Consider the following 72089-nt stretch of genomic DNA (forward strand, 5'->3'; position numbering starts at 1 on the left):
AAAAATTCTTTAGAAAACTTGCAATTATAAATTCTTCTTTGCCTTTTTGAGATATAAAGCTTTTTAAAGACCTCTTGCCAGTTTTACAACAGAGAAGACAGTTTTATGTCTTTCTCAAGGATCTGGGAGCCATCTCTTGAAATGTAAGCATCAGGAAGATGAATCCTCTCTCCCTCCATCTCTTTGGGAAAGTAGGAGCCTAACTCCCATGTGCACCTTCCTCCAAGTTGCAAAACTGCTTCCTGTCAAAAGTTATGGGAAGATTATTTATTTTTTAGGATAAAGATAATTAGAAAACACAGATGTTTCTATGAATCCCCCCCTAACATCCTTCAGTACATTTCCTCTAGCTCACCCCAGGGTTAAAAACTCTCCTGTTCTCTGTTTTAGCAAAGTTAAGTTTAGACTGATTTCTGTCTTCTCTCTTCTATTGCAATAGCCTTGAATAAATTCTTTCTTGTGTGTTGGACTTTGTCTAGTGAAGTTTTTGCTTTAACATCCCCCAAATGACATACTCATTGACTACAGACCACAGATAAGTAAGTCCCAATGAGATCAATTGAGCCTGGCCCAGATCAGCAAAACTGACCAGCCAACCTGTAGATTCATAAGCAAGGATGAGTAGTAATAATAAGCCACTATATTTTTAGGTTGTTTGTTATGTAGCCATTGACAGCTAGATGTGAGGTGTTGTCATGAGAAAAAATTAAAATACGTAGCAATGAGTGCCATTGAGAGCAAATAGTACACATGGGCTGGAAATACGATGAAGAAATTGTTATACATGGCTACAGAAATGTCAACTTACATTATATAAGAGTAAAAGTATTGGTAAATCAATAATCTGTGGTACCTTGGAAGAAAATTTATCTAACAATATTCTAGATATGAGTAATGAGACTTTCAAGGGGAAAAACACCCTTACTATGTGAATATGATAAGAAACTAGAAGTATAAGAAGGAAGGAAGGGAGAGATGGAAGATAGAATGGTGGCATAATACCTTTCATAGAGCCATTTAATGAAGATCTGAAATTGAGCTAGAGAGGACAAACTTTTTTAAGACTTTCAGAAATACATCTTTTTCTGTAGCTATTAAAAGGGAGGGAGGCCTGGCCTATGTGGCTCAGTGGTTGAGCATCAACCCATGAATCAGGAGGTCATGGTTCAATTCCCTGTCAGGGCACATGCCCCTGGGTTTTGGGCTCCATTCCCAGTGTGGGCATGCAGGAGGCAGCAGATCAATGATTCTCTCTCATCATTGATGTTCTTATCTCTCTCTCCCTCTCCCTTACTTCCTCTGAAATCAATAAAAACCTACATTTTTAATGAAAAAGTTGAAAAAAAGGGGATGGAGTTTCTGGCAAGTCCACTAGAATACCTGTCCACCTGACTACTCATGAATCATGCTGTAATTACTAGGCATTTTTTACACTGAAAATAACATTCCTGAACTTATCATGAATAAATCATACACATTGATTCCCCTTTTTAGGAGTGTGTGTGTGTGTGTGTGTGTGTGTGTGTGTGTGTGAATAAGTCCTTATGCACTGACCTAAATATGCTCTCTCCCTATTCATCTTGTGACAAAATGATGCTGCTTTATGAAATGACAGTAAGAATTTTGCCATAACACAAGGACAGATAGTAAAGTTAACTAGGACACCCAGGAATGGAAGGAATCCTCCACTGTAGTCTCTGCATTGGGCACCAACCATGGGTGACAACCTGATAGTATTGCAATATTTTTTAATTTTTTTCAGTCTCTTTGATATGAATAGTTGAACTATCTGAACCCATCAGGGACAGTTGAGTTCCCCCCACTGCACAGCTGACAAGCATCAGAGAACAGAGACTGTGCCTTTCCTTGAGATTTAAGATAGAATTATTGCAGGAGCTCTTGAAAAACTGATCCATTTTTAAGTCCTACTCTTGTGCAGTAAACACAAAAAATAAGAGGCTCTTGCTAGACCTTTTTAGCAATGCGTCTCTTCCTTATCCCCTCAGTATTCCCTCCACCACCCCACCTCTATGTCCTCTCAGTTCCGTGATGAATTGAGCAGTCAGATGCCTCAGCCTGCTTCTGTGTTTATTATGGAGATTCCCTGGCACTTGACAAAATGCCTCCGTGAAGTTCTGATGACCTTGGTGGTCCTCCCCTGTTGCTTGGATGCTCTCACACACACATAAGCCAACGGTGTTAAAGGATATAGATGGAAGTGAGTGACTTCCCCTGAATGATGGTCCAGGAAAGAAAGGGAGAATCTCACAGAGAGCATTGGAGACGTTTCAGCAGATGTTAGAGAAGATGCTCAGCACATCTGAGCACAGACACAAATATCAAAAGGAATGGAGGGTTTGTAAAGGGGCCTGCATTTCCCAGGAAGAAAAGTGGGGTCCCAGCAGGAGGGCTGTGTGTTTTCCCAGGGGTAGAGGTCAGGACAGGGAAGGACACCAGCTCCTGAGTTTTACATATAAAAAGGGGTTTGGGAGTAAGATTGAGATGTTTCAAGCTTATAGTGGACCCTTGTGGTTTTTGCTAGCCCAACACCCATCTCCCCTTTGAAAGCTATTGCCTCCTTATTTTCCTAATGAAGCACCCCTTCCCTGCTCTCAAACAATGTCGTTAAGTCGGGACATGGTGTCCCTTCCCCTGCCCTCAGTTCTGGGGACTGCAGTGTAATGCAGGAGCCATCCATCAGAGCATAATATCATCCCAGGCTATGATTTCTTTCTGAAGTAGATACAACCCAGGGATATCTAAGACAATGGAATGAGACCCAGTCTCAAGCCTTTTGTTGGAATTTCTGCGAGAGAAACTATCTCTTTGTGCTGAACTGGAAACTCTGAGCTCGATGTCTGTAGCTGTCAGGGGCCACTGTGCATAGGGACCTGCTTCAAACAAAGCTACCACAGAAAACAAGCAGAGCAGAAAGATGTGGCAGGACCAATTACTAATAAAATCTTCAGAGCCCCTGGCTCCAGACGTACCTAGATTTAACAGCTAATTTGGCTGATGAGTTTCATTGTATATTTAAACCAGTTTGGGTTCAACTTCTTTCACATGCAAGCAAGAGTTCTGATTTTCACAAAGCATCAAGGCATTGCTTTTAGGCTAGATGCTCCCCTAACTTTACCCCTACACCCCACAAATTTATAGCTGGGAACAAGGGTTGTGTGCAGGTAGTTTATTCTGGTAATTGATCCCAAGGACACAGGAGAGAAACAGAGAAGGAGGGGAGGCAAATCCAACAGTGTGTTACCAAGCTTCTCACCACTAGGGGCAAGTGGGGTCTGGATCCCATATCAGATTTTGTGAAAATCCATGTAGAATAAGCCTCAGTACTTTATGTGCAAGAAATGGGAAAGGTGAATTGGCTCCTGTCCCCATGGATCACAGACAGACCCTTGGGGATTTACCCTCTTCCCACTTCCAGATTTGCACAGGTTTAGAAATGGCTAAATAGGGCCCTGCAGGTGTTCTATTAAACAGGGCATGGGAAGTATGGCATAGTCCTAATGTAGGCTGCTCAAACTCACCAGTGTTTACATTACGACCAATCCATAAAAAGGCTCTTAAACTATGACAAACCATTCATCTCTTCAAGACCGAATATACCAGGGTTAGTGTAACCAGCTACAGCAAGAGTTGCTTTTGGAAGGCACAGTTGAGGCACCAGATTGAGTTGACATTCTGTGAGTATTCGAAACTAACAGTCATTTATATGGTGTTGTGGTTCCAGTAGGTAGCATATATGGGTCTGGGATTTAAGGGGTAGAGATAAGGATGGGCCTCTTCCCAACCCTCCTAACGAACTACTTGGGGGCATTTGTGTATCATTTCCCCATGGATATAGAGGTCCTACTTCCTAATCAGGGAACACCTTGACTAAGAGTAGGGTGACCAGCTTGTCCTGCTTTGCTTAGGACTATCTAGGTTTTAAAACTGAAAGTTCTGCCTTCCAGCATGCTCCTCAATCCCAGACAAACTGAGATGTTGATCACACTAACCAGGCAACATAATATGAGTGCCATTAACCTTAAAGCTGCAGCTTCCCTTGGTCACCTTCACCTTCTCATCAGGCAAAGAAATACATATAGGCATTGGTAATTGATCCTGGTACTCAAACGTAGGGTGCTGTTTCATCATGGAGACGTGGAAGACTGTTGTTTTGGTATGGGTTTCTCTTAAAGCTAAGCATGACAAAGGCTTCTGAGAAGGTCATTTATTTTTTAATTAATTTTATACAGAAGATATGAGATACAGGGTAAATAAAGTAAAGCCAAAATAAAGACAAGGTGCTTAGGGTGGAGCAGGGATTGGGGAAAGGGGGGGCAAAAAGGAGAAAATGGGAGACATACGTATATAATACTGTCAACAATAAAAAATAAAGCCACCCCCATCCTCAAATAAAGATTTGGCCACTGTTAAGGGTGACCAATCACAAGACACATTCTGAAGAGCTTTTGAAATGGCTCTTTATATCTCTTGCCCAGGAAATGAAGTATGAAAGAATGTATTTCTAAGCCCATGGCTCATTGGTCCAGGGTAGCTCCTTGGTCATGAATTGACTGAACTTCCACACTGTGCTTGCAAAAATGCCCAAGAAGTTCCTATCAGTTTCCCAGGCCATGACTTCATTTAGCAAGGAATAAGCTGCCCAGGGCCTGAGGTTGAATATGAACAAAGCTGGTCAAAGTCTGTGTTGAACATTCTTACATTTCTATTACATGTGCAAGGCTATTCTGTCTCTATAAATAAAACTCGACCAAATCTCACCCATGGGCGGTATGCACACAAGCTGTGGCCTTCCCAGCAGTGATACTTCTGGATTTTGTCCAAGTCCAGATTTAATCTTTGAGTGGTAAATTATGCCATTCAAATCATGCCACAAAGGCAGTAGTGTCCATGAAATAAAATTAACAGTGCGGCCTCTAATAAAATGGGGAAATCCCAGTATTTCCCATTTAAAATGGCATTAGCCTGGCCCATATTTATTATCCTTTTATGCAAAAATTAGTTTTCCCAGAGCCCTTTGGGAAGCACACCAACAGTAATGAAGCAGAAAAATGATGGATGTTAAGAAATTAAGGTGCTCCAGAATGGGTTATAAACTTGTACCTCTTTGTTGCCCACGCACATTTGATGAGCTTGCAAAGTTTTAGACCTTTTTAATTTAAGATGGAGCAGTTTTATTTCTTTCAGCTACAGTGAAAATAATTTCCTTCTTTATCATTAGAATGGTTTAATACTTTCATTAATCCACACATCATAAAGCAGGCAGTGATTTTTATACTACTCCAATCCGTCATTGTGCCTGCTTCAGAATGGAAAATGGTTGTTTTCTGCTGATTCCAAAGATAAACCAAAGGCCAGTGTCTTCATGAGCCATCACAATTATAGGGGTGAGATGGAGACACAGAAATGCTGTTGTCACCACCTCTCCCTTAGCATAATTTGGGTTATTGCTATGGGCAGCAGAATGTTTGCGAATATATCAGAGACCCTTGACTTTATGGTTGTACATAGAGTTGGGACATCAGGAGACGCCAGGGCTGCCTCTGTGGTGCAGGGAATTTGTTTCCTCCTCACGTCTGTAGGAAGCCAGTGAGGTTGTATATTTCTCTCTTCCTCCTGCTCCATCTCTCAATGGCCAAGAGGTGGGTCAGCTTTAATGAACACATTATAGCATAGGAAGTTACAGCCACTCTTCCCACCTAGGATCTTATTTCACTGGCCTACTGACATATTTAGGAAATGCTCCCTCTCTTTACATAGATCACTTGGTTTTCTATTCAACATAGGCTAGATAGAGGGAAGAGGCAATTAAATTTCATACTAGTCAATTTGTCAGCCCCCGGTGATATGGATCCTGAGGGAATTTGATCCCTTTAGGTGATGATTTAGTCTGGTGTACTTTTAAGAGAGTGTGCCATGGAGAAAGGACACTGAAGAGCCGCCAGACTGGTCAGGAGTCTCAACAGCAAGGCTCTGACTCTGAGACACAGGTTCTACTAATGAGTGTGTGACTCCCAGCCTCATCCAACAACCGTGAACAATGTGCCCTACACCAAGATGGTCCTACACCAAGGGACAAAAATGAAGAACTTGGAAAAGAGGAGAGGGGAGCAAAAAGAGAATCCAGGATGGGTGGCAAACACACAGCACTCCCCTCTCCTACTCAAGGGCAAGAGTGAGCATTCTTATCCCCAGACTTTGGGAAAGAAAGAATGGCTCCCAGAAAGGGACATGCCAAGAATATTTTACTCTCTCTAATTTTGAATATTCCTGGTTTCTAACACCACGTTTACTTAAAAAAAACACATGTTCTAACCTGTGCGCTTTTATTTTCATGCTCTAATAAAAACTTAGATACATACATAGTTTAAGGTATTTTCACATAAATTACCTGTTTGATTCTTCTACTCACTTTCTGAAGTAAGGCAGGTATTGTTGTTTCTATTCAAAGATTAACAAGAAGGGAGGCAGAGAGGAGTGAAGTGACTTCAGCTTCACATTCCAGGAGCTGGGGGAGCTGAGGATAACGCTGAGATTTCTAATTAGAGCACTCAGCTTCTGTGTGTTATTTGTGTAGAATTAACTGTTCAGGATTAATTTAGAAAGAAAAAAATTGTCAGCGGGTAAAAGACGATTAGAAATCATGAAAATAAATAATTCTGAAGTTCCTTCCCAGAGAGAGACTACATATGGAGGTATTCCCCAGGTTTCTGAAGTCTTAGATGTAACCTATCTGGATTTGAATGCAGCCAGTATAATGTCACAGTCTTGGCCCCCAGAATGAAAAATATCTCAGAAAACAATATGATAATGTGCCGTGGGAGAAGAGAATACTTCCTGAGGGTCCAAGGCAATTGTTTCTTTTTTACTTTTACTTTTTAATTTACCTCTATTCTTGAAAGTATTACAGATGTCCCCCTTTTCTCCCATTGACCTCCCTCCACCCCACTCCTGTCCCCTCCCCAGGCCTTCACCACACTATTGCCTGTGCCCATGGGTTGTGCATATATGCATATAAGTCCTTTGGTTAGCAATTTTATTCACTGAAACTTGATTATTCTTTTAGGTGACTTAAATGGAGTAGCTACAAATGATATCAGGTACCAGGATAATATCAGACCTTGTTAAAATTATGGAAAAATTCCATATAACCATGGCCTACAAGTGTACATTTTGTATAACTCAAATGCACCATGCCATTTGTAGACTCACTGTTGAGTTCTACTCTCAGAAAGTAAATGAGGTCAACATTCATGAGTTACTTTGTCTTCAGATTCACATTTGCCTCCTGAAATCGAGTGCTCAACTTTTTTGGTAGAATAAAATGGCACTACATATATTCCTTAAAGAAGGGAAAAAAATTAGAAGAAAACAAATCATTCAATGTAATGGGGATGCATTATTCAATGAAATCTTCCTCTGATGAAGAACTTAAATCCCCTTAGCTTGTCAGAATGAGAAGAGTTATACTGAGACACACCTTTATCTTGTCTAGTCTTCTGAGTTAGTCATTTGCATCTATTTATGGAGTATCTGTTGAGCGTGCAACCCACACTATGTTCTCTGTGTACCTTATCTCCTGAGATTGTCAACTAATTGTGGTACAATGACTTTAGATCGCTCATGTGATTCCTTCCACAAGACAAGTGTTTTGAGACATTACAATATTTTGGCTTGTTTATTGCCTTAATCTTTGTCTCCATATTACAAAATAAAGATGGGATCTATAGTATTATGAAAAGTCTTGGCCTTAGACTAAGAAGACTAGGGTGATGAGGAATTAGGGAGAAAGAAGTACACGTACCTAAAATTAAGAATGAGCCCTAGCCCATTTGGCTCAGTGGATAGAGCTTTGGTTTGCAGACTGAAAGGTTCTGGGTTCCATTCTGGTCAAGGGCACATGCCTGGGTTGTCAGCTTGATCCCCAGTAGGAGGTATGTAGGACTTAGGCGATCAATGATTCTTTCTCATCATTGATGTTTCTCTCTCTCTCTCTCTCCCTCCCTCTCTGAAATAAATAAAAAAATATATATTTTTTAAAAAATGAAGCTGAAAGAAAGTGAAAACCAATAAATTTATGGCATTAAGGTTTAAAATAGGTTGTTAGGGCATTTTCTGGTTATATCAATCTCTAAAGTTCTAGACTAACTAAAATCAGCCAGATGGTTCACCAGGCATTCAGGAATTCAAGAACTAATGTCAGATTGAGGGGAGATGGACCTCTGTGTGCTTTCTTTCCTCTCCCACTCTCTCGATAGGCTTCAGAATGTAGTTCAAATGTTGTAATGACACTTTGCAAGGCCTCTCACCATCAGCCTCATCCTCTACCATTTCTTCCATTTCTCTTTCTTTGTTTTAGCCAGAATGGAAACTAGTTGTCCAGGACACTAATCCATAAAAAGCACTAAAATAGTTCTCACTTGTTACAATAAGAAAAATATTTCACTGACCACATCTTATTTGGGGCTAGTTTTATAACGGTTATTAGTAATATTCTATTGGGCTGCTTTGGGTTTACAGTGAGACTTCCAAAATACAAGTATGAATTTCACCACCTGGTCACTAGAATTCCATCTAAGACAAGTGTAATTATGAACATAAGTTTATCTAGAGGTGAAGTTAGGGTAGAGGTGAACTTCCCACTATATTAGAAATCAGTTTTTCCTGGCCTTTATCATAATTAATAAACCACACCTTTTCAAATAAATCAATGTTTTTGTATGCATGTGTGTGTGTGTGTTTGGGTGTGTGTGTATTTATATTGATATCTATCCTATATAATAAGAGCCTAATATGCAAATTGTCCCCTCGACCGGGAGTTTGACCTGGAGTTTGACCAGGGGGCGGGGCCAGCTGGCCAACCGAGGGAAGGGAGGCCCCAGCCAGTGGCAGGCAGCTGGGGTAAGGAAGGCCATGGCTGATGGCAGCAGGCAGCCAGGGGAAGGGAGGTCCCAGCAGGCTGCCGGCAGCCACTAGGTACCCTACCCATGCACGAATTTTGTGCACTGGGCCTCTAGTTTATTTATAATGGTCCAAAGGCACATCTAGATATTAGCCTGCTCACCTCCCTACCTGTATTTTCTGGCCCTAATCCAGTTACACTGAATGCCCTCCTGTTCTCTAAACATGCGGGATGCTTAATGCCCTTGCCTGTTTTCTTCTCTGAGCCTGGAGCACATTTAAATGCCCCTCTGCTTCTCCCTAACTCATCATTTCTATCCTCAATGACTCAGCTTAAAACACCAGCTTCTCCTTTTGTCTCTGAGTTACTTGCTTCTTCCTCTGTAATAATCCCATTGTATTTGGTTCCGACTCCAGCTGTATCACCAATCTGATTGCAAACTCTCTTTTGTGTAGCAGCTGTCAGTCCTGGGGAACAAGGAGAATGTCTCTTTAGTCCTTGTAACCCCAGTGCCTAACCCAGAACCCCGCTTTGGAGAAAGGCTCAATAAATGTTTGTTAAATCACCTCTTATTCCATAGTGTGGGTTCTAGTCCCGAATGAGTTACCAACCAGCTATTTAATCTTGAAAAAGCAGCTCTATTTCTGAGGCTTGGTGCTTCAGAAAAATAAAAAGAATGCCTCTGTAACAGTTCCCTTGAGAACTTTATTGCGAATACAAAGAAAATATGCTCTACAAAAAAAAAAAAAAAAAGTATAAAACACCCTGCCACCAGTACACAGACGTGGAGTGAAATGGGATACTATGGATCCGTGGCTGCTCAAGGTCCAGGCTGGTACAGAAAACATCACTGTAAAAGTCCAAGGTTTAATTACAGGCCCTGTCTTAGAACTAAAAAAAAAATATGAAATACACAAACATCACAATTTGGTATCTTAAGCCTTTCAGGGACAGCTCCATAGGGTGGCATTCATTGTCAGCGGGTGTGAAATGCTTGAAGAACCTAGCAATAGTTCTTTGCCTGAGCATTCTTTGGAACACTCTGGAAAGTCAGACAAAATCTTGGGTACTGGATTTTAAAATCAAGGCTAAATATAGAAAAATCTGGTAAAAGATATATAAAGATAAATGGTATCAAGAAGGTCTTTGCATGTGCAAAGTATATAAATAGTACATAAAGTAAAATTCTATTGGAAATAGAATAGAATGTAAAATTCTATTCAAAGAACAAATTGTTTTAAGCCAACATTTCTGAGTGTATTATTCTCTATCTACCTCCAACCCCTTCCCCAAAATGTTAGAAAAAAAATCACCCGTTTCACTCAAATTATTTGTATTCCTTGTCTACTAATGGTGGATATGACTTGTCTTATTTGTCCCAAATTACAAATCAAAATTTTCTTTGCTAGTTCAAATTGTTGTGTAACAAATCACCTCCAAACTCTTTTGCTAAAAATTGTCATTTCATAAATTTTATGGATTCTGTAATTTGGAATTTGGTTATTGTTCTGTGGGATACCATATCTCTTTTTCATGGTTTCTGGGGCTGCAGGTAGGTAGTCTCAGAGACTGGAGGGTTCTGGCTGGAGGTTAGAATCATCAAAGGGATAATTCATGTGTATTCACATGGCTGAAATGACTCCAAGACTAATACTGCCCACCTTAATGTTTACATCTGCTGATGCTACTTGGCTTGGCTTCTTTAAAGCATGAATGCCTCAGGGTAGTTAAACTTCTTACATGGCAGCCCGAGGCTCCAAAGAGAGGTGTTTCAGAAAATCAGATGGAGGCTGCAGTTGGCCTAAAAGTCATGCAGTGTTCCTTCTGCTGCACGTTATGCATCACACACAGTTATCTGCCCACCTGGATTCAAAGGTGACTGGGCATCTCAACAGAAACTGTACTCATACACTTTCTTGTGGAAATCCATCAGTTTGCCCTAAGAGGACATATGCCCAGAAATCTAAAACAACCCTTTTATTACTCAGATACCCAAACCAACCTCTTCCCTCAACTCAGGCAGACTCCTTTGAAAGGAAGGCATTGAAAGTGAGAATTTGCCATGAATATGAAAATTAGGAAGTTGGCATTTTACCTCAGTGGATCATATATCCTCTGATGTACTGTGTGCAAATGATAATTTATTTTATTTCCCATCTCACAACCCCATTTTCTTGTCTTTGATTAAATTTGCCTTCACCTCAGAAGTTTGCATCTCCCAGCTGTTCATTAGGTGGCTTCCTGAAAGTCTCTGTTTTGGATAAACTGTTATTTCATGGATTCTTCTGAGAATGTGTCTGGAGATGGGAGCTGGAAAGTTTGCATCAGATCATATATTCCATTACTATAAAAGCTCTATATAATCACAATGCAACTGACTACATTTAAAAAATAATGCAAGTAGAGTAATTAAAGACCTTGTCTGGGCATATTTCTAATGAATTTTTAAATATGCCATTACTTTAGAAATTAATGCGCTTAGGTTAGTCTGCTAGAAGATGAGTTGTCTTAAGCTATGATTAAGAATGCATTTAAATTAAAATACACTTATATGGTAGAACAGAGAGACCTAAAGAATCTTATACAACTGAAAGCATATAATGGAAGTAATTTTTTTCTGCCTACTTACATGTGGTTTATGGCACCTATATTGTGCTAGCGGGACGATAACCAAGTTTGAAGTTCAATGAGACATTAAAATTGATTTATGTCCCTTTCCATTGGTGTATGTATTTCAGTCACTATCAAAAAGAGCTTAAATTTTCTAAATTAAAAAAAGTTAAAGCAGTCAAACACTTTGTCTTCTTCTTCAAGAAAAATTCCTAGTAATTTGCAATAGTGTAACATTTTTTTTTTTTGTGGGAAAGTTGACAGCAACTTGTATAGTTTATTTAAGAAATAAGATAGTGGGTGAAGATTTCAAGTGGAAGTTATTTTAAAAAATAATAAATTATCAAACTAAAGTTGTAATCTATTATAAAGATTGGCAACTTTCTCATCAGTAGTTATTATGCTATTTAAATCACCTAAAGACTTTTTAAAACAATTTTTATTGTTTAAAGTATTTCAAATAGTAGTACATATGTCTCCTTTTTTCCCCCATTGACCTCCTCCTGGCCTCCCCTACCCCTGGCACATGCCCTCACCGTCCCCCACCCAGTGTCTTGCGTCCATTGGTTATACTTACACGCATGCGTACAAATCCTTCGTTTGGTCTCTTACTACCCCCAACCCTCTCCTGCCTTCCTGCTGTAGTTTGACAGTCTGTTTGATGCTTTTTTGCCTCTGTATCTGTTTTTGTTTATCAGTTTATAATGTTATTTATATTCCACAAATGAGTGAGATAATGGAATACTATGCTGCTGTAAAAAAAGAAGGAATTCTTACCATTTGCAACAGCATGGATGGAACTGGAGAGCATTATGCTAAGTGAAATAAGCCAGTCAGAGAAAGATAAACACCTGAAGTCTTTTGACAACAAAGGAGAGAGACAACCAAAGATACTCACGTAGAAGAGTGTCAGATTGGGTATCCGCACCTGCTGGAAATGAGTTTGGTTTTTGTGCTCAAGAGTGTTTGGGACAGAGAGTTACCTCTAGATCAGAGATGGAGAATACATGCCACTTCTCCTTCCTTCCACCCATTGTTAAATACCCACTGAACACTCTTCTATTGCCTTGGTGCAACCTCAGAATCTTTTCAAAACAATATTTGGCTAATATAAATTCAAGTTGGCATGCCAGATGGAACCTAATATCACCGCTCCAGGACAATTTTGGCCTCCTACCATTTCTCCCACTTGTGCAGCAATGTTATCCATCTGCCTGAAATTACACTCTTCTATACTCCTTTCTTCACAGGGATGCCTATCTTGTTCCTAAGAATTCCTGCCTAAAGATTAACTGATATATAGTGTTTCTTTCTTTTTACCTTTAATGGGACCATTGCATACAATTGTTTAGATTGTGTATCAGACAATTCTAGGGGAGTCTTATTTCCATTAAAATTAACATATATGTTAATTTCAAGAAAACAATAAAAGAAATGACTTTTTTAACGACATAAAAGCTAGTCAGAGAGCTCTTTCAGCTTACAAGCAATTAGAATAGAATTGTACTTAAATTTAATAAAATGTAATAAAAATTTAGCTATAATGAATTTTTGCTCCTGTTTTTACAACTTTTACATTTTATGGAGGAGTAAACTAAGGTCCAACATGATGAGGTGACTTACTGAGAACCTCACATATAGACTGAGTGGGCCGAAACTGGTTTGGCTCAGTGGATAGAGCGTCGGCCTTCGGACTGAAGGGTCCCAGGTTCGATTCCGGTCAAGGGCATGTACCTTGGTTGTGGGCACATCCCCAGTAGGGGGTGTGCAAGAGGCGGCTGATCGATGTTTCTCTTTCATCGATGTTTCTCTCTATCCCTCTCTCTTCCTCTCTGTAAAAAAATCAATAAAATATATTGGAAAAAAAAAGACTGAGTGGAAATAAAGTCGAAATACTGAAAAGAGTCCTATTCGCCTCCGTTTTTTAAATTAACATAGTGCTCCTCTAACGCAACCAGGACTCAGAATACGCAGAGACATCTGGGCTCCGTAAAGTCTTAATAGTGGAATGATAGCATGGGTTTGACATTCGGTTGTAAGAGGGCAGTCCTGAGGGAGGTCACACACACACAAAAAGACCTATGCTTCTAAAACTGTCACTCCTTTTTTGTATTATTCGACTGAAAAGAAAATTAATGAGTTTAACCTGGTAGAAGGAGAAAGGAGCACTGTAATTGTCTGTGAAGGGAAACAAATCTGTGTTTGAGAAGGAAGGCTCCATAAGAAGTTTGTGGATTACTAACAGGGTCTGATTTCAGACCATCTGTAGATCCAAAAGTAAAACAGCCTAAGAAGAGAGATTGGCCGCTATAGGGATGCGACAGATTCTCACGGAGACTTAATGAGTTTTATATGAACTGATATTGTTAATGGCTTGATGTGACATCAATTAATGCTTTAATACAGTACTTAAAAAATGACAACTGGATATAATTTTCAGAAGATCTGGGTTTCGTAATAAAAAAAATCTCTCCCACTTGGTTGGAAGGTAAAACATTAAATATTAAAGGGCAGAAAATCCTCAAGTTGTAATTAACTTCCCACAGCTCTTAGTGATAGCTCATTAACATTCCTATAAAACGTGGGAGTACTTAGATATTCTCACCCCTACTCAATGGGTGACACTATTTTCATTTTTCACCCAATCTTCCCCAAATCTCTCCCTATTGTAGAGTCTCTAAAAGGTATAACCTCACATTTCTAGTCTTCGTTGTAGTTAGAGATTGATCCTGTCTGAACTGGATTTCTTTGGTTAGTTTTGTGAGCACTGAGCACTAAGGGCTCCTGGTGGCTGAGTTAAAAAAAAAAAAAAAAAAAAAAAAGTCTAGCAATCGTTTCTGCTCATGTGCCTCTCACACTAACTGCACTTCCCAGACACGCCTCTGCAGTAACCTACCTGCCTCTGAGCTAACCTAACCTGCCTGCACTGTTTCTGGCAGCTGAGCCAGCCCATAGGAAAGAGTTTCTGGAGTCCTATTCAACCAGGTGAGACTTTCCCCATCCAATCAGAGCTGAACAGATCAGACCAATCAGAGTGACTCTATTCTAACCAATCAGGAGAGTGCCTTTGGCCCAATCAAACTGTGAGGATGTAGTGTTCTCATTTACATGAGGATGGACCAATCAGGGACCAGGAGCGGGAACTTCTGTCTATATAGGCCAGCTCCCCTAGGACTCGGGGAGCACACTTTCCAGGGAAGACTGTCTTTCTCCCGTGGACTCAGCCAAGGACTCCTGACCAGTAAGAGGCAACAAGGGGTGAGTAGACGATTTTGGAGTGGAGCTGCCAGGCTGAAGAGGGGCCTGCCTCCAGGGCAGCCTCACAGCCATACTGTTTGGCCCTGCTGTCTTCAGGGCTGTGCTGTTAGCATCACTGAGCAGTTCCGCAGCAGTGCTGTTTCCACAGCCAGGCTGTATTACCATTAAGCTCTTTTCACTAAATAAACTTCCCTTCTTCACTGCACCCCAAATTGGGGATTCCTGTTGGCGTTGAATTATCCCCAACAACCATGACCAGTTTCTAGTGCACCTCTCTCTGGACACATGGAATAGAGCGTAATCTTGCTTTCATACTTTCAATTTGGAGCCTAAAGTCTTCTTCAAAACTTTTTAGTGTGACAGTTACCAAAATCCTATAGAATTGGGTGGGAGAAAGTTATTGCACCTTCATTAACTTGTCCTATTAGAATCCACTTCTTTCTCTGTTCCTTCACCCCAATTAGCATCACTACTACAGCAACCTTCCTTGCTCTGCATGTGTGCGTGAATGTGCGTGCGTGCGTGTGTGTGTGTGTGTGTGTGTGTGTGTGTGTGTGTATTCACACAGGCACATATTGAGTTGCGTGGAGCTCAGTTAAGGGGTAACAAACCTCTGTCTGAATCCTGGTTCAATAGGTCCCAGAGCATGATTTGTAAACGTTTGTTCACTTTTCGTTTTCCACCGCTCTAAAATGGGGATCGTTATAACTGCTTATGGGATTGAGTATTACAGATTGTATGCATTGAATTTAGAGGCCTCAGTAAATGGCAGGTGATTTTATGTGTGTGTAGGAAACTATCTGTAATCTCAGTTTTGCAACTGATTGGCTGCATATGAATGGGGACAGGAGGGATGGTTCCCATAAACACAGTAAAGGCCTCATAAATATTTGTTGAATTGAATGTCTGAACTCAATATTCTATGTAAAGAATTATCAGCACTCCCAATATCAGAAATAACTCTGCTGATTATCCCATTACTGATGAATGTGTAAAATATGTTCCTATCTAAGATTGACATCTCACCTTTCATAGTTCTTCCTGGGAAAAGACACTGCAACTACTTGAATAATTGCCAAATGATTTTCAGCATCTGGACCTCATTTTCCATAGTTCATTAATGATCATAAATGGATTATGTCAGTTTAAAAAGTTAATATTTATAACAGCTAGTTCAGCAAAATTGTAAAAAAGCATTTAAACATCACATGTTTAAAAGTGTGCAAGGACATATACTTTTATTCCATGCTTAACACTTTAAGAAAAATATTGTCAGAGTGTCACTAGTGTTACTTGGCTTAAGATTGAAGCAAATTACTCTGTCACACTTAATTAAAAGGGAAGACATTCTGAAACACAGTGTTTGTTTTTCAACCTCAGTCTGACATGCTGATGAAAGCAATTAAGCAATGAAGCCTGCCATCAGGAACAGCAGCCCAGCCCAGGGGACACAGTGCATTTGTGGAGAACAATTCATTCACTATATCCCACTCATTTCCATTGAACCCAGCTATGTTCTCAGAAACAAATCGCACTCTTTAATTTTATTTCAATAATAAAAGTGTCTTCTTTATTTTAAGTATCAAACTTATAATCAATAGCAAGATATTCAACATGGTCAGTCACAGCTGCTGGATACATTACAGCATGATTCCCAGAGACCTGTGAGTGTGAGACAAAAGCCAACTGCAAAAATAAGTGAATAAATGAAAAAAGGTTCTCAAGGGAACAAAAAATTAATAAGTGATAACAAATATGCCACTATGTTAATTCCCCCAATTCTCAAATAGAGAATTTGAGCTGGAGCTATGTATGAAGTTGTTCTGAAGACGGTACCTGTTTATTACAGATTCTGGGGAAAGTAACTACTGCCTTCCAGTGAATTTCAATACTATTTGCAAAGGAATAATTTGATAACTAAACATGTAACTAAACCAAGACAGAGGCCATAGTTTAGATATGTAGTTATTATTGCTCTAATGAATTTCCCCAGAGTGCTGCTGAGAAGAGCCAGGAGACATTGGGTAGAGCCACCTGATTTAGCCATATTTGCATTACCCTCTGCCCACCCAGAACACCAACTACAGTTGTCATAATTAACCGGACTCAAATGTCAGAGTTGAATGAGCCTTGAGTGTCACTAGCATTGGTTCTAAACTATTATTTTATTTTATTTTATTTTATTTTTTTTTTTATATATTTTATTGATTTTTTACAGAGAGAAAGGGAGAGGGATAGAGAGTTAGAAACATCGATGAGAGAGATACATCGACCAGCTGCCTCCTGCACATCCCCCACTGGGGACGTGCCCGCAACCAATGTACATGCCCTTGACCGGAATCGAACCTGGGACCTTTCAGTCCGCAGACTGACGCTCTATCCACTGAGCCAAACCGGTTTCGGCTAAACTATTATTTTGTAATAAAGTATGTTTACATCCTTTAGCCACGAGGCATAGAGTTTCTGTCCAACCTCTCCTAGTGCTCAAATTTTCATTGCTAATATATCCACCTTAATCAAAATTACAATTTGGGGGTACAATTGCAGAATTACTAATTCTAACTTATTTTTTCAAAATGTAGCCATTTGTACACTTTTCATAGTTAATTTCATTTATTACATCTAAAATTTTCTCCACCTGTTAGAAATTAAGGAGAAAGTATTATCTCCCTTCTAGCTATGAAATAAAACATGGTGCAAAAGGTAGTGGGGTGAAAGAACCCGAAGAGTATATATTGAACTTGAGTCAGAAAAATGTCATTTGTAATGAATGGAATACACCAGTAACTACTCAATAAGATAGCTATCATTGCCTTTTCCTTGGAAGAAGTTGATTTGAAAATTGGAAACCAAAATGTGCTCATATTTCAAATGTTTTTGTGAGAAGGTCTGCCCGTGGTGTGAATGGTGTGTGTGTCAGATGGTGTGCATATCAGGTGTGAGTGATCACTTTTGAGTGCCCGGAACTTGTGGAGCTATGTTGACATCATTATAACTATGACATCATTATAACTATGTTTGGCCGATAGTGATATATATATATATATATATCTGTATATTAATATCCACATATGCATGCATGTTTGGTTCTTATTCTTACTTCAGCTCAGAATCAATCCAGGCTGAGTCAGTGTCATGGTGGATGACACATTTGTCTCCTTAAAGCAAAATGCTCCCAATGGTGAACCTACAAACTATTTAAAAATAAGATCTTAAAATTCATTCTAATGGATGGTTTTAATTTTTTAAGTTTTTATTGGATTAATTGGGGTGACACTGGTTAATAAAATTATATAAGTTCCAGGTATACAATTCTATAATACATCATCTATATATTTTATTGTGTGTTCACTTCCCCAAGTCAAGTTTCCTTCCAACACCATTTACTGCCCCCCCCCCCCCCCCCCGCCCCATTACCTTTTTCTACTTCCTCCTCCTCTTCCCACTGGTAATCACCATATTGTTGTCTGTGCTATGGGTTTTAGTTGTTATTTAATCACTTCACATTCTTCACTCAGCCCCCCAACCCTCCTCACCTCTGACAGCTAGCAGTCTGCTCTCTGTATTAATGAGTCTGTTTCTATTTTAAACTAATTTATGTTTTGGATGCAAAACCTTTCATTGCCTGGCAGATTGAAGAGATTGTGGTGGCCCTAAATAATGAGTAGCTTGCAAAGAGCTCTAGGGAGAACAATCTCAAGATACAAACACAAATATTTGTATTTAGCCTTCCCTGGAGCAGACTCTAAAAATTTAGCATATTAAAAGTCCTTTGCTCATTCACAGTTCAAGTGACCAGTGTAAGTATTATCATCATAATTAACTAGTTATTAATAATAATAGGAAAGGAGCAAAGATGAGGCCAGACACTATAAGCCTGGTCATCTGGGCAGCTTCACCAGGAACCTGCAACTTTATACTCCCCAGGGAACCACTGGCCTGTTTCCTGCAGATCACTAGGGGAAAGAGTCCAACAATGGGGAAAATGGTTGCATGCTCAGTGATGTTGGGGTGATGTAGGGGCGGTGCTTGCCTGTCAGTCTACCCTGGGAAACAAAAGTCATTGGCTAAGAGGGTGGAGCCAATGAAAGCAGGTAAAATCCTGAAGCGTTCATGGGTTAATCTCCCAGTTAAAATCCCCAAAGAATTCTCTCTCTCTTGTTCCTTTTGTGTGCTCTGGCTCCCTTCCACTCTCTTGCTCTGTGACCCTCGCTTACCCATCTTCCCTTTATAGCCATGTGGCCCTAGAGGTTGTATGGCCCATGGACATGTGGACCACACATGTAAAGGACTGCGGCTGGGAACACAAGCTAAGCTAGCTAGGTGCTGGACTGGATTGTGGTTTAATATGTAGGGAAGACTCTGGGTAGTGGCTTTAATTCTAGCTCTGCTGAAGATAAAGATAGGACTTTTTCCATGGTGAGAGGGAGCGAGATGGGACCCTGGAGAGGAACTCCCTTAATATCACATTAACAGTAAAGCTTTGTACAATACCTCATCCACCGTGGGGGCCTCAGGAAACTCTTGTTCTTGGGGCACCTCAAGACCTCCACTTCTACCCATAGCAGGTAGGGATGCAGAGGGCACCCCACCCATAACAAAATAAGTTTGAATCAACATTTATTGGTAAAAAATGTCCCTGAGATTTTTACATGGAGCGTTTAAAACTGGATTTTGTGACTGTCAATTTCAATTTCCACAAAACCCCACTGGCTTTTCTTTCAGCCGAGCACAATTATTGAAGTGAACAAGAGCATCTGAAGAGAAATAGTTAGAATATTACTTCATATGGGAAGCAAAGGATTTATAAGCTGTTTTTTTTTCCAAGATACTGTATTATTTCATCTGTTTCACATTTTGCTTTTCCAAGGGGCTTCCTTGAAACTTTCTTAAGAATGGGTAATAATAACTGATAAAATTTATTGGGACTATGGGGAATAAAAAAACAAAACTTTCCTCCCACGTTCCTAAGTTATTCTGACTGGGCTAATAATTAAATTAACACGGGAGATGAACAGGGGGAAAAAAAGGCCAAATCCTGTCATAGATGTACATGTTGTGGGTACCATATGAATATGAGACCTATGGAAGCAGTGGGCAGTTGAGGTTTATATTTCATTCTGGACAAAGGAGAAAGAGGCAGAGGTCTGGGATTTCAAAGGAAAAGCAGGTGATTTACAGGTTGATAAAAAATAGCAAACATGTGGTAAATAAATTTTTCAGGGCCACCCAGAAACAATGGAATAGAAATGGAGGTATAACAAATAGGCTTTGCTAATTTTCTCCCTGTCTGCCACATCTAATTTATACTGAACAGGTTTTTCTATCTGTATTCCTTTAGGCAGGTAAGGGAGAGATCAGAGGTTCTTTCTAAGTATTTTGTTTCTTAATCACTAGCTTAAAATGAATTTCTCAAGAGGCATATTCCAGGGTGGCAAAACTTGGGTCCTCTTCAGGACCACAGACCGTGGCTGGGCTATATGTTGCTGCAAGAGGAAACACGGGTAAGAGAAGCTCAGCTTGCTCAGCCCAGCACAGGATACATGCGTTTCATAGAAGCATCAAGACTCAAGCTCAGTCTTAGATAACAGCCCTGCCTACCTCCCCTCTCGTAACTTGAACCACACCTACTTTCCCTTGGAGCATGCTCTGTTCACATTTATCTTGTTTCTGCTTCTCAAATGTACCAAAATCATTTCTCCCTTGAGTTCTGGTACTACCTTCTTCTCAGAATTCCCCTTTTCCTATCGCCCCATCCTCTTCCTTTGTTCCCAGTGTAGAATAAAATTCCCATCTTCAGAGAGGATGTCTCAGGAGACTAATATAAATTAAGTCCCCGTGTTTTTCTCCTTTACAGTAGTCTGGACAAGTCTTTAATAAGAATTTGATACTGAATTATTTGTTTGATTGCTTATTTAATGCTTGTTTCTCATTTTATTGGAAGTTTAAGGAAGGCCAGAGCCTTGTGTTTTATTCATTAATGTAATTGCAGGACCTACCACAGAAGTCAGGCCAGAATAATCATTAATGGTGGTTGAATGGATACCTGACTAGATCCTGTTAGCTCAACTCCTAGAGCTCCATTTGGTAGAACCAGTGTGTGATGATTGTCCTGTTACCCCTTGTATTCCGTAAGCTTTGTGATAGCAGAGATACTGTTTTTAAGCCTTTTGGAAATTAAAGTATGTCTTTCTCATATAAGAGATCATCAATATTTGTTGATTGACATATGAAGGGTTTCTCTGGCTATAAACCTTCAATACCTTATAGAGTAATCTTATAAACATTATGCAGAGTTTCTGGTTCCACTTAGGATGTTAAAAGCTCGTGGAAATACAATACAGTATGGCCACATTAAAACAGAGTCAATGAAGGCTTTCTGGATTTGTATGTGGGACCCAAAGATACTGTAATAAAGTCTGAATTTTCAGTGACTGGTCTATGTACTTATCTAATCTATGTGTGTGATGGTAAGAGAAGGAATGCTAAAGGTATGAAACAATGACAATTTATTTTTCAGTCAACTCATTATTCTGAAAATGACATTGAAATAGTGTTAGACAAACAGCTGTAGAGGTCACAAGAGGTTGAGGGGCATAGCTGGAGAAGTGGAGACCAAAAACAGAGCCCGGCTTTGCCCCTGGGCCCTAATTTCCTCATTAATGGTAAAGAGTCCCCGCTCCCCCAACACTTGATCTTTCCTATGGAGGCAGTTTCTAACTCTGGGTTATGTGGGTTTACGAAGGTGCAGGTCAGTGATTCTGCTGTCTGCCTTAGGAGGGTTTCTCTGTTCTGAATAATGATGAATCTGCTGAACCATTTATACAGCTATTTGCACGCCAGTTGAAAGTGAAAAATGCTCTGAGGAAACTATCTGTGCTGAAGTGAGATCCCCCCCCCACACACACACACCTCATAAATATGTGAAAAAGACAATAGTAGAAATGCTATGTCTATTCATATGAAGCTGAGATTTTTGTTCAGTGATTTTCATAAATGCGTGGACTTTATTTTGAACCCCCCTCTTTGGTATTGATTGCCAAATAAGGTCACTTGAAGTCTCTCCAGTATCCAGTTCTCCAATTACACACACAACGGATTCCATTCCCATTTCTTTTTTATCCGTATGATGTTCTGATGCTTCATTAAGAAAACACAGAAGCTGTGTACTCACAAACACTTCCCAACATCCTCGGGTATTTCTTCTCATAAAATACCTCTCTCTTGAGGAGACACTGCACTTGGCAGTCACCCAAATGAATAAAATGTAAACTTTAAAGCGGTAGGCGTGTACAGAAGAAAAGGGTAAAATTAAATACTATTTGAAAACAATAGTTACCTGATCATATGTCAGAGGTTTCTGTATTTCTCTTCTTGCATCATTTCAATAAAATTGGCACAAACGGCCTTTCTTTGTCAAATACCCATGGACTTTGGGAAAAGATGTTTGCAAACAAAATCATGCCAATTAAAAGCAAGACCAAAGGGCCCAGCCTCTTTGTCTGGGATGTAATTGGTTCATTGTCTGCCGACAGCTGCCTGGAAAGTTTCAGCTCATGCTAGAGCCTGGTTGGCAGCAAAGAATTAGCCCAAATATATGTCCCTGCTTGTCCAGAGCGACAGAACACGTGTGTTCCCCAAAAAGCTCCTTTGTCCACTCTGTGTCTTAGCATCCAACCGCTTTTGGTCTTAGGCATACCTATGGACACATTACCTACTTTAAAACAGTTCTTCAAGATTGATAAGTAGGTCATTTAAAAAATACCCATAATTAGGCCATGAAGAGCCTCTTCCATAAAGACTCCAATGACAGACTCTTGTGATTTTTAAAATTGACAAAACACATGAAAATGTGGCTTCAGTTCCTTTTATTACACAGGAAGAGCTACTTTCTTTTATTATACAACTAGAGGCCCAGTGCATGATTAAATCATGCACGTGTAGGGTTCCCTAGGCCTAACCTGCCATCCAGGACATATCCACTGCCCCGCAAAGCCTAGCACGCTCTGCGGACACTGCTAGCAGCCTGCTCCCTGCTTTTGATGGCAGGGGGTCTGCTGGTGCTGGAGCGGACACACAGCTCCCCGCTTTCGATCGCGGGGGAGCTGGCTATCTGTCTGCCGGTGCACCAGGCCTTTCGAAAGCCTCTGGTGCCGGAGCGGACAGACAGCCAGCTCCCCCACTTTCGCTCCCTGCTTTTGATGGTCCGCAGCAGGACGTGGGCTCGCTGCCCCAGAGACCCCTTCTGTGCCACAGCACAGCCATGGCGCAGACACTGAGCTCGCGCCACCGCTGGCGACGCAAGCTCAGCGTCCCACCGGCCCAATCAGCCATCCCGGCCACTCCGAGTCCTGACCCCTGCGCCTCCCACTGGCCCAATCGTGGGCGTAGCGGAGTGATGGTAATTTACATATTACCCTTTTATTATGTAGGATAAGAACTCTGTCATTAATCCTATTTCTTTTTTCCTTTTTTTTTTTTTTGCCTTGGTTCTGAGAAAGATCATTACTGAGTTTTATATCTCATGATCTCACAGCTCTTAAATTATCTGATTTCATCCCTATCATTATTACTCATTATTACTTAAGCCTTCCTTTTCTTTTGGTGGCTCTATCAAGCTTTGCTTGGGCTTTGTTGTTACAGATTTGGAAGTTTTGGTTAGTGAGTTTGGGCCCATTTTGGTATATGTACATTTTATGAAATAATGCTTTAAGTTATTTTTGAAAGCTCTCGAGAAAAAATAACCTATATTTATAAATGCACCAGACATTCATAGAAAGCAAAATACTTTCATATCCGCATCAAAGTTCCATGAAGAAGTGCATCCTGGGATGCATTCTTTGCATCCTTCACAGAGCTTTCAACACAGGAGGGACCCCATTGTTGTTGTTGGAATCAGATCCCTTAGATGTGAAGTGAAGGGAGAGAAAGGCCAAATTGCCCTAATTTGACTTTATAGAACTGGCCCATTTTCTTTACAGACACTGTGTGAACATTACAATATACAGTGTAGTCTATATTATACCACTGGGTCTTTTCTAAATCCAGGGATGGAAGAAGAAGGTGTGAATCAGGTAGGTTTTGGCCAGAAAGAGCTCAGCTCTTTCACTGGCTGGCTGTGAGATTGTTAACGAGGTACAGAGACTTTCTGAAGCACATTGTTCTTGCTGAGAACTGGAGATAGCGTTAGAATCTGTATTCAGTCTCATGTTCAATCACTACTGATTTAGTGTTTACTGGTGCCAGGCAGGTTCATTTATGTTTAGTTCTTTGGAGCTTTATATTGGCCCTATGGTGTTGGTAAAAACAGGAAAAGGAAACAGAGTTTCAGAGAGATTAAGGAGTTTGGCCAAGGTCACATAATTAGTAAGTGGCTCATCTTCTCTGAAATACTCCACCTTTGAATTAACAGGAGCTTCAAGGCCAGCCTTTTGAAATGGAAAGTGTGTTTCTTTAAAGAGCCCCTCATCTGGGAAGTCTTCACTTATCTCCTTCCTGGGGTCCCAACTGTCCTTCCTTTGTGCTTCTTTACCAGTACCAGGCTCTCCTCTCACAACAGGTACCACAGTGCAGTGCACTCCCCTGTGTGTCTGCCCTCTCTCACTGACCATACTATCCTATAAAATAAAGAGCTATTAAGCTAATTAGACTGGACAGTGGAATGACCTTCCGGAAAGACATTGTGGAATGACCAATGGGCAGGGGGTGGGGCCGGCGGGGATGCGAGGCGGCCGGGGCTGTGAAGGCCTATCCTTGCACGAATTTCATGCATAGGGCCTCTCATGCTCATAGGAAGGGATTGCAGGTAACTGTCATACCATCAGCACCATTGTTATAATAACTCCATCGACATTTGCTTAATGAATAAATGAATATATGCATAACTTAAGACCATTTACTTCATGGCTTCGATTCCTCCATAGCAGTAGCTCATCTGCATGAGACCATCACAGGCCTGGCCGACATGGCTGGTTGCCATCCCAATATCCTTCTACTTCTCTTCCTTTATATAACCTGAAATATTAAATTTCTCACTTTTTCTTGAAGGTAGGAGAGACCACATGACATAGGACATTGCAAGGAAATAGAAATTTTTCAGAAATTTCTGGAAATGTTTTGCTTTTGTAATGCGATCGTTAGTGCTTCTTGTTGCTTCTTTCTTTTCTTCTGCCTGGAATGCTAACATGAGGCAAGAGGAGAAGTCTTCTTACACGTTGAGAAAGAAAGCCACCGCCTAAGATACAGGGAAATAGAGGGAGCCTGGCTCTTTGAGCAGCTGAAGGAGCCCAGGATTACCTAGCCCTGGATTCTTGTTACATGATGAGCATCCATCTCCATTGGGCTCAGCCATTACAATAGGGTTTCTGTTGCATACAGTCTAATAAAACCCATAACTGACAGCATCTGAAGGGTTGTTTACATTCGTTGCTATGGAGAGAACAAATGAGTGGGCATATAACTATGGTAGTGAACAGGAAGTGTTCTATTTTTGTTTCCTAAACTTAATTAGGTCTCAAGATCCATTTCTGGGAAGAAATGATAAATGTTGTTGTGCAGTTTACTGGGATTCAGTGATTATTTGTGTGAAGTTCTATAATGCAGAAATGCCCATGGATGACTAGACCAGGTACTTCTAAATACTAAGATGTTTTTCTCTTAAACATGGACAAAATAATGTCTAATCCTCGCTCTAACTTTAGATAGAGATGATGATATGTGTGGAACAAGGCAGAATTAGACTAAAAATTAGAAGTCATCTGTTCCAGCCTTAGCTCTTTACCTCTTGATGGCCAAGTTATATAATTTTTAAATGAGTTTAAAATCACAGTAGGGAAGCAGCCACCACCTGTCACCCATTTTCATCTGCAACTGTGACCTTCTCCTGTGTTTCCCCATTTACCCTTCCAACTGCTGCCTACTGGGACTCATGGGATTGGCATCTTAAAGGAACCCACACATCCCTTCACACTCCCGAAAAGCACTGCCAACCACCCCTGCTTTCTCACAATTGTTCCCCAGAACTGCTTGTCTTTAGCTGTCACCAGTATTCATGCAACACCCCCACTCAGCAAGGAGCAGGAGAGTGATTGTCTGAGCTTGCTCATGGGTAAGTTGAGCTGCAATCTCAGGAAAATGGAGTTTTATAAAGAGAGAGCCCAGAGTTTTACAGACTGTACTTCTGACAAGGCTCAGAGCGAGCTGCATTCTCTTTGCTCCTCATCTGTTGAAAGATAAACACATCCTCTGTGAAGGTGACTCCATCCTCTGTGAGGCAGTGGCTGCTGGATCCATCCTTCCTCCCATCATTGTATGGAGAACCCATGCTTTTAATAATATGGCATATCTAGGCAACAAGCTCTCAATGATAACTATCTCGAAAGTTATCAAGTTATACCTGTCAACTAGATGGGTTGCCAGAGCTTCTGACCCTAAAGATCTAGGCTAAATTTTCTTAAATGAAGGACACAAATAATTCCATGGCCTGTGGGGGTTCACAGCTCCCCAAAAGCTTTCTGTGAATTTCATGGGGGCCTCAGTTACCTTGCCTCTAATTAGTAATCAATTTTTTTTAGTTTTCCTCCTGTAGGCTTTTTTTTTTTTTTTCCCACTTTACAGCTCTGGATCTAGACCCAAACTCTCTTCCCTGTTAACTTCTCCTTTCTCTTTTCTAGTGGCCTTTCTCTTTGTTCTCATTAAGCTCATTCTGGGGTAAGAACACCGTAGCCACCTATCACCAGATCTCTGAAAATGCACAGACCCTGACATCCTGTGTGTGTGTGTGTGTGTGCGTGTGTGTGTGTGTGATAGGTGTGTCAGTAAGGATCACTCCAGTCACAATCTTTGAGTTTTAGAAATTATGATCTAAAAGGTGCCAAATATTCTCATCTGCTGGTATCCAATGCCTTTTTTCTAGATTGATTTTTACCTCTTATATAACATCAAATCTATCACAAGACCAAAGTCTTAGCACTAGTCTGACCACTGGCAATACTTATGAAATGTGAGTGTTTGTATAGTACTCATCTCAACCTAAAACAGCGTTACAAAATATGTGAAGTAAAGTCTTGTATTAGTATGCATTGTTGGAACATGAGTCATTTTTCTATATCCTAACCTGACATACAAATAGTTTGCTTTAAGAGAAATTTCAACACAAATACCCAAACTTATATCCTGAGGAAGATGATATATAACACATATAATATGTTTCTTCTCTTTACAGGAGTATTTAATTTTTTTTCTGTGTAGCAAATATTATAATATACAATATGAACATACAATAATGTAGACATTTATCTTTTAATATTAAACTACTTTTTAGCACCTACTCTGTGTCAAGCATGTTCCTAAGCTTTGAAAGGAATTATCTCATTGAATGTCACAATCCAGTGAAACAGACACATTTATCACCCCCATATTTCAGATGGGGAAACTGAGGCCCAGCAATATCAGGTCAATGATACAAGGTCACAAAACTAACATGTACAAAAGTGAGATTTGAAGGTGGATTAGTATGGATCTCTAGGCTAGATCCAACATTCCTAAAATTTAATTTGCATGGCCTTTTCATGAATACAGCTGTGGAATAAAGGAGGCCCACATGGTCAGATAACACGGGACATAATAGTCAAGGGAATTAATGAATGGAACCAATATATGAGTTATAAGTTCAAACACGCTATGTTCCCAATAGCATGTCCATTTCTATAATCTTTGCCAACATTGAATACTCATAAAACAGAGGAGTTCCTAATCCAAAGTGGGAAAAAAATAGTAGGTGATCAAAATTTATATGCTTCTTGATTGGCAGACCCAATCTTTAGCAACCACCCCATAACCCCTACCGCCAGCTGCACTACTCTAATGGGGAAACTGTTAGGATGTTACAGTCCATCTGTTCACTTGAGAACAAAGGACCTATCTCCTCCCAAGCCAACGTGTGTTGCTTTTACAGCTGTAAATGCAGCCCAGAGGCAGGCTCTGAGAGTTCCCCAGAGTTTCTGGCATTTCCAGTTAAAGAGTGATCCTAAAATGGAGTGCAATAAACTTGATCATCCATCTGCATATCAGACTCATTACACATGAACTAGGACATGCATGCAGATTTCCAAGCGTGGCTCTATTTGATAGTGTGGCTACCTGAGAAGGAAACTGTCCTGATGACCAATAGATCATATCTGAAAGGCAACAGGTTACACTCTGCTGTGATCATGTCTTATTTTCTAAGGCCCCCACTCCACACAGGCCCTGCTCCTCTACTGCAGTCAATGAAGTAAACATTCTCTCCTTCTGTGTTCTCTTTGAAGCCTGGGCACTGAGTGTGGCTATGTTTTTTGGCATAAACATTATTCAGTGCTCTATTAATGAGATAATGTATTTATTTGCTTTGGCAATAAACACAGCTGCAAAATGGACCATAAAGAAATAGATGACTTGCAGATTTCTGTGCCCGGTGTGTCAACTATAATTGAGAAATAAATTAAATGATCCATCTGCTTCCCATCATCTTCTCCTTTATTTTTGTCAATATCCATGGTTTTAAAAAGTAGCCAGAGTTATTTATACTAATTACTCACTAAAAAAATCCATATAGAAATTAAATGACTTTGTAATGCAACTTTGCCAACCCCTAACCTACTGTGCTTCTTTCCAACACTCAAGTGTAATGACGATGATGAACTCTTTCTTCTTATTAATAGTTTCCACTTTATCATGCCAATACTATTGAGTTTTCTCTTTATTACTGTCTTACAGGCACTGCTAAAATAATATATCATATAATAGGCTTAACAGTAATCGAATCTATTACCCTGGTAGCACTTGCCAAGGGAAAGAAAAACAAACAAGGAGTAAAAACAAACAAGCAAGTGAACAAAACTCTTTGATGCAGGTTACAACACGATATGCAGTGTGCCTACTACTATTCACAGGTGGATAGGTTAAAACAGCCAATAGCCAGCAGAACTAATTAAAAGAATTGTATCATTTTTCTCCCTACTTCATCGTTATAATTATCCCACTGAGAAATCACAAGTCAGCACTGAGAAAAGCAGCAAACACGTCTTTGTTTTCTCAAACACTTTCACCTTCATGCTGCTCTGCTCTGGAACCTTCTGTTGTTTTCCTGAGTTCTCAGGAACATCCCTGAGATAATCCTGTAAAATATGTTCAGCATTATCCTGGCTGGTGTGGGTCAGTGGTTTGAGCATCAGACTGTGCTCCAGAGATTCACAGGTTCCATTCTTGGTCAAGGGCACCTACCTGGGTTGCAGGTTTGATCCCCGACAGGGGTCAGGATGCATGCCAGAGGCAACCATTTGATGTGCCTCTTTCACATAGGGTTAGGGTTAGGGTTAGGGTTAGGGTTAGGGTTAGGGTAACTACTTAGTACTACTCACATTGCAATAAGTTTCAGTTATGCAAGATAAATATTGTCTAGAAGACACCATTTGATGTGCCTCTTTCACATAGTTGTTTCTATCTCTATCTCTATCTCTATCTCTATCTCTATCTCTATCTCTATCTCTATCTCTATTTCTTTTTCCTCCTCCTTCCCCCCTCCCTTCCCTTCTCTCTAGAAATTACTGGAAAAATATATCCTGACTCTTCTGGTGAGGATTAAAAAAATTAAAAATTAAAGTATGTACAGCATTGGGGTAGGATGGAGGGGAATGGGAACATGAAGTTCTTTTTCAGGAAGTCTTTATTGACATCATTTTCTCTTTTAATTACAAATGAAATCTGTGTTCATTGTAAAAAAACACAAAAACAAAAAGGAAGAGAACACATAGAAACTCACAAAGAAAGAACATAGAAATCATCTACACTCTTATCAAGCAAATATAACCACTACTAACACCTTGTTTATTCTCCCATTGTACACATACATATTTTTTAAACAAAGTTGAGATGCTCGGAGACTCTTTTGTCACCTCTTTTTTCTCAATTATCAAGAGAGTGCATCTTTTCATGTCTATAAATAAAGATTCACATTATCTCTTTAATGGTTGCTTAGATACAACTTATGTTGCCAACTTTCTATTGTTCTATATTAGCTATGTGCATGGAGCCACTGTGTCTGGCTCAGTTTCTTTCTGGTTGGTCTCCTCTAGTCTAATGGTGGACTGGTCTTGGACTTCCCTCTAAAATGAGGTTGCCTTTGACCCACATGTCAGAGGCTGTCTGGCTCAGTGACAGGAATTCTGCTACCCAATTGAATTTATTTTTTTCCAGATTTATTGAGATATAATGGACAAATTAAAATTATATAAAGTTGTGGTATGTAACTTGATGTTTGTATATATATTTACATTACAAAATAAGTACCACAGTCAAGCTAATTAAGATATTCATCACCTCTGAGGGCTGGGGCGGCGGGGGAGGGGGGGGGGGTGGGGGTGGGCGGGGGTGGAGAGAGGTGGAGAAGGGAAAAGGAGGACAGGAGCTAGCTGGAAGAGGTTAATGGGGGGGGGAAAGAGAACCTATGTAATACTCTCAACAATAAAGATTAAGAAAAGATATTCATCACCTCATACAGTTACATTTTCCCTCCCTCCCTCTCCTTCCCTCTCTCTCCCTCCCTCTCTTCCTTCTGCTTTCTTTTTGTGATGAGAAGACTTAAAAATTACCTTCTTAGCAAATTTCAAGTACAAATACAGTACTGCTAACTGAAGTCACATTGCAGTACTAAGTTTTAGTTATGCAAGATAAATACCTTCTAGAAGACACTTTTTTAAAACTGGAAAAACAAAGGCAGAGATTTTTTTAAGGGTTTGGGGTAAATTATTTTTTTCCATGTCTTCAGTCTCTACATTTCTTGTGTTGCACAAGCAAACTCCCCTGCCTAGATAGGGTCTTGAGAGCTCTGTGCATGACAGGGGGCCTCTGTGGTGGGTGTAGGGATGCAGGAAGTAAAGCCACTTCCCATCACTATGCCCCTGCCATTTTGGTCACTATTACCCCAGCCTGGGATGTCCTGCAACAGAGTTTCACTCATGAGCTGTCTGATATGGGACAAATACTTTAACCTGTGTCTGTCTCCCTTCAATGATTTGTTATAATGGAGTAACACATAAAATAATTCATAAAGCACTCACTAAATTCCATGCTTCTTAAAGGTACTCAAAACCTGCCAGTTCTTACCACTCCAGCCCCAAATATCCTTCTCCTCCTTCAAATTCCAGTTCAACTACCTCCTTCAGGAAACCTCTCCTGTGCCCTCAGCTAGGTATGCACATTCGCCCTTCTGTCCATATATTCCCCCAGCATTTATTTTTATTAAGCATTGTAATTAAATATATTAGTTTTCCTTACTGCACTATATAATTCATAAGAAGCCCACCCCCAATGACCACTTCCTGATTCCCCAAAGCTATCAATGTTCCCTGCTATGGAAAAATGGATTTTTGCAGAGGTGATTAAGTTGAATACCTTGAGATGGGGAGGTTTTACTGGATTATCCAGGTGGGTCAGATAGAATCACAAGGATCCTTACCAACGGGAGGCAGGAGATCAGAGTGGGTAGCAGGAGTCAGGTGACAAAAGCAAGAGATTGGAGTAATGTAGTCATGAACCAAGGGATGCCAGCAGCCTCGGGAAGTGCAAGAGGCAAGACACGCATTCTTCTTTGGAGCCTCCAGAAGGAAACAGCTCTGCAGATACGTAGATTTTAGCTCCATAAAATTCATGTCAGACTTTAGACCTCCAGAATTATAAAAGAATAAATGTGTGTCATTTTATGCCACTACCTTTGTGGTCATTTTTAAAATTCTCACCCGAGGGTATTTTTTTCCGTTGATCTTTAGAGGGAGAGTGGAAAGTAGGGAGAAGAGAGAAAGAGAGAGAGAGAGAGAAGAAATATCAATGTGAGAGAGACACATCGACTGGTTGCCTCCCACCTGTGCCCTGACCAACTGAAGCCAGGCATTGAACCTGCAACTGAGATACATGCCCTTGACCAGAAATCAAACCCACAACCCTTTGGTCCGTGGGCCACACTCTAACCATTAAGCAACCAGCCAGGACCATTTGTGGTAATTTCTTACTGGAGTGATAGGAAGTGTATGCATCACCATCCAATAAGGTGCTTAGCATATTTTCAGTGTTCAATAAGGAGCTAATTAATAAATTCATTCCAAATACAAGACAAATAATAAAAACAGGAGTCATTCAATTGTGTCACTTTAGAAGATCCTAATCAGCTCACAAGAAAATAATAAAAACAACTCAGAGCTATATATTCCCTTCAGTAAATAAAACACATTTTAAAACTGTGGAATTTAAATTATAATTCCATTTCATCTGTCCATCATTTACAGGTCAGTTGAATTCTATTGTGTTTAATTTATAAAAAGGGAAAAATATATCATGACAAATGAGAAGATGCTGACAACTTTTTGGTTTCATTTTGTTTTAATGGTACCACAAATCCCTAAAAAAATGTGACAATGGATTCTGTGATTTGTTTCCAAAACATACCTTATCTCTAAGGAGCTTAAAATTACTCAAAGAAATGTTACTGTCATCCAACCATGTCTCTCCTCACTCCCTTCTCTGCTTCCTAATTAAAATGTGTTCAGGGCACGCGCACACACACACACACTAATCACCATGTTATGATGGCTATATGGACAGGGTTACATAGAACAGCTTCTGCTTTATAATTTACAATTTATAAAAGAGATGCTCCTCAGAACTCTAACTGCAAGTCATTGCCAATTTTTTGAGACTAGGCCTGACAGTATTTCAAGGTAAAAGTTAAAGTAATGTTTCCATCACAAAAAATGGAATTGGCCAATTTTTTTTCTCCTGCATTTCCCCTTCTCCCTCTCAGCCTCCTGGTATTTGATCTCTCTGGAGTCACACAATTGTCCAATCACCTTGTATATATCAAGTGATGGTATATCTATTGCCTACCATGTACCCAGTACAGCTGAGATATGAAACAGAACAATATCCCGTGAAATGCATGAAGAATCTGGACAGATCACTTCGTAGGCCTATTATAAGAATGAAAGATGCTAAAGGGCAGAAACTATGTTTTGAATGTTGTCCTATTGTTTCCAGAAGATCTAAAGACACTAGGATGTCCTTTCCTAGGCATTAAATTTAAGACATGGCTGTCCAGATGGGCACTGTTCTCCATAAGCTTAGGCCAGACCTACAAATTGTTTCACTTCCATACCCCGGGCAAAGTTCTTCTTTCTCACTAACTGTCAAGATCTCTTGGAAAAATCCCTGGGCTGGGAATCAATAAACCCAGCATTCCATCTCTGACTCTGGTCATCAATAAAGATGCTCTGAACTATAAATAATGGAAAACTCAACACCAACTGGCTTGAACAACGAACACATTCATCATGTGAAGAGATTGGCAGTTCAAGGATTATTAAGACAGAAATGTAACAGCATCCTCACAGCTTGTGCTCTTCCAGCCTTGTTGTGTTTCCCTTAGCCTTCAATGTGGTGCCTTTAATGACCACATGTTATCTACCACAGTTCCACGTGTCCTGAAGATATAAAAACATCTCACCCAGGAAATGGGACTGTTTCTTCTCAGGTTTTTGTTGTTTGTTTGTTTTTAAGAGCAAAGACATTTTATTCAGAGACCATTCCAGAAGATCTCTCCTCACACGTTTTTGATCAGTCACAAGGGTACTTTGAACTAATCACAGGAGAAAAGAATAAAAAGAGAGAAAAATAATAGAAATGGCTAATTTGGCTTAAACTAACCAATATTTCCTCTTTAAGTCACATGTGAAGGAGTTAATACCCAGGACAGATTTTGGGGTAGGAAAGGACAGTTTTTACTAAACTATGTCTTTGGCTGGTTGTATATCCTATATCATAAAAGCCTAATGGGCTAAGTGTCTGGTCATCCGGTCATCTGCTCAACCAATTAAAGCGTAGTATACTAATGATATGCTAAGGCCGCTCAACCATTGCTATGACGTGCACTGACCACCAGGGGGCAGACGCTCAACACAGGAGCTGCCCCCTGGTGGTCAGTGTGCTCCCATGGGGAGTGCCGCTCAGTCAGAAGCCAGGCTCACAGCTGGCGAGTGCAGCAGTGGTGGCAGGAGCTTCTCCCGCCTCCATGGCAGCACTAAGGATTAAGGATGTTCAACTGATGGCTTAGGCCTGCTCCCCGGGGCCTAAGCCATAAGCCAGACATCCCCCGAGGGCTCCTGGACTGTGAGAGAGCACAGGCCGGGCTGAGGCCCCTGCTGCCCCACCGAGTGCACAAATTTCATGCACCGGGCCTCTAGTATATATATAAATATCTTATATACTAGCAAAAGATAAAAATATAATACTATTATGTTAATACTATATTATATATAAAACATATAATTTCTATCTTGTAACCATAGTGTCACTGAGATTTCTACAATGCAACTGCAAAGACATCATAGATGACTAAAACACAGTTTCTACTGATAAGAATGGTACACGCTTGTGAAAAATCTAGGATATGTACAAGAACAGCTGAAAGACAAGCTCATAATATAAAGCCAACGGATAAAGTTAAAATTTAATTTGACCTAAATTGAGGAGGACATCTAATTTAGTTCACCCCCTATAGTAATATAGGGGTGAATGAATCAAGATAGATTCATAGAAGTGGCATTTTAGACAGACCTGCAAGGTTGAGTAGGGTTCATTGGAGAAGGTGAGTGAGAGTTACTCATGTGAAGGAAGAATATAAGTGTGACACAAAGTTGTTGTACCTGCCTCTTGGCATCAGGGCATTATTCTTTATGTAAAAATAACCATTTTTTTTTTTTCTGTGAGAGCACCTGTCCACATCTCCTGCTTTTCAAATTCAGGTGACTTTACACACACATACACACTCTCACACTCACACACGCACACAAACACTCCAAGAATGTGTGTGCTCACAAGCATGTGATCTAGGCTCATTATTCTGTTTTCCTGTTTACAATGATTGGTTTAGGTCATATGGGAATTAATCCTATTTTTTGAATTATTGAACAAATAGACATATTTACCACTGGATTTTAAATTTAGGAATATGTAAGACTAAAAAAATTAGAAAGTTTGCCTTTGCAGAGACCTGAGACTGAATCACTAGAGTCAAAAGATGGAAATACTGAGACCTAATGACATCATTTGATCTCCTGGTTTAAGCCTCATCTGAAGGCAGCCACCTCTAGTCTCTTTCATTACTTAGGTTAGAAAATTTGTTCTTTTAACCAAGATTTTAAAAAAAAGTGTATCTAAAACTCTGATTTTAGCCAGATTTTAATAACTTTTAAAATTAATAAGCCAACTGATTATTCAACATAGATTATTCAACAAATACATGGAGTTGAAAAAGCATGAGTTTCAGAGAAAAACAGATTGGAGAAGGGAAAATTCTCTAGAGAACAAAAAACTCTTTGCAATTGACATTTTTATCTAGTATGAGCCTACACTTTACACTCCCATGTAAAAACAGTCTAGGAGGAAACTCTTTTATGATTAAAGATGGCTAAAAATCATTTGATACTTTTCCTGGAGAGAGGTAGAATCAAATTCTATCCTGGTTAATCTGGTATGGTATTATTGACTTACTTGACTAAATGTATATAGATAAGTGATGTTCTCAGTCATCTAATGTTAGGTCATTAGGAACTTTGTACCTTCCATAAGTAATCAGTCCAAACTTGAAACATCCGTTCTAAAGAAGCAATAGACAGTACAAGGGCTTTCCTTGAGACTCCCATATGACTCAGGATTCCATCCATCACACCCAAGTACAAGGGACCCCTCAGACCAACTCATTCTGTAGGTGAATACAATTTATTGATCTATGTTAATACTGTGTACAAATACTGTGAACAAAATCATCATACCACCAAGCCTTGCCCAAAGTCCTGACCTACCATGTTTATAATCTAAACCATGGGTTTTGCAGTAGGTTGTTATACAGTAATAGCTTGTTGAAATAGAATTTGTTACCTGGAAGTGGGGTGCTGCTGTAACCAAAGTTTAAAATATATGGCATTGAAGTTGGACTGGGCAGCAGACAAGCTGGAAAAGGTTCAAGCAAACTGATGATGAAGACTGGAGGACAGGGAGGATAAGCATTAGATGCTTATTGAAAGAAGAATAACAAGACCTATCTTGTGGAGTTACCAGGACTCATGAGATACCACCTATATATGTGCCTACTTAACATGCTGTCTGATACATAGTAGGTATTCAGTAAATATTAACTCCAATCTGGAATGGAAACAGTGCTCCCCATATCATATTTTACTAAATCTTTGCCAATGTGGACATATATTTGGATTTCCATCACTCTTCCCTTTCTTTATGGGATGTAAGGATCAATGTAAATGCTTTTGTGATTGATAAACCATAGAAATCCAGGGTCTGTTGGGAATAGTGAATCTTAGTGACTCACTGTTCCCCTTACTTAGGATAGAGTCATTGAAAAAAAATGCATCTATTGCTTGGAAGTTTAGTTTTAATTAACTGCTAAATCTACAGGAGAGAAAGTTTGAAAGCACAGGCAGACCCTGCCATTACCATAAACACAACTTTCCTTTGCTGGGCAACTTTCCTTGGCACAGAGATTCATGGCCTTCTGAGGATGATTGCTGGAATTTATGTGTTACTAGCTGTTTTTTTTTGTTTTTGTTTTTGTTTTTTTATAAAGCAAGCTGATGCTGCCAACAGATCTGTGAGCTCTGAATAAGAATGGGCCAATGAAAGACCTTAAAAATAGGCTTTGTTGGATTAAATAACTTTAGGCATCAGTGCATATATTAGACTCCTCGAAGAACCACGATGAGCACAAACACTAAATGCAATGAGAAGTCTTACTATATGCATTTTTATTTAATTTAGAGAGACCTTGAAACTATTGATGATAGATTTTTTTTTCACAAGGGGTATCTTTTAATAGTGTGAGGAATTAGTACATAGGACCTATACTGGCAAAATGAAAATCTATGCTGATAATACATGGTAAACCTCAGGTATAAGAGGAGTGGTTCTGTATTTGATTGTGAGAAGTGTTTTCTTTTTGACTGGGGTTGTCACTGAAAAACAACAACAACACACACTTTAAGAAAAGATAGGGTAGTATTTGATTTTCCATCCTACTACCTTAGTTAGCATGTTTTCATAGAAGTGGTGCCTTGTAGAGGTGGGAAGGAGCTAAGCATCGTCTATTTAATTCAATGGAGAAAACAGAAGGCAGGTAGGGGTCAGTTCACAACCTGATTCCCTGAACGAGCCAGGATTCCTGACTCGAACCGATGGGGTATTATGTAGTGATTAGGTTGTTCAAATTTAAATCCAAAGAGCTCTGTGATCTTACACATGCAATTCACTCTTTACAAAGCTCAGTTAACTCATTTATCAATTGAGGATGATAATAATAGGACCTTGATGATAGGGTCATTGTGTAGAATAAATGACACAATAACTATGACAGCACTTTGCTCAATGCCTGTCTTCTAACAGGTACAGTTATTAATGGTCATTATTGTATTAGCAAGCTTCATGCTTTCCTAAAACATGATTTTCATACAACATTTTATTTTAGCAATTTATTTTCCTCTTTTTAAACAATTCATTGTTCATGTATCACTCTGATGTCCCTTCTCTTCACCACCACAAAGGATACATTAAGTTTGTTCATGGTGTGATTTGGCAGACTGGGAGGGACCGGTTGAAACCAGAGGCCATGGTTTCCCATCTCAACTCAACCCATGATAAACTCTGTAATCTCGGTAAACATGTACTTTATTGAGAATTAAATACCTCATGAAGAGAATTTAAAAGTTTACTTGTTAAATATGATGCCACTTATGAGTGCACCTAGCATAGATGGCCAGATTTGGGGTTATGTAATCTAGGCCATCACAATGTTAGTGATTTTTAGTGATTTGGTTGTCCTTCTAATTAGTTGGAGAGATTACAGAAAGCTTTGCTGTTAGTGTGATATTTGATTTTTAATAAACTACTAAAACCATAGGAAGAAGGTTGAGAAGGCAATCAGGCCTTCCCTTAACATAAACTCACCCTCTTGGGCAATGGCAGGACCCTTTTCATTGGCACATAGAAATCCAGGGTCTGTTGGGAAGGTGGCTGAAATGTCTGGTTATTTCATGACTCTATGCGCACTCAACTATAAATGCTTAGTGAGAATAACAAAATCTACCTATCCCAGCACCACCCCCCCCCCAAAAAAAAACCCTCTCCCCTATACAAAAAAATCTTCCAAATAAAAAATACATGTAGTCAAGTAATTTGGGAGGACGTCCATATACTTGTCCCTACATGGAAAGTCCAATTGCACATGAATATAGGAAAGACTGTGATGTGACCCATACCTCCTTAACTTTGGCTGAATATGCCTTAAGTATACTTGTTTAATTTTGGATTTTTTTTTTTCAATTAGAAATTGTCAGTATGAGAAACACATCCAAAATAACAGAGGAAGGATTGCCAAAAATTTGTCTGTAAGCCTAATGCAAAAGTAGCAACAGCTGAGGATGCAAGACATCATGGGGGCAGGGCCCAGAGTCTGCAATGAGGTCGCCTCTGCCACAGGCAAGTCAACATACCACAGCTCAGCAGACAGCATTGAAGATTCGAACCCCACCTTTTCATCTGAGCTACCGCAAAGGATTGTGACCATTCTTATCACCTACTACAATCTCCTTTGCAGGTTTTTCAGCATTCAGCAACTGCTGTTTATGACGAGCTGTTATTTTGATTTGCTCTCAAAAGATGATAATATTTCTAAATTAAGAAAAAAATGAAAACAGTAAATTATGTTGCTGTTGAGAAGTATGTGCGCAAGAGATGAAATGCACCGGCAAATGTCCAAATGGTGCACCATCATTTCTTCGCGGATTAAGAAATCCTCAGCAGATGCTATTTTTAAAACGAAGATGCTCTTCTGTGGCAACACACAATGCTGCTCTGGGGATGTCTTCCAATAACACAATATTTCCACCAGAAAAGAATGGCAACCAGAGTGATTCTGCCCCCAGAAAAAGGCGCTCCAGGCGCGAGGAGGCCCTAAAGACATTGCTGTTATGGCTCTCTGTTTACTCTCCTAATGCTTCCACAAGGAAGAAAAGGCACACACATCACAAAACCTAACACTTCTATGGCACTTCAGAGCAGCTCTCCAGGAACATTTAACAACATCAGTTTTATTGACGGTGGCCTCGCTCCCGTGGTGTATCCCCTGACAGAAACCCCATACGCAGCCACCACTTAGGAAGAACGTTTTATTCCGTTAGCCTCTAGTAAGACCGGCTCCTACCACAGGTCTAGGAAACCCAAAACTTCTGAAATTTATGTAATAGACTGAGATGATTTGGAAGGAGCATAAAGGAAAAGGCTTTTCAGCATATTTAAGCCATAATAAAAGGCTCATCTCGTGACCCCATGACAAGGTCCAAGAAGCTTCTTTTTCACAGGATGTTTTACAGATGGTGGGAAGGAATTTCCTAGCAGTTGTGCAAAGAGTAGGCAAATCAGGTGCGTGCATTTAATGGAATTCTAAAATCCCATGGTCAGAATGAGCAAATAGTCCTACATCTCATATAGTTCAACCCTACCTAATGTCTGCATCTTTGCCATCAGATCCACATTGTGTCATCATTCAGGGAGTGCTAAAATAATTCCAAACATGGGGAACTGACTACTTTTATATTTTAAAAGCTCTGAAGTTTTTCACTTACAAATGTATGTAATTTAAAAAATTGTTTAATATTTAGCAGTTACTCTGCTAGCAAGGGAAGTACAATAGTGATCAAGGGATACATCATTTTTACTTGAGAGAAGCAAGAATAAAGTGAAAGGTAAAATTAAATCAGCAAAGGTACATAGCATTTTCCCTTATTCAAAGCTGTACTCTCTTGCCTCCAATTACATTCACTATTCTGGGAGAACGCCCCTAACATCAAACACAGCAAATTAAATTCCTCCCATTGAAAGTATTCATAAGGAATTTGAAAGCAATTATCAAGTCCCATTTGCAAGCTGAAGATTTTTGTTGATGTTCATTTGTTTATTAATTGACCCATAATTCAATTTCTGATCTTGACAATGTGCTAAGCCCTGGAGTTACAACAGATGAAAGCTATAGAGGAGTAAAATGTGTTCCTTGACCCTCATAGGGTCTCTGGCTGGGTCTGAAAATTAAACTGGAAAACACAGATTAGCAGGAGAAGGGCATATATAGTACATTTATGCAATATGTTTATGTGGCATGGGGCCTTCATAAGGAAATGAAGAGTTGAAGAAATAATTAAGCCTAACTGGTTTTACACTAGGTTTGATAAAGCATGGACAGTCATGGAGAAATAAAATAGGGGGACATTTTTGCGCTAAGTAGAGTAAAGTGGGGGAACTTAACAAGGCCCATTCTGCAGATTCTTCTATGTTCCTTTCCTCCAGGTACAAGGAGGACACACACCTTTCACATAAGGGTCTTATGACTGGCTCCAGGGGGGTAGGTTGAAAGGGGAATCGTCGGATAGTGATTTGGTTGTCCTTCTAATACCCACTTCTGCCATTTCCTCATACTCCTTCAGCTAGTCTTCAGTTGGTTATTCAGGTAGAAGGTTCTACAATTTAGTGGTAATTCCAGTTTGGTCCTGAGAGGCGTTAAGTGTAAATTCTACCTTTTCCGCTGCCATCTTGGGTCCTCTCATATTCCTTCAGCTTAAAACATTCAATAGGACAAGGTGTCATATCTGGGGGTGGCATGTCCTGAACCCATCAGAACAGAAACACAGTTTCCACCTTCAGTAGCTCTCCTGCCAACCATTCTGCCTATGCCATTCCTCCACAGGTGGAAGAACTTTCATTCAAATATCTATTTTCTGTTTGAAATTCTGACCGCAACACTATGCGAAGGATTTTATTTGCATCAGTGTTTCTTAACGGAGGGGCAGTTTTGCTCCTCAGGGGATATTTGACAATGTCTGGAGACATTTTTGGTTGTCACAGATTTGTAGAGGAGGTGCTAATGGCATCTACTGGTTAGAAACCAAAGGTGCTGCTAAGCATACTACAATGCACAAGACAGCCCCGTACAACCAGAATTATCCATCTCCAAATGTCAATAGTAGCAAAGTTAAGAAACCCTGAATTACAAAAAAAGTATGTAGCATAGCCTTCACTTCAAGGAATTTATATTCGAGATAAGGAATCAAATGTCAATCCATGCCATTTGTTGTTAACTTACCAAAGTGATGAGTTATATAAAACAAACCAGGTTTAAATATTTCTCTTTATTAGAACTACTGATCATGTCTGAAAGTACTGGAAATAGGCTTTTATGATGAGGTTTCATTGGGGCACTGTGAATTGAATTAATTTGTATTATATGTCTCCAGTAAGGATGCCAGAAGAATAATTTCCCTTGAAGTAGGTAAAATTTAAAGGGCACATATGGGAAGTAAATATAGAGCAAAATAGCTGATGGAAGTCCTAGAATTTTAGGAATGTATTTTCATATAATTGTTTTGGAAACACATATGAATATGTATAGATACATATTATACATGTCTTTGTGCATATGTATGTATGTGCATGTATATGTCTATATGTGTAATGTTATATATCTTTATTTTTAAGATTTAAGAGGTTATCATGAGAATCCAAGTTGATAGGATATGTGATGTGCTAAACACAGGTTTTGACATATTTGAAGTTCTCAGTCATTGTTAGGTGGTATTAAGATTGAGCACATTCTCTTTATGTCAGTTGTAAAATCCATCAAGAGTTTGGACGAAATTTCGTCCAGGAGGTCTCTAGTTGCAGGAGGAAACCTGTAAGAAAATTATTCTGTATGTTCTAGGATCTAGGAACAAAAGCAATGCCCAGTAGCTAATAATGGTGGCCCATGGTGCTCTAATAACATATGCAAAAAAATGTTTTTAGACAAATAAGTGAAAGTTTGACAAACTTACTTGCTCAAAATTGTGCTTCAGAATATATGTGATCAATGACCTCATGGCATTTCCAAACTACCTTTGCCTTTGGCTTTCTCAAATAGATAATAACCTTACAAAAGTGATGCAGCTCACTTGGGGTCATAATTTTCACCTGGAGAGTTAAGAGTAATGAGTCTCAGCTTAGGCCCAATAATATCTGCATTCTTTTTACTTTTGTTGTGTCTTAAAACTACATCTCAGCCCTATGCACACTTTGGGGGAATAAAGGGGTCACTCTCTAAAATCTATCCAAACAATGTTGTATTTATGTAGACATACCCACATGTATCATGGCTCATTCTATATTCAGCATTAGCAAAGAAGTGAATGAAGTTTTGCTTTATCCCCACCCTCACTTTTCCCATTGCTTTCTCCTCTCCTCCTATTACCATGAACTATGCTTCTGAAACCTGGGGACTTCCTCTCTTCCCCACATGCCTGCATTTCAGGCCCAATCCCTGGTGGGGGGTGTGTAGGTGGCAGTCTATCAAAGATTCTTTCTCATCATCTCTCTCTCTCTCTCTCTCTCTCTCCTCTCTCTCTCTCTCTCTCCCCACTCTCTCTCTCTCTCCCTCTCTCCCTCTCTCTCTCCCCCTCTCCCTTCTCTGATATCAATACAAATATATTTTTTTTAAATTTTGCATGTGCAATGAAGGGGTTCAACTTCATTATTTTGCATGTATTAATCCAGCTGTCCCAGGATCATTTTTTTTCTAAAAACGATTATTTCCCCATTAATTTTTCTGAGTAGAAAATGGACAAATATTTAAAAGATAATATTTTAATAAGCTTGAATTAGTGAAGTTTAATATAGTAAACAAATAAGTTGTATTAGTTTGCTAGAACTGCCATGATTAAATACCACAGACTGGGTGACTTAAAAGAAATGCAAGTCAATAAATGTATTTTCTCATAGGTTTGATTATTTTTCTGAGGGCTTCTCCCCTTGTCTTGTAGATGGTCATCTTCTAGTGTCTTCACATGGACTTCCCTCCATGTGTGTCCATGTCCAAAAAAACTCTTCTTATAAAGGCATCAATCATATCGGAATAAGATCCAGTCATTTGACCTAATTTTACCTCAATTGCCTTTTTAAAGGTCATCTCCAAGTACAATCAGATATTGAGACTCTGTGGTTAGGACTTAAACATGAATTTGAGGGGATGCAATGTAGCCCCTAACATATGTAAATACATAATATTTAAAGAATCATATTTCCTTTATCAGAAAGCTTATCCAGACTCAGTAAGCTACAGAAATCAGCATGATGGATGGACTTCAGCTCTTAATCCCTAACCATCTCCGGTTCTGAGACTATGGACCAGTGCCTTAATAGTCCTCGCTGCTATGCACACTGATCCCAGTTCCCAGTGATGCTCAGCCCCTTAGAGAAGAAGCTAACTGATGTGAAGTGGTTCATTGACAGCTTGCTAAGATCTCAGATAGTACGAATGGCTTTGGCTATAAAAAGGGAGTTATACTGTCTCCCTCTGATTTTTTAAAACCCACTTTATATTGATTTGCTCTGATCATTTATTTCAGAGTAAGGCAAGATATAAAAACAACAGTGATCTCTCTTCCAAGTTAGAATTTTGTAAGATTGCCACACAGAAAATGTCAGAGGGAAGAGAAACAGAATGAAAGCCTGGCTTAAAGAAAAATGTGGATGGGGGTGGAATGAAGTCACCAAGACTTAGTATGTGTGCTCAAATCAAAATAACGTTTCTGAGAAATTAATTCTATACATAAAATGAGCTGGCAAGACATTGGGACATAATCTTGTATATACTCCAACCAACTGATTGAAATGTCAAAATTATTTCTCTCTCTCTCCCCCCCTCTCTCCCCCTCCTCTCTCTCCCACCCCCTCCCTTTCCCTCCCATCTGTCTGATGGTCTCTATCTCTGTCTCTGTCTCCATCATCTATGTCTTTACTGCTGCAGTATTAATTCTTTCCTTCCTAGGTTAGACTTAAAAGGCACTAAGGCTTCTATAAGTGAGGAATCAAATATTTTCTTTCTGGATTAAAATTTACTTTCCAAATGTTTGATTTTTAAAAATAGTAATCATATTGTTAATCATCATAATAAAGATAAATAATCATAACAAAGAGAATCATTTTAGATTACAATTTTACTTTGTAAGCCACAAGCTTAATTTATAGATAGAAAATGTTTGCATACACAAATCCCCCACAAAGGCAGAAGAAAGAAAGAACAAATGAATAAAAAGGAAACAAGGAGTATGGTAGAATTTAAACCCAGTCTTACTAATAATTACAATAAATTAAATGTTTAAGCATCCCAATTATAAGACAAATTATCAGCTTGGCTCAAAAGCAAGACAAATATTTGATATTGAGATGTTGGTCAAAGGTGAAAACTTTCAGAAAAAATGAATAAGTTATGTGGATCTAATATTTAGCACTGACTCGTTATCAATACTGTATTATGTATGTGACAGGGGATCTTAAATGTTCTCCCCACACCAAAATATCAGATTATCATAATGGACACTTTCAACTTACACAATGTTGTAAGTTGTAATAATCAATAAATCTGAGAAATATCTACTTGAAATATAAAGACAGAAATGGGTTAAAAGTAGAAGGGTGAAAAATGATATGTCACTCAGCACCAATTTAAAAAACACTGAAGGCGACGTGGCTAAATTATGTAAAACTAGATTTCAAAGCAAAGTATATTACCAGGGATGGAGAGAGCCATCGTATGATGACATTTATAATGACAATTCACTAAAAAGACAAAACATATTGAACAGATTCTTCTCTGTGCGGGTTTCTCCTCTCCTGTATTCCTTTCTATGAACTCTAGCCGAGTTGGACTTCCTTCACTCCCAGCTCTGCCTCCTCAGCACAAGGCGATCACCAGGCTAGCCCTTGGTTTCCCCTCCCAGTGCCCTGGCTTAGCAAATGCTCTCCTGGCAATAAGCTGCTAACCTTGTCCACAGTTAACCTTGTCCATTTTCTTATTTTCAGGGACCACTGTTCTCAGTTGCCCAGTGTCCAATGGATGGAAACTGTTTCATATATTTCATTTTTCCAATGTTTTAGTTATTTTGTGCAGTAAGGCAAATCTGGCTCTGGTTACTCATTTTTGGCTAGAAGTAGAAGTATCCTCATATATTTTTAAACTTACTGTTATTATGAGCTCACAGTCCTATGGAAACATCAGAAAATATTGGATTAGAAAATAACGTAATGTAGAGTAAAAATTAAAACACGAAGGAAAAGTCATTAGTTCATAAGGTGGGAAGAAGAAGAGGTGGTATTTGAGCCTTGTTTTGAGGTCTTCGTTTTTATTTGCCAGGGAAAGAAGTGTGAGTGGAGTGTTTTGATAAAAAGAAACAGTGCATGGACTGGTGCGGAGGCATTTGGAAGCATGACATTTGAAATGAACATGGAAACAAAGAGTGGAATGGGGAAAGGCTAGCATATAATAAGAGAAAGCTGACAGATTAGGGAAGAGGCTTCTCTGTCATTCTAAGAAGTTTAAGCTTTATACACTGAGATTAAGGAAACCTGACATTTGGAATTTTAAGGAAGACGACACAATATTCAGTTTGCATTAGTAAAATCATACTGGTACAGTAGGGATATTTTAAAAAATATATATTTTATTGATTACAGAGAGGAAGGGAGAGGGATATAGAGTTAGAAACATCGATGAGAGAGAAACATCGACAAGCTGCCTCCTGCACACCCCCTACTGGGGATATGCCTGCAACCGAGGTACATGCCCTTGACCGGAATTGAACCTGGGACCTCTCAGTCTGCAGGCCAACGCTCTATCCATTGAGCCAAACCAGTCAGGGCTACAGTAGGGATATTGATGATAAGGGACAAACTGGAGTCAACAGCTTTGTGGATCTTGTAATAAATCAGTTGACAAAATATACATATACATTTATGAATATGAATTTATATATATGAATTTCTGTGATTGTCAAAGCATTGACAGCCTGGGAAGTAATATTGAATGCAAAATAAACAACTATTGGTTAAAATTAGATGTGAGATCTGACAAAGAGAAAATGGGAATAAATATCTATGCTTGGATGGCAAAGAAGATGTCGATGCCATTTGGGATACTGAATATTAACGGAGAAGATTGCTTGAAGAAGAGGAATGCTGGGTAGGGTTTGTTGATTCATGAAGCTAATGGACTTTCTTCTGAAGATGAGCAGATTATTAGAAATACCAAGCAGAGATGCTCTTGTAAGACCCAGACCAGTCATTTTCTCCTAATAGCAGTGGTATATACCTCACAGCAGAGACGAAGCCTAGTTACATGAAATTGGGAAGGTTCATAGTAAACAAATTAGAAGGAGAATAGGGACCCAGTGGAAGGAGGAGAGGAGAGAAATGACAAACAAGTGAGGAAATTAAATTTCACAAGCCTTCTCTGAGCTCTCTGGTCTTGAATGCTGTGAAACAATTTTTAATAAGTGCCCAGTTCTCACCAGGAGCTGGCCTCTAATTGGATTCTCACTTTTTCTTTAACCTTATATTTCAGATTAATGAGGTCTTACAGAAGAAAGCAATGAATTGGGGGTAACTATTTTATTGCCCCAAGGGACAGACATCTCCATAGTAAGCTGTGCCATTGCTCATCATGGCTCCTTATGGCTCCCAGTGAGCATCACAGAGTGTGAATGAGAACCTCTATCATAAAGTGTGTTCAGCAATCAGATATAGCTCTGTGGCTACCATTAAAACCCCATAAAAAATCAAATCAGTAGCCTTAGCATATATCACTATCCCTCCCACCTGGAATCTGTTTTGGGCTAAGCTATTTGGAACAAAGCCAGCAAACAATGCCAGAGCACAGAGCTCTTGAGGGGAATCAAGCATGTCCTCATGGGAAACTAGCAGCTCATAAAGTCAAGAAGACTGATTGAAGAAATTATTATAAATGGTGGGGAAGAGCGAAGAGGGGGCAGGTTTCTTGCCTCTCAGCCACAACTGGGACATCAGTCATCTTGTAGCTTTCCCAAAAAGCTTGAAAAGCAGCTGTGATACCTGTACTCAACCACTAAAATGATATAGTTTCTAATTCCAAACTTAAAATAGGGACTTTCTCCAGAGTAAATAAGTGAAAGCAGTTATGTTCACCACTCCTTTTGGACTTTTTGGTTGGTTGGTGAGCTGGGAGTGTAATGGAGAGGGCATATTGCTTCTGAATTGCACCATAACCAGGGGCATAAAGGATAGAAAAACATAAATATCTTCTTCCTTCTTCCCTCCATCCCTCCATTCCTCCTTTTTTCCTTCCTATTTTCCTTCCTTCCCTAAAAACACTATCCCTGAAGGGACTGAAATAAAGTCTGCATGCTTTAAGTGGTGGCATATAAGTTTCTCTCTGAATTTCCTTGTACCGAGTTAATGAAAAAGATGGGAGGGCTTTGTAATTCCCAATAGTATAATAAACTATGCTTACACATCTCAGATCTTCCAGAAGCAAGGAGCTGCAAAAAGAATGTAACACTTCACATACATCCTGTTATCTATATGACATAATAGAATTTCATCAGGAGACAAGTGGGAAAAGGTAGCCATAGGCAGGCCAGTTTAATGTGGAATTAAGAGGTAAGAGGCAGTTGATTCTGAGCAACCAAACAGCAACCTGTGCATTAGAGCCAGCTAAGACCACAGGCTACCAAGTAGCACTTCTCAAGGGCAGTTGCATGAATATAATATAGAAAGAACAGGTGAGCGCCCCCCAGCTTCTAGCAACACAAAGATTGGTGACAAATGCATCATAAATATGTATCATAGGGATGAGTAAATATCTCAAGTATGGGGGCAGAAGAAAACAATGGTCAAATCCACTAGGTGTGCTTCTGTCCACCAAGGATAGTAATTTGTTAACAGTGTGATGGTTTCTCCTAATTAAGACATTAGTGGCCATTAAAATGTTTTTTCTTTATGTACTTCTTGTACTTCTGTTTGAACTTTATATATTTTATTAGAGGCCAGGTGCATGAAATTCATGCACTGGGTGGGGAGGTGTCCCTCAACCCAGCCTGCACCCTCTTCAATCTGGGACATCCCGCTCACAATCCGGGACTGCTGGCTCCCAACCACTTGCCTGCCTGCCAGCCTGATTACCCCCTAACCACTCCCCTGCCAGCCTTATCGACACCTAACTGTTCCCCTGCCGGCCCGATTGCTCCCAACTGCCTTCACCTGCCAGCCAGGTCACCCCCAATTGCCCTCCCCTACAGGCCTGGTCCCCCCCAATGCCCTCCCCTGCAGGCCTGGTCCCCCCCCCCCCAACTACCCTCTCTTGCCAGCCTGGTTTCCCCTAACTACCCTCCCCTGCCAGCCTGGTTGCCCACAACTGCCCTCCCTTGCAGGCCTGGTACCCCCCAACTGCCCTCCCCTGAAGGCCTGGTCACCCCAAATGCCCTCCCCTGCAGGCCTGGTCACCCCCAACTGCCCTCCCTTGCAGGCCTGGTCACCCCCATCTGCCCTCTCCTGTAGGCCTGGTTGCCCCCAACTGCCATCCCCTTATGGCCTAGTTGCCCCTAACTGCCCTCTCCTGCTGGTCTGATCACCCACAACTACCCTCCCCTACAGGCCATCTTGTGGCAGCCATCTTTGACCACATGGGGGCAGCCATCTTGTGTGAGGGTGTGAGGGTCAATTTGCATATCACCTCTTTATTATATAGGATTATTTCACACTAGGACTCCCCTTAAGTTCTCTTCTTACAACTAACTCTGAGCATATGAAAAATGAATTACTTTTCCCAATGAAAGTATACTCAGACCCCGACTTCATTAATTTGCGGAATGTCCATTCTCCCCCCACCCCCACACACACACCCAGTTCATCTATTTACTCAACGTTCTTGCCTATAAGTACTGGACAGAGTTTTATGTTAAACTTTAATAATTTGTGATACCTAATATGGACACACTGAATTATATAAAAATTGAATAAAAATTAGTGAAGGTTACTACAAGTATTTTATCTTAGAGTGCAAGAGCAAAGTATATCTAATGGCAAACAGCTGTGTGTCTTTTATACATTTATTAAGTAAATGCTCAATGGGCATTTTAGCACTCCAGGCAATTTATATTATCCCGCACAATTGGTTGCCTTTGCATAGATCTTCATAATAAAAAGCTCGACAGTATTGTTGGCCAGTTTTCTTGGAAACTTAATTAGTATTCATTATTTTCTATATAGTCACTATTTTCTCAGCTTGCTCTCTAGAAATGCATTTTAAGGAAAAGGAGCAGAGCGAGTCTTGTTAGTTGAGTGTTAGCCGTAGTAAAAGGGCAGAGGGTCAGTGAGGTAACTAAAAACAAAGAGCCTCATTCCTGAGGACCCTGCAGACTGGTCCTTCACCCGTCTTCCCTCCTGCATTGTTGGCACATCTTGTGTGAATGAAGTGTCTCACTTGCCTTCATTCCACAGGGAAAATATTGTCTAGTGCAGTGATGATGATTGAATCCCGGCTCTCCCGCATGGGCAAGGAGCCAATGCCATCAGACAGTGAGGCTGTACCCCCACCCTCTCTGAGTCCACCACCCACAGGACTCCCACTGATTTTTCACAAAAATACGTCTAGATTTTCCTGAAACACGAAAGTCTCAGAAAGGCTGAGTCTATCTTCTTCCTGTCTGCAGAAAGTTTCCAATGTCTTACAGCAAGCATGTGTGTTTATATTTCTATTTTCTGAAATTCTCATTTTATAAGTGAATGCTACAGAAAGCAAAAGCAAAAAAAAAGATGGACCTTTGCCTGTGTTCGTGCCCAGTTTTTCTTCTCCCTTTGTCCTGGCAGCATAGCCTTCATCAAACTAGATCTTGGGTTGTAACTCAGCTTCTCCGCCTCCAACCACTTCATGAATATTTCAGCATTTGCACTGTTGTTTAAGTATAGGATGGATACCACGCTCCCTTGATAGATAGCAATCGAGGCTCCTATGCCACTGGCATGTTTACTCTCCCTTCTAATTTTCTGTTATATTTAATGTTCATTTCACTACTCATGGCCTTATATGCTCATTTTTCAAAAATCCATCTTCTACAGATCATATTTTTAAGGTAACAGCATTTACCCAGAGGGTTTATTTGATTAGTAAAAACAGTGTGGTGTTTCAAATGCTGCAGCCTGCTCAGGTTAGTCTGCTCCTGCCTTGCTTTCTCTCATGTAGGAGCTCTCTCTGTGAGTTCTCTGTGAGTTCACTAGGACCCGACAAAGAACTCAGTGAAGATGGACCAGAGTTTGGAACTAGAAAGAAAGAAGAAAGCCCAGCTGGTGTTGCTCATGGTTGGATTTCCAGTCAGGGCTCGTGACGGGTTTGTGGGTTTGATCCACAGTAGGGAGTGTGCAGGAGGCAACCGATTAATGATTCTCTCTCATTATTGATGTTTCTATCTCTCTCTCTTTCTCTTTGAAATAAATACAAATATATTTTTGAAAAAGTAGAAAGGATGAGGGAGAGAGGCAGAGAGGCAGAAAGAGATAAAGCAGAGGGTTGGAGAGAAAGGGAAAGAGAGGGAGAGGGAGAGAAAGAGGGAGAGAGGGGGAGAGGAAGAGAAGGAGAAAGGGAGGGGGAGAGAGAGAGAGAGAGATAGAGAGAGAGAGAGAGAGAGAGAGAGAGAGAGAGAGAGAGAGAGAGAAGGAGGGAGAAGGGAAGGGAAGGGAAGGGCTGCCTGTAAGATACTCTTAAAACCCTCTTTTTGCCAAGCTGCAGTTTTATTTTAATAACAAGTCTCAAGTTAAGAAAGCAAGAAGCATACCTAAAAGTAAATCCAAGCACACATTGAACATGATTTATCTGAGTTCTAATTCTATGAACACTGGAGCAAAAGACAATGAAATGTACCCATAGAAAATATGGGCAAAAATAACAACAACATATTGTTTAGATGTTTAGACATCCCACATGCCTTGGAGGATGGAGGATGTGAGGAGTCACTGAAAGACAGTTTTAGGAGCTGTATGATGGGAAGAAATGCCAGAGAGAAGGCCCTTATGGGCACTGGTGTCATCATCTCAGGCAGTACCAGTGAGCTCCTAAAGTGTTCGTATTTGCATGAGTCATATTTTCCCTTTTATCGTTTACCAATGATTGCGTGAGAGACAGGTAAACAAAAATAGACACTAAGGAGACAGAGAAGAACACAACAGGCACATGGGAGGATAAAGAAGCAGATGCAGATGTATTCATATTGACCAGGCTATCTTCCAGTCCCCTCCTTGACTTTAAATGGGACTCTTCCTGACTCTAGGCTGCTGATTTCCCTTTAAAAACTTGTAATTTTAATCCTTTTCTCTGCCCCCCCTTTGAGATATAAATCTTCATAGGAATCTCTGGTCAGTTCTACAACCAAGGAACCTCTTTGTCAAGGACCTGGGATCCATCCCTTTGAAATATCATCAAGGAAGTAGTATCCCTATCTCCGTTTCTGTGGGAAGGTAGGAGCCTAACTTCCTGGGGCGATGGGGGGGGGGGGGAGCGGCGGCAGAGGGGAGAGGGAGCTAGCAAGGTGGTGCCTTGCCCCTTGTAGTGAAGCTACCTTTTGTCATGAAGCTATGAAAAAGTTTACTTTTCTTTTGGTTAAAGCCAACTAGCAAACACAGATGGCTAAAATCTTCTCCTCATCCCAGCCCTTAAAACCACACTGTTATTTGTTTGTTTGTTTGTTTGTTTGTTTCAGTGGATTTGAGTTTCTGGCCTCTTTTCCCTACTGCAATAGCCTCAAATAAAATTGTCCTTGCTTCTTTAATATTACCCAGTGCCATTCTGGCTTTGACATATACAATAAAGATACTGCAATGAACCTTCCTTCTTTCTATTTTTATCTTGATGCATTGGAGAATGCAAAAATTTTGAATAAACATAGAACTCATGGGGATCCCTGCTGTGTAATAAACCAGCTGTGTATCCTTAGGCAGTTTATTTAATGTCTTTGAGCCTTCCTCTCTTAATTTATGAAATGAACCATCTTGCAGTGTTATTATGAGAATAACTGTAAAATTCTTGGCACAAAACAATCAATAAACAGATCCTGGTCCCCTCTCCCTTCAGCAACTGTGTTGTATGCCCTACAGCACATGTTCATAATGTAATTCTTCATAAGTACCTTTTGGTGATGGTGATGTCAGAAAGGTATATGTTGTAACAGATTTATTTAAAGATGTATGTACATTCCTCAGGGAAAGTTGGCCTTTTTGAAATTAGAGTACTAGTAGATGTTGTGTTAAAATAGGTTATCTGCAGGTGGTGTTGCTTTATTATCTGAATATCATGTGCAAGTCATACACTTGTGATAAAAAACACACCTATTCCATTAAAATTGGCCTTTCTGGTGTTTTGTTTATGCTGTTTTTACTCTGCTCATAGATATTTACATACACATATGAATATACTAGTATACATACACATATGCATATATATATACTACTAGCTTTCCCGTTGCAGGAAAAATCCTGCAATAGGATTTCCTGCTGCACTCTACCCCGCCTCCGTTCCTCCCTTGTTCGCCGGCCTCACCTTCTCCTCCAGCCCGCCCGCGTTTCCCTTCACCCCCGGCCCCGCCTCCGCTCTGCCCTTGCCACCCGCCCCGCCTTCTTAGCTGCCCGCCCGCATTTCCCTTCACCCCCCCGGCCCCGCCTCCGCCCTGCCCTTGTCACCTGCCCCGCCTTCTCCTCCAGCCCGCCCTCGTTTCCCTTCGCCCCCGGGCCCGCCTCCGCCCCGCCCTTCTCTACTTGCTTGCTTCTTTGAAGCTTTACTCCCTTCTGCAGCTGTTGGCTTGATATGCAAATTAGCCGCCATCTTTGTTGGGGCAATTTGCATACTCATCCTGATTGGTTGGTGGGCGTGGCTTGGCTGGTGGGCGTGGCTTAGGTGTAGCGAAGGTGCGGTCAATTTGCATATTTGTCTATTATTAGATTAGATATACACACATGCACATATATGCCTATGTATGTTTGTGTTATGAAAACCAAAGTTAATTACTTCATTATAAAAATGGCCACAAAAGCTACCATGCTGATTTTGTCTAAGTACTTACCTCTCAATCTGACAGATGTAATGCAGCAACCTAGTTTTATTTAGTAGGGAATATAGATAACCAGTTAAACTTTAATATCATCTCTAGAGGGCTTTATATTTTTAGTCATAGCAGGTTGTTTTCCTAAGTTTTATTGTAGCTATAGTGAAAGAAACTGTGGCTTGGTGTTTGACCAGGAATATGCTGGAGGGGAGGTGGAATGAGCATGGTTGTTACATTCTTCTATGGAGAATTGAGATCAGTTCAACATTCATGTGTTGGGAATCAACTGTGTAGTTTTTCTGTGAGCTGCTAGTTCATAGTTGCTACGCCTACAGTCATTATGTAGTTGTCCACTTGTGTAAAGCCTTGATTCCATCACCTAGTATGTACTCAGGGGCCAGGGTATCTTTGGGGACAGGATGTTTTCTATGTCTGAAGCATTAGCCGGAAGTTTTGTGGGAGCCCCAGAAAGATGTAGCTGCATAGCCACCCCTGGCTGTGATTTACCTGTGAGCTGGGTTGTGAAGTACACCCACCGTGTCCACAGAATATCTGGGTACTAAGAGCAGGTGACTCTGGGTCATACTTTGGAGCCTTAACAGCACTCTGAAGGAAAGAAGAGGTGCTGACAGAGGAAGGAAGAAAATCTCAATGTATCTGAAGTTAATGATATTTATTTATCCGAATGATCAGTCTGATTCAGAAAACTTTTCTATTTTACTCCCTGAAGATTAACCATTTTTTTAGGAAGCTACTAAAAACATACATCTCCTTTACTTTGCATACTGTCATTTTCCTAGGGCTTCATTTTGGTGGTAGTCCCAGGGGCCACGGTGTACATTTACATGTGACTAAATTTGTCATGCAACTATCCTTACCTTCACCCACACAAAGATGACAGAATGGGGTGGTAGATATTGGTCCCAGTGAATTTTCTCCTATCACCAAAGTATTGCACTAATGTAATTGGCTAGTGACAGACCCAATTTTCCCTGGTAGAGAAGACAAGTTATATGGTACCATCGTAGTGGCCTAAATAAATGCCAATTGTAATGGCAGAGGTAAACTCTCATATTAAAAATTAAGTTTAACCCAGCCAGCGTGGCTCAGTGGTTGAGCATCTACCTATGAACCAGGAGGTCACATTTTGATTCCCAGTCAGGGCATATGCTTGGTTTGCAGGTTCATCCCCATTGGTGAGCATATAGGAGGCAGCCGATCAATGATTCTCTCTCATCATTGATGTTTCTATCTCTCTCTCCTCTCCCTTCCTCTCTGAATCAATAAAAAATATATTTAAAAAAACTAAATTTATAAGATCCTACTGGGTTTTCTTATATACTTCTTTTTTGTTTCCATTTGATCATGGCTTCTATATTTTCAGCCAAAATATAGAAATACTACAATCAGTTAATTCTTGAAATTTTACAGCATATTAATGGCAGGGGAAACACTCAGGTAACATTTATCTGAAACTTCTATAACCTATTCATAATCAAACCCATTTATCTCAGAGTACCTTTCTGAATTTGAGTTTACTGGTTTGTATTTTATAAGGAAATGAGGCTACTTCTTGAAAGTATCTCATTTTTTAAAAATTATCTTTATTGTTGAAAGTATTAAAGATGTCCCCTCTTCCCCCCATTGACCCCCTCCACCCCATTTCCTCCCCTTTATATACTCTTGATAGTTCTTGGCATTTTATGTTTTCTTTCCTATCCTTCTTTCTCTTCCTCTTCCTGCTCCTCTTTCACCCACTTTCTCCTACTTCTTTACCATACTAATAAAATAAGTGTGCACCATATACTAGATACATCATATGCTAGCCTAAGTATTTTGCTGACATTATCTTATTGACTTCACAGAAAAAAAGTCCTTTGATGTAGGCATTCTCACTATAGGCATTATACAAATGATAATTAAATAGTTCTCCAACTTCAAAAGCTTAAAAGTATGTAAATGCTAGAGATGGAGTTGTCTTTCTAAATTTAGAGCCTGGGTCGTTCACCATTATGCTCTACCACCTTTCATCGGAAAGCATGTCTGAACTCTGATGCAGAGGTCTTGGTACATGCTGAAGTGATTAATTAGCTACATGTTTTGTCCTTGACTATAGTATTAGTAATGTATAGAGAGTGAGACTGGCTTATTAATACGCAGAAGAAATTTTCTTAACCCAAAGGAACAAATCAGTGTAAACATTGGAAGAAAAATCCAGGGAACAACTGGGTAATCAGTTTCAACAGACAGTTTCAGAAGAAAAAGTAATTGTTTATGGAAGGCTTGATGGAAAATGGGGGAGAGTTAAGCAAGAGACTGATGTCTTTGCTATTATCGTTATAATAAATCTTTCAGTGCATTGTAAATGATTAAAGTATTGGGGGTACCAAGGAATTAAAAATCAGTTAGGAGGTACTGGAACTTCTGCTCTGTAGCTGCAACTACACTTACCCTCCTGCTTTTAATAATGAAAAAGCAGAACAAAATATGTAAAACAACTATTTTCAGATACTAACTAATAGGCAGTGCAATGTTATAACATCTGCTAGAAGAGAAACTAATAATTAAGTCCTATAATTGTTCTGGCTAGAAATATTTTGCAGATCATAAGTTGAGGGCTCAAAGGAGAAATCTAATAGAACTTGGCAGGTTTGCTGAGTTGAACTCTGAGATTAGAGTTTAGAATTCAGGGTAATTGAGGCAAGTAGAATTTGAGGAGCTGAGTGCTAGATAAATTTCTTCCTAGAGAAAAATATCATCAGAAATTACATTCAAGTCCCTTTAATTTTTGGATAAATGCTAAGAAATTTATGTGAACTCCATAATACCAGGCAAAGAATTATCAAACAGTAGGACAATTCATAGAATGAGGAATTATTGTTAAATATCTAGTGCATACAACAGATGCCAAGAAGTGTCTGTAGTGTCAAACTAGCACAAAAATTAAGGCTCTAAACCTCTAGCAAAACTTAAAATTAACCTTAAAAGTATTGTTGCTCCATAATAACTTAATTGCCTTCTAGATCAAAGTACACTAATCTGTAATATAGATAGAAAATAAAATCAAGCAAAAAAAAAAAAAAAAAAAAACTACAGAAAACACCATATACAGCCACCAATCAAAAATGACTAGGCATAAGAAGAAATAAGAACTCCATAAGGAGAAAAATCAATCAGTAGAAACCCGAGAATGAGAGATATGTTTCAGGATATGCAGAGAAGGGCTTTACCATATAATTTATAAGTATACTCAAAGGATTAAGGAGAAAACACAAGTAGAATGCAGAGGAAAATGGATGATGTAAAAAAGTAACCTGTTAGAATTTCCAAAAATGAAAGATATTTTAACGTAGAAAAAAGAAACCACTGGTGCATCAGTACATAAGACACAGAAAATCAAATCAAAACAAACAAACAAAAAAAAAACCATTACATAGTTATAGAAATTGTCTAAATTGAAGCAACTAGGAGACATAAATAAGAATTAGAAACAACCAAAGAATCCATGACAACAGCAGATTTGTACATACATATAATTGGAGTCTAAGAAGGAGAGAAGAAAAGGTGGTAGAAAAAAAAGAAAGAAAAGAAGGAAAGAAGACAAATTGAAGAAAAAAAAAAGTCAACAATTTTCAAATTTAAGGGGCAAAATTAATTTACATAACCAATAAACTAAACCTGCAAATAACAAGAAAATCAACAACAAAAAAGCTTGTCATAAGGAGAGAAATTTTCTCTTTTGCTCTTATTTACATTATTAGTTGAGTTGAGTTGGTATTTTCCCAAGTCTGTGTGTATTTCACATTTTAAAAATCCATTCACATCCATTCATGACCTCATTAGTAAAAGAAAAGCATGGTTATGCCTCCCTTTTGGAAGTAAACAAACTCAGGCTCAAAATGCTTCTGACTTGCCCAGGTTGCAACGTGGGTAAGCAGTGCAGTAGGACCATAGATCGAGATGCATGCTGTCTGTCTCTCTAGCACCTCTGATGAGGTGGCAACCAATAGGATTGCCATACTTTTAAGTCAGTAAGGTTTGAAAAAAAAAAAGATTTCACTTATAGTTTAAGTTTTTAAAACGAAAAATGTATGTTGATGTGATCACAACAAAAGACACCACATCCCCTCCAGGTTAATGTGGATAGATGTTAGGTGCAATGTATCCCTGATGTCTGGGCAGAAAAGTGGGGGGACATCCTCTGATAGGGCTGACATTGGCTGAAGTGTAAAAGATTTCTTTTTATCTTTTACCTTTTTTTGTTTGAAAAGTTATATAGATCTACACATATATGTATTATCTCCCTCTCTCCCTCTTGCTCTCTAGCTCTCTCTTTTTCTTCTATATTGAGAGGATTACATACTTAGAACACAAAAACAGAATGGATAAATGGATAAACTTTAGGACTCACACTGCAGAATCCTCACTCCCTCCACTGTTATATATGCTACTTTTGGAGAGGGATGTTATGGAGAAAATTGAATTTCCTGGTTGCATACAACAATATATTTAGCTGGTGGCTGTATTTGCAGGTCCAATTAACTCTTTTAACAATACGGGTGAGATGAGGTTATTGGATTCTGTTTGTAGCCAATTATAATTGTTTTGCTTGAATACACTCTTGCAACCTTATTCACAGTTAAGAAAACAGCATTGAAAAATATTTTTAGCGGGGAAGAAAAAAGCCTAGGGAAAAATGGAAAGAACAATTTCTTTTCTCTAGATTATGAAACATGACCTTTTATTGATGTTTGGGCATAAAGAAAAGGCTACTTTTGCAGAAATAAAAACAAAAATGTCAGACAGGAACTCTTTGAATACATCTCATTACCATCATTATCATTATCATTATTATGTCTGTTTCATCATGAAAAGTAACGTCATTAATGGGAGACGATATGATATGAAGGCAGGAACACAAGCCTGGGACCAAGTCAACCAGAGCTCTAATGTTAGCTTTGCTGCTAGTGAATCACACCCTATCTGAACTTAATGTCCTTCATCTAGAAAGTGGGAATAATAAGCCTGTTACCATAATAATCTAATAAGAAGATGACATGATGTGCTTTAAAAAGTAAAAGTCATAAGGCATGGTTATGAAATAGTATGGATAATAGATATTCCTTCTAAAGTTACTTTAAACTGCAGTACAAGAAGACTTTGTTCCATATATTAAAACTGTTCCTAAGGTAATGTTAAAATAATTGTTATTAACTAATCATCCCTGTCTTACTTGTTGCAAATGTGTGGTGAATGTGACTCAGGTTTTCTACAGACATGAGCAAGTCCATGGCACTCAATTGGAAAAGCAAATAGTCACTGTGATTGAATGTGTCACCAAGAGAAGAACAAGTGTCCATGTAAGGAACCAAAATCAAATGTCAAAGATCAGGCAAATGAAGGACTTTGAGCCCCAGGACCTGTTTTTAAATGTAGGTTTTATTATTATATAGGCATGGTGAGGTCAATAGTTCAGGAGACAATTGCCATTAAAAAATAGTTTGTTACTCACTGTCACCAAGAGGAGGGGGCATGCCGTAGTCTATACAGATAGTGGCCAACCAACTATTTTCCAAAATATTATAGATTATTTTAAGAAATAATCTATAGAAAGTATAGATTATTCAGAGCAAACTCATCCTCACTATTAGGAGAAAGCTTCAAAAGAATGTCTACTGGCAGTGGGACAGTAGCATCCTTTTTTTTTTTATTAAAATATACAAAACATTGGTAGGCCTTTTTCCTAGAGCTAATTAGGCCCATGTATGTATGTGTGTGTGTATGTGTGTATGTATGTATGTATGCATTGTCCTTGACAAAAGATGACTTCTGAGATGTCCTAAACTAAATTACAATGGGCCTGAGAGTGAGAGAAAGGGACACGTGGGTCAATAGCTGTGGGTCAACTAACAACAGACGTTCCACATTCCTGCATATATGTTGGAGCTTTGAGTAGTGACTACCAGTTGCCATTGCATCCCACATATGCATGAACCTTCAGGATACCTGCCATTAATGAAAAGCAGTATTTCTTCCTTACAGATTGTGCACCTATCATAGAACTGCCCCCACTTCACCTTTTATCTGTAATGTTAATTTTTTTCAAAACATCTTACATATTTATTTCCCAAACCAGAATGTATAACAGGGTTCATCAACTCTAGGATGGCAGAGATGTTGCCTTCTCCACGTACCTCTGCTGCTGGTGGTTAAGACTTCATGCCCCTAGACCTGGTCTTTTTCTGGCTAGCATTTGGCTCAATAACCCTTCCTTTCAGAAAAGCTCTTAGCTGTGAATTTTTTTTTATTTGTTTAACACTCTGTAAGTAGAAATGTTGGTTACAAGGCCTTTGACAAGAATTGATTTATCTATATTGATCATAAGAGGTCATGTATTGAGAGTCAGGTTACCCTAATATTTGGTTCCCTCATGTTCCTGGGTAATGTGTATAAAAGGACCATCTCAGAAAGTACATTATTTAATACATGTGCATCATTTTATGACCTGCCATAGTTCCTGGAGGGGGTAGCCCAACTTACCAGGTAACATGTCCATAGTTGCATAGCCAATAAGTAGCCAAGTCATTATTAAAACCTGAACAGTCCGTATTTAAAATTGGTTGTTGTTTTTTTTTAACACTACAGGGTGATATTTCCCCTACCTAATACATTATTTTGGTCAATAAAGAATTGATTATATTTATAATTCATCAAGACACTATCCCTATATGATAAGAGTTTAGTCAATCCTCATCACATTTTAACAGTTCTCCTTATCATCCCTTTATATTTTAGGACATTAGGAATGCAACCCATGCTTACTCTCCTTTGTATCCCCTGTATCTATCCTAGTACTGAACCCTAATGATCTGTCAATAGTATTATTCTTAATAAGTGAATAAACAATCTTTACAACTTCATAGGGTTACCTACCTTCATGCCTCTGGATACCAAGAAACCTATCAGAACTTAAAGTCCATAAACTAATTCTGAATGTATCATAAAAATGTAGTAAAACCTGCTAGAGATATTTGACACTTAAGAGGGACCCACAAAGAGATCTTCTAGATATACTAGCTGGAGAACACCATCAAATACATGATATAGAAAGAAAATGAGAAAAAAGAAAAAAAAATTAGAGAAACATTTTGAATTGTGTCATAGCAGATACTAACCACCATCAAGAGTACATTCATCTTTGCAGAATTAGAAGAGGATGTTGATATTACTTGTAATTTTAAAGGAACAGTTTACGCTTACTTGGGGTACTGGATATTTAAGAAAGAACCTTTTATTTTTCCTCATAAACCAGGGCTATTGCTAAGGGATTATTAGTATACTCAAATCAAGACTATACCCCACACCTAAGGTCACTTTTCATGTCTAACTCACATTTTCTGGTTTTATAAGTGAATGCTTATATGTGGGCCTCAGAAAGACACAGTTTTCAGAAACAAGGTTATCCTTTCAAAATAGATACATAGAATCAGAAATATTTTCTAATCTAAATTCTATCTGGACACCTTGAATGATATTATTTATTTTTTTTATTTCTGTGATTATCTTAGGGATTCAATACTTTTGATAAATACAAATTGTGTTTCTCCAGAATGTACGAGGATGGGGTTAAAAGTGAGATAGAAACAGAAATCAATAGGATTTATCTGAATCTTATTGCCATCCACAGATATAGAATAGATGTCAGTCTCCCTCAGAGTTTCATTCATTAGTATATCTGGGAATGCCCAGCAAGGGCCTCATATGTCTTTCATCTGGTTCTTCGCTGCTCAGGAACTCATGGCCTGTGGTGTGAATTCTTACCCATGACCATCAGATCATCCTCTGAGATTACTTTTGATCACTGAGTTTGTCAGACTTACTACATAGCCCTCTTTCATTCACAAACCTATGAGTCAGTAATTACCTGATGTGTCCTCTAAAATATGGATTCCAGGCCGAAACCAGTTTGGCTCAGTGGATAGAGCGTCGGCCTGCGGACTCAAGGGTCCTAGTTTCGATTCTGGTCAAGGGCATGTACCTTGGTTGCGGGCACATCCCCAGTAGGGGGTGTGAAAGAGGCAGCTGATCGATGTTTCTCTCTCATCGATGTTTCTAACTCTCTACCCCTCTCTCTTCCTATCTGTAAAAAATCAATAAAATCTATTTTAAAAAAATAAAATACGGATTCTGTGCACGGTTTCTTTCTATGCAATTCCCTGTTTAGGGATTTTATTTTGCAATAATATGTATTTCTAACTCCCAACACATTTATTTATTTATTTGTTTATTTTTATTTTTAAAAATATATATTTTATTGATATTTTACAGAGAGGAAGGGAGAGGGAGAGAGAGTTAGAAACATCGATGAGAGAGAAACATCAACCAGCTGCCTCCTGCACAGCCACTAATGGGGGTATGCCCGCAACCAAGGTACATGCCCTTGACTGGAATCGAACCTGGGACCCTTGAGTCCACAGGCTGATGCTCTATCCACTGAGCCAAACCAGTTAGGGCTCCCAATACATTTAGAGTCTTCTCTTTGCCAGACTTGATCCACGCTCTGGCTTAGTTCTTAAGTCTACATGCTCTGAAATGGCACAGTTTTGGGTAAAAGTCATCCCTCCTCCAGCCTTGACCTTTGCAATCCTCATCTCCATTCCTCCATACTCACCAGCTGAGGAGGTAGACAATGGGCATTGGTATTTATAATACATGCTGATGATATATGTGGGAAAGTCCATTTTTATTACATGAGCTCCATAAAGGTGTTGTGACCCTCCATTTAGTAGCCCCTCTAGTGACCAATGTCACCTGGCCCTGCTGCCTGCTCCAGCCACATCACTCCCATTCCTTCCCTTGAACTCCATGTTTCTGCCACAATGAGCGTCTTAATGCTTCTCTTTGTTTCATGATCTCTTTTCACTCTGTGTTTATACCTCTGCCTGAAACACTTTCCCCTTCCTGCCTCTTGGTTGACTCCGTCTTCATCATTCTGCTTTCCGATCTGAGTTCCAAGGTCTCTTCTTCCCAGAAAACTCCGATTGCCTTAGATGAGATTACATTTCCATGCCCACCCTTTCCCCCTACAGTCTCTGTATCTTTTGTACTTGTGTGTTTTTGTTCACCTCTAGGCTGTGACCTCCTTGAGGAGAGAGGTTGCTGTGTCACACATCCCTGTATCCCCCAGTTTAGGCTACTGCCCAAGATACAGAAGGAAGGATGGATATGTGTTGAGTAAATAAATTAGCCCTTTGCCACTTTATTGCTCTTGTACTTTCTGATTGATTGGAGCTCTTCACATCCTGTACCCCATGGTGCTATATTTTAATAGGTGTTAACAGAAAATGAATTGCTATTGATGCAATTGCTATTTATAGTATAAGCCTGGCCCTTAAGCCTAGCTAGATGCCAATAAAATTTAAGGACAGCCAACTCTAGAGAAGAATTTCCAGGAAGTAAACCAATTATCATCATAGGCTTTACCTAATATTGTATAGGTTTTATGTACTATAGCTTTGTTGTTGTTGTTGTTGTTAATCCTCACAAGAGGATTTTTTTCCATTGATTTTTAATTGACTTTTAGAGAGAGTAGAAGGGAGGGGGAGAGACAGAGAAAAAAAAACATCGATGTGAGAGAGACACATTGATTGATTGCCTCCTGCATGCACCCCTACCACAGTGAGGGATCAAGAATCAAATCGGGGATCCTTCAGTCCATGGGCTGATGCTCTATCCACTGAGCCAAACTGACTAGGGCTATGTGCCATAGGTTTTAAGTGAACCTACATTTTTAATGCACAATAATTGCTTGACTTCTAATTACTTGTTCAGCTAATAGTTTGGTTAAAAATGAAAACAAAAGTCAAAGAGATGATGAGAGGCTTACAAAATGAAAAAGAAAAACAGAAAGAAAAAAACAAAGAGGAAAACAAGTTAAAAGATTGGACTGATCCTACCCTCTAAATACAGCAATGCAGCATGCATGTTTATGGCAAATGATTTACTCACTGACATGAAGTAATTAAGCTAAGTTATCTTACAGAGACACACAACCAGCTCACCCCAGGGACAATCTTCCCCTGAGGAAGATGTTCTGTGACAAGCTAGGCACTGGATATTCCTTGGTTTCAGCTGGTTACAGTCTTCTACCCTGCCAGCCTCTCAAGTTACTTGGGGAATTTCAGATGGAAGTCAATGATTTTATTAAGCGTCCTTGGAGATGTCAACATAGAAATAATCCTTGAACAAATAACTGTATGAACTTATGGCTGTCAAAGTTGTTGAGGAATGAATTGCTCTGTATAAATATAATATAGCTCCAGTGCTGTGGATGTAGCAACTCTTAGCTGCTTCATATCATATGGACTGCTGATCATGGGGCCAGTGGAAAGAGTATAGTGTGACAGAGTTGTAGGAAATACTTAGCTTAGTTTCATAATTTAACAACTTCCTATACACCTCTGTACATAACATGAGGCAGCTAGACTATGAAGTCCAATTGGGACTAGGGATCCATGCTGGGTTCTTAGGATTGAGCACAGGGCTTGGCACTCTATTGGTATTTAATAACTGTAAGTTGAATTAATTGACTTCCTATGTTAATCTTGACTGTAAAGGAGAAGTATTGACCCTGAAAAGTTGTCATGCGTAATACTAGTAGATACCGGGTTAGTCTCTTACCTTCTTGCTTCTTTTTTAGCTTACTGAATACCAACTTCACCCAAAGTGTTGCTTGAAGTCAACGTATTACAAATGTGATCCTTGTATTGTCAGTGACAGAGCTGAAAATGTCTCAACAAATCACATTATTTTGGGGTTGACATTCATATTATGCAAAAATCCTCTAAAAGCCTTGGTGGGTCAGTCGGTGCTGAGCAAACCAAAACAGAATCCAGTATAGGCTGTGGACACGCAGGGAGTGAAAGTCTGATCTGAAAACAGTTATTGCAAAAAAATGAAAAAAAATTCATAGCCAAAGCTGCCATCTCATTGGTGCAAAATGAATTTTATTGCTCCGAATATAAAAGGTGATCCTAATGGTTGCTTTAAAAAAAAGTAGTGATTTAAGCTCTACAGAGACAAAAAGGGCTTATGTATAAATTGAAGCTATACCAACTTTAAACCATGTTAGGCAGACATGAAAGAAAATGAGAATGAAGATTAACTCTATGTGAGTCCTGAATTGTATTTTCCCCCACTGGTCCAGGCTAACTCCCAGGACAAAGTTTTGATTTAGTTCTGACTCCTCACAAAGGTAACCTATTCTCAAAGTTAAGGAATGTCTACCTGAAAAGGTGACATTTAAGTTAATATTTAAAGGATAGATAAAAGGTAGCCCTGATAAAGGGCATAAGAAAAGAGGAGGGAAGGAAAATAGAGGATGAACTGTATTGAGTAAAGTCAAAGCATGAGAGGTTAACTGTGGAAACCACACATTCAGATACAGACAACACGGGAGAACAGACCTCTCTCAATAGCTTCCTCTGCATAAGGAAAACTCCTTACAAATGTGCTTTTGCTTCCAATTTGTTTAACCTACAATATCTGGGGATGGATTCATTTCCCCAAATCTCCTTTGTGCTGGCTGGAATTCCCACTCACTGTCTTCCCATTGGCCACGATTATTCCTAACTCTAAGTATTTATTTATGTGAGTCGCTTTATCTTTTGCTCATTTTTCTCTTGGTCAGTTCCTCCACAGTTGCCCATCAATGTCTTTCTCTTTCCCAGGTCCTTTCTATGATTCCCCATTGCTTCATTGTTTAATATTTAGGGGGATAATATATGCTAAAGTTGAGAGTGCATGGATTGCTATTAATAATTATTTCATGGAAACAGGTGTAAGCCGTTATTGTCTCTGGACAAACATAAATATATATTCACCCTTTACATTAAGAAGGGTATATATATATATATATATATATATATATATATGCTTATATATGTGGCAACTAATCATATTATATGTTGATTTTTTCATTTAACTATTTCATGTATTTGACTTAGGCCTCAATCTAAAAATGTCAGCTCCTATAGAACAGAGACCGTGTATTTTCCCTTTTGTTATCCTAATTACTACTTAACATTCTGCTAACAGGTGCATAGCTGCTACACAGTGAACATCTAGTGTGTGAATTTTATATATATATATATCCTCTTACCTTATAATAGACAAATATGCAAATTGACCGCACCTTCGCTATGCCCAAGCCACGCCCACCAACCACGCCCACCAGGAATCCGTTACATGGACGCTGGGGCCGGTGGCTTTTCGGGCGCCTGCTACTATCGCAGGGCCCGGCTGGGGTGCGGTGCGGCGGAGCCCAAGGACCGGAAAGCCGCCCGGGGCTTTCAGGGCCTTGGGCGCCAGCCGGGTGCGTGCTCTGATCGGAGCAGGGACCCGGCTGGGGTGCGGTGCGGCTGAGCCCAAGGACCGGAAAGCCGCCCGGGGCTTTCCGGGCCTTGGGCGCCAGCCGGCTGCGTGCTCCGATCGGAGCAGGGACCCGGCTGGGGTGCGGTGCGGCCGAGCCCAAGGACCGCAAAGCCGCCCGGGGCTTTCCGGGCCTTTGGCGCCAGCCGGGTGCGTGCTCCGATCGGAGCAGGGACCCGGCTGGGGTGCGGTGCGGCGGAGCCCAAGGACCGGAAAGCCGCCCAGGGCTTTCCGGGCCTTGGGCGCCAGCCAGGTGCGTGCTCCGATCGGAGCAGGGACCAGGCTGGGGTGTGGTGCGGCTGAGCCCAAGGACCGGAAAGCCGCCCAGGGCTTTCCGGGCCTTGGGCCGATCGGAGCAGGGACCCGGCTGGGGTGCGGTGCGGCGGAGCCCAAGGACCGCAAAGCCGCCCGGGGCTTTCCGGGTTTTGGGCGCCAGCCAGGTGCGTGCTCCGATCTGAGCAGGGACCAGGCTGGGGTGCGGTGCGGCGGAGCCCAAGGACCGCAAAGCCGCCCGGGGCTTTCAGGGCCTTGGGCCGATCGGAGCAGGGACCCGGCTGGGGTGCGGTGCGGCGGAGCCCAAGGACCGCAAAGCCGCCCGGGGCTTTCCGGGCCTTGGGCCGATCGGAGCAGGGACCCGGCTGGGGTGCGGTGCGGCCGAGCCCAAGGACCGCAAAGCCGCCCGGGGCTTTCCGGGCCTTGGGCGCCAGCCGGCTGCGTGCTCCGATCGGAGCAGGGACCCGGCTGGGGTGCGGTGCGGCCGAGCCCAAGGACCGCAAAGCCGCCCGGGGCTTTCAGGGCCTTGGGCGCCAGCCGGGTGCGTGCTCTGATCGGAGCAGGGACCCGGCTGGGGTGCGGTGCGGCTGAGCCCAAGGACCGGAAAGCCGCCCGGGGCTTTCCGGGCCTTGGGCGCCAGCCGGCTGCGTGCTCCGATCGGAGCAGGGACCCGGCTGGGGTGCGGTTCGGCCGAGCCCAAGGACCGGAAAGCCGCCCGGGGCTTTCCGGGCCTTGGGCGCCAGCCGGCTGCGTGCTCCGATCGGAGCAGGGACCCGGCTGGGGTGCGGTGCGGCCCAGCCCAAGGACCGGAAAGCCGCCCGGGGCTTTCCGGGCCTTGGGCGCCAGCCGGCTGCGTGCTCCGATCGGAGCAGGGACCCGGCTGGGGTGCAGTGCGGCTGAGCCCAAGGACCGGAAAGCCGCCCGGGGCTTTCCGGGCCTTGGGCCGATCGGAGCAGGGACCAGGCTGGGGTGCGGTGCGGCGGAGCCCAAGGACCGCAAAGCCGCCCGGGGCTTTCCGGGCCTTGGGCCGATCGGAGCAGGGACCCGGCTGGGGTGCGGTTCGGCCGAGCCCAAGGACCGCAAAGCCGCCCGGGGCTTTCCGGGCCTTGGGCGCCAGCCGGCTGCGTGCTCCGATCGGAGCAGGGACCCGGCTGGGGTGCGGTGCGGCCGAGCCCAAGGACCGCAAAGCCGCCCGGGGCTTTCCGGGCCTTGGGCGCCAGCCGGGTGCGTGCTCTGATCGGAGCAGGGACCTGGCTGGGGTGCGGTGCGGCGGAGCCCAAGGACCGGAAAGCCGCCCAGGGCTTTCCGGGCCTTGGGCCGATCGGAGCAGGGACCCGGCTGAGGTGCGGTGCGGCCGAGCCCAAGGACCGGAAAGCCGCCCGGGGCTTTCCGAGTTTTGGGCTCCAGCCAGGTGCGTGCTCCGATCTGAGCAGGGACCAGGCTGGGGTGCGATGCGGCGGAGCCCAAGGACCGCAAAGCCGCCCGGGGCTTTCCGGGCCTTGGGCCGATCGGAGCAGGGACCCGGCTGGGGTGCGATGCGGCCGAGCCCAAGGACTGGAAAGCCGCCGGGGGCTTTCCGGGTTTTGGGCGCCAGCCGGGTGCGTGCCTGCTCCGATGGCAGGAGCGAGCCGACCTGGGGGTCTGCTTCTGCAATCAGGTCGCAGGGATGCTGGGTGCAGCTGAGCCCAAGGCCACCGCCCAGGGCCAAGCCCGGACCCTGAAAGAAGGTAGAGGTCAGTGGCCACCGCCAAGGCCTGGGTCCCCGGTGCCGGCAGAAAACTGGTGCAGGCAGCCAGGTGAATGAAGGTCTATTGCACGAATCTTCGTGCAAACGGGCTACTAGTATATAATAAAAAGCTAATATGCAAATGGTCATCACACCCTCATGTGTCACAACAGATCAGCAGGAGGCTGCGTGTGCAGCAGGTGTGCGCGGGTGGGCGGGGCTGCATGTGCTGTGAGCCGTGTGTGGGTGGGTGGGGCTGCATGCATGACCGGTCACCGGGAGATGCATAGGAGTACCTCTTGGTCCCTCCCCGCCTGGCTCCCGTGGGTGGTGGCAGCGGCTCCCTCCGGCCTCCCACGGAAGCAGCGCAGCTCCCTCCCACCTCCCTCCTGCGGAAGTCTAATATGCAAAGTGTCCAGTCGTCTGGTCAGCTGTTCAGCCAATCAAAGAATAATATGCTAATGATAGGCTAAGACTGCTCAACTGCTCGTTATGACGTGCACTGACCACCAGGGGACTAAAGTCAACTAGTCGACCAGTCACTATGACATGCACTGACCACCAGGGGGCAGATGCTCCGACTGGTAGGTTAGCTTGCTGCTGGGGTCCAGCTAATCAGTACTGAGCACGATGGGCCAGACACGCCCTGAAGCCCTCCTGTGGCCCCTCCCTGGCTGGCCAACCTCCTGCATCTCTCCCCGGCCCCAATCGTGTACCGGTGGGGTTCCTTGGCCTGGCCTGCACCCTCTCGCAATCTGGGACCCCTCAGGGGGTGTCGGAGAGCCAGGCCAAGGGACCCCACTGGTGCACAAATTTGTGCGCTGGGCCTCTAGTATATATATATTCATAGCTGATGACCACATAGAGGTCATTTTTAACCTTAATTGTCCATTAGAATAACCTAAGAAATAAAATATAAATAAATATATATAGATATAGTATCTATATAGACATACATATACACATACCTTTGTTCCATCTCCAGCTATCAGATATTCTGATTTAATTTATCATTGATTTGTCTTGGGTGTCAGGGCTTCTATTTATTTATTAATTTTAATATTTATTTTTTAATTACAATTGACATATATTATATTAGTTTCAGGTGTATAATATAGTGATTAGACATTTATATACCTTATGAAGTGATCACCCTGATAAGTCTACTACCATCTGACACCATACATAGTTATTATAATATTATTGACTATATTCCCTATGCTGTACTTTACATCCCTGTGACTGTTTTTATAGCCAGCAATTTGTACTTCTTAACCGGGCATCGAGGCTTTTATAAACCTCTGGGTGATTCTGCTATTCAGACAACATTGCAGCCAAGCCCTAAGGACTTTATATGTCAAGCCCTGTGGTGATAAAAACACACACTTTGTGAAGGAGAAGCAAGAAAAAACAGCAACCCTACAGAATTATATATTAGACTTAGAAACCACATCAGAATTGCAACACTCAGACTTCAGAAACAGATAGATACATATTCAAATTACCCAAATAGGACAATACCTGTGGGACAGAATAACAAGAAAAGAGCAATCTAGTTTCACTGCCCTAGCAAACACTAAAAGGCAGTAAATTATCCTAGATTCCCTCGAACCACTTTAATTTAATATATTCTGGCTTGTGGTCAGGCATAAATTGAAAATTACTCTGAAAACATGGTCATCAAATTTCTATACTTCTAGTAAGTCACTCTATTGCCCCCTGTGGTAGAGTAACTACACCAGATGTCAGAACGGGGCAGTGTAGAAAGCTGGCTACTTTCAATGACTGCCAATTACAGAGACTGTAAAGCAAGCAGCAGAGGTTAAAGTTCTTGCTTACTGTTTACATCCAAATCCTTTGATACTCAGTTTAATAAACTGATCTTTACTCTTCTCTCCAGTGGACTACCTGGCATCACTCCCCACCCCCCTGTAAGTAGTCCAGCCATTTACAATGTTTTTCTCATACTTTTCGTACTTCCACCTTCTTTCATGTGTCCTAAGTGTCCTGGACTTGAGCAGGCAGGGGTATCAATGTTAACTCTTGTCCATATCTGTTTGCTCTCCATAGAATGTGAGACTTGTAAGGGCAAAGAATGTGTTGAATCTTTCACAATATCTATAAGGACAAGGGTGGAGCTGGGGTTGAACAAGTGAAAGAAAGAGTAAATGTTGATTATGCAATGTTAGTGGTAAAAGCAAAACACAAAAGTAGATCACTCACATCTAAGAGAAAAAAATATGTCTGCTTATTCACGATGAGCTGGAAAAAGTCCCATCCAGAAACTGAAACTAGTTCATCCTTTTAGTATTTTATCAGAAACTCCTTTTTCCTCTCTGGGAAGAAAGTTAAAACTTTCAGTAAAAATGGGTCCCTCGCCATGTAAATGGCATTGGATTTGCTGAGCTCCTGAATAAAGAAAATGAATTTGGTTGCAGCAGGAGCTTGCATTCCTCCTGCTATTACCACGGAGGCAGCAGCATTCTGTCTCCACCGAGGGCAGATGGGGGCCATGACCTGGAGTCCAGTGACCTCCACCATCCGCGTGCTACAGGCCACTGGAGACGTTGAAATATCTCTGAACTATTTTCTCGTCTTTAAAACAATCAAACAGCACCTGCCTGTATTTGTCTGAGCTGTAAGTGACGTTATCAGAGTCGTTCATCAGAGGAGGCAGATGCATCTTTTGTTTTTCCTACTTGTCTAAGCCAGAAGACAGCACAGCCAATTTGGAAGAAAACAAAACAAAATACAACAGAACAGATTGGTTCCTTCATGTCCTGTGATTACATTGTTTACTTGAAATTCTACTGAAAGTACCCAAGATATAGTTAAAGAAGTAGTATCAAGCGAATACCACGAAAAAACATTTTAACCCAGAAGTTTTCACTAAAAAAAAAAAAAAAAAAAAAAAAAAAAAAAAGATCCAGTTAAATGTTTGCAAGCGTCAACATAAATATACCAAGAGATTAATTAGCAGCTCTGTCCTTCGATGAAAGACAGAATATCTTTGCCGAGGAAACATTTTTTTCCACCTTATTTTCTTTCTTGGTCCAATATTTAGGTTTGATCCTACAGGAGAAAACATTGTTGTGCCTCAAGAAGTGCCATCTAGATTTAATTCCTTCAAGTGCATCTAACAAGAATAAAGTGGCTTTAGTTGCCCTCCCAAGGTTAAAAGGAAAATAAAATAGTCCTCATCAGAAAATCAAGAATGCCTCCTTGTCTGAGATTACCAGCGCTGCTATTACAAAGTATCACAAACTGGGTGACTTATTTAACAAAAGTTTGTCTCCTAGTTCTGGGGGCTAGAAGTCCATGATCAAGTTTTCAGCAGGATTGGTTCTGAGGGCCCAGAGGGAAGGATCTGGTCCAGTCTTCTCTCCTTGGCCTGTATGTAGATAGTGTCTTCTTCCAGAGTCTTATATCATCTTCCCTTTGTATGTATCTGTGTCCAAATTTTCTCTTCTTATAAGTACAAAGGTCATACCAGATTAGGAACCACCCGCATGACTTCATTTTAAGTTAATATCCCTTATAAGTACCCTCCAAATAAAGTCCCATTCTGAAGTCCTAGGAGTTACGACTTCAGCATGTTGCTATTGTTTGCAGGAGACACAGTTTTTCCCAGTTTCCTTCTTTTACATGGAAGCTTTACAAAGTGTGAGGACATCAGCAAATACAGCTTTTAGTCATTTTCATCATTGTGTGAACTTTAGTCAAATAGATTAAGCACATAAAATATAAACTTAAGTGAATGAACTATTTTACCTTTTCTTTTCTTAACTATTTTACCTTTTCTTTTTAAGCAAAAGGGAAAGCAAAAGTTATTGAGAGATAGCAGGGAAAGGACCCATGTGAGTTGTTGCTCTGTTTTACCTTTTCAAAGGTAATTGGCATGTCAAGATAAACCTCAAACTATGAACAGGGAGATTTTATCCTGGCTCAATTAAATATCCCAACAATAAATCACATTATTTGGGTGTTTATGATGTGTTGAACATAGTACAAAATCATTTCTCAGAAATTACCCATTCAGTTGTATGCTCACAGCAACAATGTAAAGTAAGTGGGATTATTAGGGATCTCTAGATCTATAGAAACCCCAACGGGTCATTGGGACTAATGTATAATGGAGCCATTCCTACATCCTCTACAATCTGATTCCCAGGGTTTCATCATTCAGGGCTCTTCCCTAGCAGGGCAGACTTCATATTTTGATAATTCAACCTTCTCTGGACTTCTCTACCCTTATAATTTAGTAGGAGACTTGATCCTTAGGTATTTCCTGACTTCTAATTGCAAAACTAACTGCCCTTATCTTTAAACTGGTGATGAATCACCATCAGCATTTCATTATCTTTCTACTAGAGGCCCTGTGCACGAAATTTGTGCACGGGGGCAGGGGGGGTGTCCCTCAGCCCAGCCTGCACCCTCTCCAATCTGGGACCCCTAGAGGGATGTCCGACTGCCCATTTAGGCTCGATCGGGCCTAAACGGGCAGTCGGACATCCCTCTCACAATCCAGGACTGCTGGCTCCCAACTGCTTGCCTGCCTGCCTTCCTGATTGCCCCTAACTGCTTCTGCCTGCCAGCCTGATCAACCCCTAACCACTCCCATGCCAGCCTGATTGATGTATAACTGCTCCCCTGCCAGCCTGTTTGCCCCCAACTTCCCTCCTCTGCTGGCCTGGTCACCCCTAACTGCCCTCCCCTGCAGGGTTGATCGCCTCCAACTGCCCTCCCTTGCAGGCCTGGTCCCTCTCAACTGCCCTCCCTTGCAGTCCTGGTGCTTCCCAACTGCCCTCCCCTGCTGGCCATCTTGTGGTGGCCATCTTGTGTCCACATGGGAGCAGGA

This window comes from Eptesicus fuscus, chromosome 17 (genome assembly GCF_027574615.1).
Source record: "Eptesicus fuscus isolate TK198812 chromosome 17, DD_ASM_mEF_20220401, whole genome shotgun sequence".
NCBI classification, from domain to species: domain Eukaryota; kingdom Metazoa; phylum Chordata; class Mammalia; order Chiroptera; family Vespertilionidae; genus Eptesicus; species Eptesicus fuscus.